This window comes from Nicotiana tabacum, chromosome 11 (assembly GCF_000715075.1).
Source record: "Nicotiana tabacum cultivar K326 chromosome 11, ASM71507v2, whole genome shotgun sequence".
NCBI lineage: Eukaryota > Viridiplantae > Streptophyta > Magnoliopsida > Solanales > Solanaceae > Nicotiana > Nicotiana tabacum.
The window spans coordinates 115,766,110-115,838,198 of NC_134090.1; the positions used below are offsets into that span (position 1 = coordinate 115,766,110).

Here is a 72,089-nt window from a genome sequence, read left to right on the forward strand (position 1 = left end):
CAAAATCCTCCCACCAAGTGAAAGCAGCTCTTGAAAATTGATAGGTGGTAAAAGCGACCCTGTTGGTCTCCAGAATACACGTTGTACGAAGCATCCTCTGACACTTGTCCAAAAAGCCCTAGGCATCCTCGCCCTCTGCACCGCTGAAGGTCGGAGGCTGAACTCTACCAAATCTCTCCAACCTAAGTTGCTCATCCTCCGACATGACAGGAACTACATAGTCCTAAGCAACTGCAACCGGCTAGGCTGGATGCGCCCCCGGCACCTGAAGTCCCTACACGACCTGCTCAGGTGTGCGAGCGACGGGAGTCTGATTCCCTCCCCCGGCCTGAGAAGTAGATGCGGCTGTAGTGGCTGAAACCGCCTAAGCTAGGCCACTACAAACTGATATGATTTGAGCCAGGGCCTCTTGAAGACCCGGAATCACAATGGGCACAGCTGGTGCCTGAGTTGGTATTGTTGAAGCATCCATAACTGGGACCTGATCCTGAATTGGGGCAGTTGGTGGATCTGCAGGTGCTGCTCTAGCTGCTCTGCCCATACCAAGACCATGGCAGTGTCCTCGGCCTCTGGTGGCCACAGCTAGTGGTACTGGGGGTCATCCACCCCGACCAGTAGCGCGTGTCCTCACCATCTGTGAGAGAGTAGAATAAAAGAAGTTTAGTACTCGGATCAACAAGTTCGCACGATAAAAATTTCAAGAGTATATAGTTTTTCCTAAAGGTTCTGCAGCCTCTCGAGGATAAATACAAACGTCTCCATACCGATTCGCGAGACTCTACTAAACCTGCTCATGACTCGTGAGACCTATGTAACCTAGGCTCTAATACCAACTTGTCACGACCCTAAACCCGGACCGGTCGTGATAGCGCTTCTCATGAAGATAAGACCAGCTGACACTTCCCATTTTTCCAATTATTAACAATTTAGTATTTAGAAACAGTATAAACATGAATAGATAATCCAAAGTAGCAGATAATATCATAAATACGGGGTGTCACTAGTCATGAGCATCTATAAAACCTAATACAAGTCTGAAAGGTCTAAAACTAGTACAAAAGTCTGATATAAGATAGAAATGATAAAGAAGGAGAAACACGGGTCTGCGGATGTCAAGCAGCTACCTCGTGAACTCCAAATGTCCGCCGGGAGCTCTCAACTCGCACTGGCAGGATCAGCAATGCCTGAATCTGCACACAGAGGTGTAGGGAGTAAAATGAGTACTCCAACTCAGTGAGTAACAAATGTAAATAAAGACTGAAAGCAAGAAATCATGTAAGGCATAAAGCATTCTATAATGAAGCAGTAAAACCAAGTAAAAGCAGTAAATCAGTGAATGATAGGTAAAATTCTTTATCTCAAATGTAGTTTCATGAAAATCCTTTTCAATGATTAAGCAGGTAATTGACAGTCAATTAAGAAAAATAACCACAAAAAGGTTCACCCCTCGGGAACAGCATCAACAAATTCACCCCTCGGGCAATATTTCAGAATAGTACCAGCCCCACGGACATTCACACAGAACAATACTAACCCCTCGGGCTCAATCTCACATTACAATGGGTACCCACGCTCACTGGAGGTGTGCAGACTCCTAGAGAGGCCTCTTACGGCCCAAGTGCAATATCAAGCCACCTCGTGGCATCATCACTAGGCCCTCGGCCTCATATCAATCAAGCCACCTCGTGGCATACATATCTCAGGCCTTTAGTCTCATAATCAGTATCAAATGTTTCCTCACAACATAGGCCCTCAGCCTTACTTAGTCAAAAATCCTCACAAGCCACTCGAGCAGTAGTGAAACATGTTTCTCAGCCCAAAAATATCGTTTAAAAGATCATGTAAGTATTTAAAAAAGAGTAAACATGGCTGAGTACGAAAACAGTGAAATATAGCATGACTGAGTTCAAGTATAAAGTCAAAACAGTGAGGAAATACCAGTAAAAATTCTCGAAGGGCTCAAATAGTTGGCACAAGGCCCAAATATGGCATTCAGCCCAAATAATGATGACAACAAGTAGATTTTAGTCAAATACACGGTAAAATCATCAGTCAGGACGGACCAAGTCACAATCCCCAACAGTGCACGATATCACGCTCGTCATCAAGCGTGTGCCTCACCTCAATATAGCACTTCGATGTGCAATCCGGGGTTTCAAACCCTCAGAACATCATTTACAATCATTACTCACCTCAAACTGGCTAAATCTCTAGCTCGGGACGCCTTTGCCCCTCGAATCGGCCTCCACGCGCGTCGAATCTATCCAAAATCAGAATGAGGACGTTGAAATATGCAAGGGAACAAAGCCCAAGCGAAAACAATCAATAAATGGCACAAATCCCGAAATTACCAAAACCCGACCCCCGGGCCCACATCTCGAAATTCAATAATTTTTACATCAACGGATTTCTTATCTCCCCACGAGTTCATACATATCAAAAACATCAAAATCCATCCACAAATGACCCTTCAAATCCCAAGTGTTTGGTCTCAAATTTCAAGCCTTAGCTCTTCAATTTTTGGCTTAGATTCCATGATTTTTTTCTAGGTGGAATTCATGTAATAATCGAGTTTTTAGTCCAAAATCCTTCCCTCCAAACGTTTTCCCTTGAATCCCTCTTCAATCTCCTTCAAAAATCTCCAAAAACGATCAACTATGTAGGAAATAAGCCCCAAAATCGCGGACAAGACGAGTTTAAAAATATTCTGCCCATGCATTTATTCCTTCTTCGCAAACGCGGTCAAACCCTCGCGTTCGCGAAGCACAAATTTACTTTGACCAATTTTCCTCTTTCGCAAACGTGACATGACCATCGCGAACGTGATGGTTCCTTAGACATACACTTCGCGAATGCACTCCATCTCCCGCGAACGCGATGAACAACTTGACCTCAAACTCAGCTGACCAAAAGACTCTACGCAAATGCAACTACCATATTGTGAACGTGATGCTCCAATCCTTAGCCCTTCGCAAACGTGGAACCCCATCGCGAACACGAAGGCTTTATCTTTGCCTTCCCCAATTGACTCTTCGTGAACGCGAGGGTCCACTCACGAACGCGAAGGGAAAAATCCGTGCAACAGTTCAACAAAATTTCTGCAATAATCCTTAACTCCAAAATGATTCGTTCGACCCCTCGAAACTCACCCGAGGCCCCCGGAACCTCAACCAAAGGTACGAACACATCCTAATACCTTATTCAAACTTGTTTAAGTCATCAAAACACCTCAAATAATATCAATCCACCCAAAACACATCATATTCAAGCCAAATTTCCTAAAAATCTTTCGAATTCCGCTTTTGATCAAAAAACCCAACCAAACCACGTCCGAATGACCTGAAATTTTGCACACAAATCCCAAATGACACAACGGAACTACTGCAACTCTCGTAATTCCATTCCGACCCCTATATCAAAATCTCGCCTACCAATCGAAAATCGCCAAATTATCAACTTCGCCAATTCAAGCCTAAATCTACTCTGAACCTCTAAAACTAATTCCGATCACGCTCCTAAGTCATAAATCACCTACCCAAGCTAACCAAACCATCGGAACTCACATTCGAGCCCTCTAACACATAAGTCAACATCTGGTTGTCTTTTTCAACTTAAACTCACTCTAAAGAGACTAAGTGTCTCAAACCTTGACAAATCCTTTCCGAATTCGATCCGACCAATCCGATACCACAAAACACGGATAACAAAGCATAAAGAAGCGGAAATAGGAGAAACAGAGCGATAACTCATTAGACGACTGATCGGATCATCACACTAATAATACACATTGGTTATATAACTTTATCCATACACCATTATCATCCACTCCTCATAAAATTTCGTCTACAATACTTCTACATTTTGCACTATGGCATCTTTAGATTATACGGAACAAGAATACTTTAGATCATAAAAGAATTCCTTTAAATATTCCCTTTATACTAAATATGGAAATTGAACACTACTTTTTAACATATCAAAAACTAAAAAACAAATTTGTAACACCTCTATACATCAAATGGCATCCACCAAATGCTGCTAACTACAAACTAAACATTGATGGGTATTGCTCATCTACCCAGCAAAAATATGGTATTGGTGGAGTTTTTCGAAATCACCAAAGCAACTGGATCATGGGTTTTGCAGGCAAATCAAATCCAGGTACAAGTGTTCAGACAGAACTCTTTGCACTACTCACGGTGCTGAAACTTGCTCTGCAATAGCATATCAAACCCATCATCATTGAGACAGACGCACATGAAATCATCGGTATGTTTAAATCAACTACTATGCACTACACTAATATCATTAACGATTGCAGGGTGTTACTTCTATAACTGGATAGCCCTCCTATACAACATATCTATAGAGAGCAAAATTGTGTTGCAGATAGTTTAGCCAAACATGGAGCCATGCATGCACAGGAGAGCTGCATACTTTTTGAAAAACCACTATCTTTTGTCGAGCCTTCTTACCAGCGAGATCATAACGAAACACTACAAAGGAGGCTCATTAAAATCAACCCCAGTAACTCAACACAATAGCTCTCTTCTACAACTACTTTCTGTAATAGTAATGTTCTATCTAGTACTAACTATCTCTCTAGTAATGATTCTCATATGGGTGTCTTTGTAGTAAATTCTAATATTCCAAGCTTAGTGAGTATGATGCCTCTCATGGATCTTGTAAAATGTACTCATGTACCTATTTAATTCCCTATAATATAAGTACTTCTTTCTAACCAAAAAAAAGGTTTATATACATTCGCAACCTACTGGATCCGAAAAAAAGGAAAAGAAAAAGAGTCTCTAATAGCTTCATAAACATTCTCTTTTCTTATTTTGGTCACCCACCATATATAACGACATATAATTTCTTTATCTAGTTAATTTCCAAAAGTATTGGTTCTCACCATATAAGTTATTTAGAGTTTTAAAAATCACGAGACCTAATTTAAGTTCAAGGGCTAAATAAGTTGGTGTATATATATATATATATATATATATATATATATATATATATATATATATATATATATATATATATATATATATCCAAAAAGTATTGGTTCTCACCATATAAGTTATTTAGAGTTTTAAAAATCACGAGACCTAATTTAAGTTCAAGGGCTAAATAAGTTGGGGTATATATATATATATATAATATCACGAACCAGAACCCCAACCTCGGGTCATGATGGCGCCTAACATCTACTTGCTAGGTAAGCCGACGTGAACAGAGAATTTACCGATTTTAAACAATTTATGACAATTTATTAACAAGAGAAACAATATAAGTCGGTAGTATAGTGTAATAATACTAAATAGCCAGTCCACCCATAAGTCAGAAACTGGTGTCACGAGAACATGAACATTTAGAGTGCTACAAGCCTGGTCTGAATAAAAACACTGATTTGAAACTCAAAAAAACAGTAAAAATAGAAGGAAAAGGGACTTCAGGGTTGTGAACACTGTGCAGATGTACCTCAAGTCTCCGTCAACAACTGGATCCGAGCAAATCTACTGAATGCTTCTAGGACCAACTCCAAAATCTGCACAAGAAGTGCAGGGTGTAGTATGAGTACAACCGACCTCATGTACTTTGTAAGTGTCAAGCCTAACCTTGACGTTATATCATTTCCCTTGTTAATAAATTCTCATAAATTGTTAAAAATCGGTGAATTCTCTGTTTACGTCGCCCTGCCTAGCAAGTAGTTGTTAGGCGAGTACATAACTCAGAAAATGATATAAGTTTGTAGTATAGTGTAATACTACTGAATAGCGAGTCCATCCATAACTCAGAAACTGCTGTCACGAGTACATGAACATTTAGAGTGCTACAAATATAGTCCGAATAAAATACACAGATTTGAAACTCAAAAAAAAGTAAAGATAGAAGGAAATGGGACTTCAGGGCTGCAAATAATGTGCAGTTGTACCTCAAGTCTCCGTCAACAACTGCATCCGAGCAAATTTATTGAATGCCACTAGGACCAACTCCAGAATCTGCACAAGAAGTGCAGGGTGTAGTATGAGTACAACTGACCTCATGTTCTCTATAAGTGCCAAGCCTAACCTTGACATGACAATATATATATATATATTGTCACGACTCGGAATCCCAACCTCGGTTTCATGATGCAACCACTTGCTAGGCAAACCGACGTGAACAGAGAATTCACCGATTTTTAACACTTTATGACAATTTATTAACAAGGGAAATGATATAAGTTTGTAGTATAGTATAATAATACTGAATAGCCAGTTTACCCATAATCCAGAAACTGGTGTCACGACTACATGAACATTTAGAGTGCTACAAATATAGTCTGAATAAAATATACTGAAAGATATAAGAAAAGGGGACTTCAAGGGCTACGAACATTGTGCAGTTGTACCTCAAGTCTCTGCCAACAACTGGATCCGAGCAAATCTACTGAATGTCGCTAGCAACAACCAACATCTGCACGCAAGGTGCAGAAGTGTAGTATGAGTACAACCGACCTTATGTACTTAGTAAGTAATTAACATAATCTCAGGTTGAAAGTAGTGACGAGCTAACACAAGGTCCACTTATAATAATAATAATAATAATAATAATAATAATAATAATAATAATAATACTTACAATAACCTGTACGCAGTAATAATAATAATAACATGGAAGGAAAAACAGGAAATGAAAGTAAAGCAGTTAATTTATGAAAATTAACTCAATCCTCACAATCAGAGAACCCAAAATAACATATCTCATAATTTCATATAAGAATGTCGAAAACCAACACAATAACAACAACGAGTACAACACACACAACCCATTACGACCCGTAAACCGATTCTACCATACACACACAATCCTCTCTTATTTCACCATAGCATCATTTATCAATATCAAGAATTGCATATACAATCCGTTGCGGCGTGCAACACGAACCCACCATATCATTACAATTAATGTCATAATCCTCCCTTGACCATATCATTACTTTTCAATATCATAATCCTCCCGTATTCCACCATTTTAATTTATTATCCTTCAATTCTCGTTGCGGCGTGCAACCCGATCCATAAACAATTTCAATAAACATAAACAATTCAATAATTCTATTTATAAGGATCTCTACAATCCAAGAGTATGAGTACAAGGCAATAAATGAATCAGGTAATAATCAAGGGTCTTCAACAAATATTACGAAAAAATAAGACAAGTAATGCACGTGAAAATTAAGGTGTGCAAATAAATAATTAAGGCAAGTAGTAATTAATCACGAAGTCATGGAAAGGTCGAACAATTAAATACAAGAATATTCATGACAAATAACAAATTACATCATAGAAATCAATTAAAGCATGTAACAATTAAGGTGGGAAATGAGATAATTCATGAAATATGAGAAAACATAAAAACAATTATTTTGACGGCATATATACACTCGTCACCTCGCATACACGTCATTTCACACGTAATTCACATAATATATATTTCAAGGGTTCCTAATTCCCTTAAGTCAAGGTTTGACCCAATACTTACCTCGCTTTGCAATCAAATCAAAGCTCAATTGAGGCGTTTCCTCAAAAATTTGCCACAAAATCAATCAAATTTAACCAAAATCTACTTAATGTCATCAAATAATGCTTGAGAAATCAATTATAATAGATAAATTAAAGATCTTTACACTTTTCTCAAAAAGTCAACAAACGTCAACATGGGGACCGCCGGTCAAAACCCCGGTCCAATGGTAGATTCCGACTACCCATGAGCCCACAAGTTCATATATGTGATTAGTTTCAAAATTCGAGTCCAAATCAACTCTCAAAACTCAATTTCTTATTTTTCAAATGCTTGACAAGGTTATACAATTTTTAACTTTTGATTCACATTATTTTGATATTAAAATCTAAGATAAATTGATGGAATATGAATAGAAATGGATTAGAATCACTCACCCAAAATTTATAGAAGACATTCCCTCTTCAAAATCGCTTGCTACTGAGCCTAAGGTTCCAAAATATGAAAATGAGGCTAAAAATCGCGTTCCTCAATTTTTTGTCCAGCTGCAGGTGTCGCAAAGCGAAGAAAGTATCGCAAAAACAAAGCCCTCCCATTCCTTCTATTATCGCAAATGCGATGACTGGTTTGCAAATACGAACCTTGGACTTTTGCAAAAGCGATCAAAACGAACGCAAATGTGATCATTGTCTACCAATACCACCTTCGCAAATGCGAAAACAGGGTTTGCAATTGTGACCCTATCAGACTATGACATACATCGTGATTGTGACCTCCCGGCTCGTATTTGCGAGGCCTGCAGTACCTACTCACACCAGCAACTCTAAACTCTCCAAAAACACTAAAATACGTCCAAAATGCATTCAAAACTTACCCGAGCCCTCGCGGCTCCAAACCAAATAGCACAACAAGTCTAAACTATCATACATACTTGCTCGCATGATCAAAATACCAAAATATCATGTAGAACTATAAATCGGACATCAAAATGTATGAAATTTTTAATGAAACTTAAGAACTTTTCAAATTTACAATTGGATGTCTGAATCACATCAAATCAACTCCGACTTGCACCAAATTTTATAGACAAGTTATAAATATTAAAATAGACCTATTCAGTGTTTAGGGACCGAAATCCAAACCCGTTAGCAATAAAGTCAACCTACGGTTAAACTTAGAAATTCTTTAAGCCTTCAAATTATTAGTTTTTAACAAATCACGTTAAATCAAGGTAGGGACTTCCGAATTCAATTCCGGGCATACGCCCAAGTCCCAAATTATGATGCGGATCCACCGTGACCATCAAAATACTCATCTACGTCCATTTACATAAAATATTGATCGTAGTCGTCTCAAATCAGTCTTAAAGCAAAATTTCACATTTTCTTCAAGGTTTTCACATAAAAACTTTTCGGAACAAGACACAGACTGCACACGTAAATCGAGGAATACTAAATGGAGCTAGTCGAGGTCTCTGAACACGAAAATAAAGGCTAAAACTCAAAATGACCTATCGATTCATCATATTCTCCACCTCCAAAATAAATGTTCATCTTGGAACGGACATAGAAAGGTACTTGAACTGGTGAAAAGGTGTGGGTATCTACTCTGCATGTCTAACTCGGACTCCTACATGGCTGCCTCGATTGGTTGACCTCTCCACTACACTCTAGCTGAAGGATAACTCTTAGAACTCAACTTTCGTACTTGTCGGGCTAGAATGGCCACTGGCTCCTCCTCATAAGTCAAATCCATGTCCAATTAGACTGAGCTAAAATCGAACACATGGGACGGATCACTGTGATACTTCCAGAGCATGGAGACATGGAACACATGATGATTTGTTGATAAGCTAGGTGGAAATGCAAGTTTGTAGGCCACCTCTCCCACTTTCACAAGAATCTCAAAGGGCCCGATATACCTATGGCTCAACTTGCCCTTATTTCCAAACCTCATCACATCCTTCACGGGTGAAATCCGGAGAAATACCCTCTCTATAACCATGAATAAAAAGTCATGAACTCTCTGATCTGCATACCTATTCTGCTTAGACTGAGTTGTGTGAAGTTGATTCTAAATCATCTTGACCTTTTCCAAGGCATCCTTAACCAATCAGTACCCAATAATCGAGCCTCTCCCGGCTCAAACCAACCAACTAGAGAACGACATTGTCTCCCATATAGTGCCTTATAGGGAGCCATCTGAATACTCGATTGGTAGCTGTTGTTGTAGGCAAACTCTGCAAGCAGCAAGAAGTTGTCCTAAGAACCCCCGAAATCCATAATGCAAGCGCGAAGCATATTCCCCAATATTTGAATGATGCGCTCGGATTGTTTGTCTGTATGGGGTGAAATGCAACAACTCAACTCGTGTGCTTAACTCGCGCTATATGACCCTCCAGAAATGCAATGTGAATTGTGCATCCCGATCTGAAATGATGGACTCTGGCACACCGTGAAGATGAACGATCTCATGGATATAGATCTCAACCAACAGCTCTAAAGAATAGGTAACTGCTATTAGAATGAAATGTGTCGACTCAATGAACCATATCGCATCGAATTTCTTCGAAGTTTATGGGAGACAAACAACAAAATCTATGGTAATATGCTCCCACTTCCACTCGGGAATCTCTAGCTTCTGAAGCAAACAACTAGGACTCTAATGCTCGCACTTTACATGCAGACAATTCATACTCCGAGCCACATATGCAACTATATCCTTCTTCATTCTTCTCCACTAATAATGCTGCATTAATCTTGATACATCTTGGTGGCACCCAGATAAATGGAATACCACGAACTATGGGCATCTTTAAGAATCAACTCACGAAGCCCATTCACACGGTGCACATAAATCTGACCCTGCATCTGCAACACCCTATCATCTCCGATAGAAACCTACTTGGCACCACCGTGCCGCATCGTGTCCTTAAGGACAAAAACATGGGGTCGTCACACAGACGCTCTCTTATGTGCTCATACAAATAAGACCAAGAGACAGTGAAAGCTAGAACACAACTGGGCTCTAAAACATCTAACCTCACAAACTTATTGATCAAGGTGTGAACATCTAATGCTAGCGGTCTCTCACCAACCAAATATACACAAGGCTACAAATACTCACAGCCTTTCTACTCAAGGCATCAGCCACCGCATTGGCCTTCCGAGGATGATACAAAATGGTAATACCATAGTCTTTCAACAGCTTAAGCCACCTCCAACTGCCTCAAGTTTAGATCCTTTTGCTTGAACAAATATTGTAGACTATGATGATCCATGAACACCTCAGATGACATACCGTAGAAGTAATGCCTCCAAATCTTTGGTGCTTGAACAATGGCTACCAACTCTAGGTCATGATTAGGGTAATTCTTCTCATGAACCTTCAACTGTCGCGACACATATGCAAACACTCTGCCATCATGCATCAATATTGCACCGATCCTAATACATGATGTATCATAATACATCGTGGAGGATCCTAAACTTGTAGGAAATAATGGAGCACCATTCTGGGTCAATCTAGTCAATGGGGCTGTTATGGATGAAAAACCCTCCACAAATTGGAGATAATAACTTACCAAACCCAAGAAACTCCGAATCTTAGTAGCTAAAGTCGATCTAGGCCAGTTTTGAACCGCCTAAATCTTCTTAAGGTCCACTTTTATACCCTCAGCTGATACAACATTCCCCAAAATGGTGACCGAGTCTAACCAAAACTCATACTTTGAAAATTTGGCATATGACTGACTATCTCTCAGAGTTTGAAGAACAACTCGAAGATGCTGATCATATTCCTCTCGACTGCGGGAGTAGTTCAAGATATCATAAATGAATACAATCACAAAAGAACCCAAAAAGGGCTTAATTACCTGGTTCATCAAATCCATAAATGTTGCTGGGGCATTTGTCAATCCAAATGACATTACTAGGAACTCATATTGTCCATATTGAGTCCTAATCTTCAACTAATGGTATCAAGACCTCAAATCGATCTTTAAAAACACTTTTATCACCTTGAAGCAAATCAAATAAGTCATCAGTAATCATCAATCTTCGGTAGCAAGTACTTGTTATTGATAGTGACTTTGTTCAACTACTGATAGTCTATACACATCCTCATCGAACCATCCTTCTTCTTTCAACATGGGCGCACCCCAAGGCTAGACACTAGGTCTAATGAATCCCTTATCAAGTAAATCTTGCAATTGTTCCTTTAGTTCCTTCAACTCCAGCGGGGTGCCCGGAGCCAAGTCAATATAGAAGTTAATATCTTTGTCGGGTAGCATCCCCAGAAAATCTACAGGAAACACCTTTGGAAACTCATGCACAACAGGTACTAAATCCATGGAAGGAACCTCTACACTAGAATCACGAATATAGGCCAAATAAGCTAAACATCCCTTCTGGACCAAATGTCGAGCCTTCACATAAGAATTAACCCTGCTGGTAGAATGATCGGGAGTCCCTCTCCACTCTAATCGAGGCAACCCCAACATGGCTAAGGTCACTATCTTGGCATGATAATCCAATATAGCATGATAAGCTGACAGTCAATCCATGCCCAAAATAACATCAAAGTCTACCAAATCAAGAAGTAGGAAATCTACACTAGTCTCAAGAATCCCAATAGTAATCACACACGAGCGATACACATAATCTAGAGCTATAGAATCTCCCACTAGCATGGACATATATACATAAGTACTCGAAGGATCACGAAGCATAACCACTTAAGAAGCAAAATATGATGGCACGTAGGAATAAGTAGAGCACGGATCAAATAGAACTGAAGCATCTTTATGGCAAATTGGAACAATACCTATGATAATGGCATTATATGACTTGCCCTCAGGTCTAGCTGGGAATGCATAAAATCAGGACTAGTCCCCACCACCCTGACCTCTGTCTCTCATATGGCCTCTAGCTGGCTCGCCTCCACCTCTAATGGCTTGACCTCCGCCTCTAATGTCCTGACCTCCACCTATGGCAGTATGACCTCTCCATCTAACTAGCTAAGCGGGTGGTGAAGCAACCGGTGTCATAACCATGGCACAAGAACTATATTGTAGCATGTTGCTCAACAAACTAGGACAATACATCCTGATGTGACCTGTACCCCCACAATCAAAACACCCATCATGTTGTTGTGGTTGCTGAAGCTGAAACTGACCCGAACGAGTAGGATAACCACGGTGGTAGCTCTGGATTGGAGGTGCACTAATAGGAGCTAATGGTGCACGGTAGGCTGGCTACCTAGAATGAGATACAAAACGACCATGACTACCCGAGGCACTATGGGATGCTTGAAGAGCTAACAGAAACGGACTAGGAGAATGGCCTCTGCCAAAAGTAACCCTTTCTCCAGATGAGGCACCACTGAAATCACTGTAATGACAAGGCCTTTTATCAGACACTGGGCCCCTCTCCTGACCACGAACCATCTTGATCTGTCTAACAATACGTATGGCCCTCTAGAAACAAATATCGTCCCAATATTCTTGGCCATCTATAGCCTAATTCTGAAAGTGATACCATCAATGAATCTCCTCACTCTCTCCCTCTCAATAGGGAGTAAAATAACGGCATGCGAGCTAGGTCCACAAATCGAGTCTCATACTAGGTGATGGTCATGCCACCCTGCTAAAGGCACTCAAAATGTGTGAGATACTCTTCTCTCTGAGTGAAAGGAATGAACTTCTCTAGAAATAGCTATGAAAACTGATCCCAGGTAAGTGCAGGAGAAACAACCGATATAGTCAACATATAATCTCTCTGACATCTCTTAGCAGAACAGATCATCTACAACACTACAAAGTCGACCCCATTGGTCTTACCAATATCCATGTTGCGCAACACCTCATGGCAACAGTCCAAGTAATCATGTGGATCCTTAGAAGGTGCACCGCTGAAATGAATAGGAAAGAGCTTGTTAAGCTTATTGAGCCTCAACAAGGCCTCAAAAGACATAGCGGGCCTATACCTGGCCTATGCCACCACAACTGGCTGAACTTCCCATTGGGCTACTAGATTCTGATAGAGGGGAGACACCTACTCTGTGGTGTGAGGAGTGGGAGTCTGTGCTCGTCCCCCAGCCTGAGAGACGGTTGGTGCCACAAAAATGCACCGATCTGGGCCACACTCTCCATGAGGCTTACCAAGCAGACTAGAGCATCCTGAAGTACTAGAGTGACTATGAATCCCTTCGGGACCTGAGCTGGTCGGACGGGTACGGTCTAAGCTGGGACCTCCTCCTCATGATTAATTCGAGACCCCACTGCGGGTGCTGCTACTCAAGCTCTAGGTTGAGGTCTGCCTCTGCCTCTAGCTTGAACTCGGCCTCGACCTCTGCCCCTAGTAGTAGCTGCCATAGGGGGATCCGGCTATAGATGTTGTGCATGTTCTCTCCATCTATGAGAGAACAAGAATAGAATGGTTCCATCATCTACGATAGAATGAAATTGCATGATAGAGAAAGAAAGAAGTGAATATTTTCCTAAAACTACATAGCCTCTAGAAGATAAGTACAAACGTCCCTATACCGATCCTCCAGACTCTACTAAGCTTGCTCATGACTCGTGAGACCCTAGCAACCTAGTGCTTTGATATCAACTTGTCACAACCCCGAATCCCAACCTCGGGGTCATGATGGTGCCTAGCATCTACTTGTTACACAAACCGGTGTGAACAGAGAATTTACTAATTTTTAACAATTTATTAACAAGGAAAACAATATATGTCTGTAGTATAGTGTAATAATACTAAATAACGAGTCTAGACATAACCCAAAAACAAGTGTCACGAGTATATGAGCATCTAGAGTGCTACAAACATGGTTTGAATAAAATACATTGTTTTGAATTGTTTTGAAACTCATAAAAATAGTAAAGATGGGAGGGAAGGGGACTTTAGAGTTGCGAATGGTGAGTTGTACCTAATGTATCCGTCAACAACTGGATCCAAGAAAATCTACTCAACATTGCTAGGACCAACTCCAAAATCTACACAAGAAGTGCAGGGTGTAGTATGAGTACAACCGACCACATGTACTCTGTAAGTGCTGAGCCTAACCTCAACGAAATAGTGATGAGGCTAAAGCGGGTCACCTATAATAACATATACGCAGTAATAATAATAATAATAATAATAACAAAGAAGGAAAATAGAAATTGAAAGTACAGCAGTTAATTTATGAAAATGAACTCAATATTGTGAGTCCACAATAACGGTCCTCGAAAGTTCATATAAAAATGTTGAAAACCAACATAATAACAACAACGAGTACAATACATACAATCTGTTGCGGCGTGCAACCCGATTCCACCACACACACACACACAATCCTCCCTTATTTTACATAGCATCATTTATTAATATCAAGAATTATGTATAAAATTCGTTGCAGCGCGCTACCCGATCCATCCATGTCATCACAATCAATGTCATAATCCTCCCTTATTATACCATATTATAATTTATCAATATTAAGTATTACATACACAACCACTGCGGCACGCAACCCGATTCCACCATATCATTATTTATCAATATCATAATTCTCCCTTATTCCAACATTTCAATTTATTATCCCTAAATTATCGTTGCAGCATGCAACCTGATCCACAAACAATTTCAATACATATAGACAATCCAATAATTCAATTCACAAGAATCTCTACAATTCAAGAATATGAGTACAAGACAATAAATGAACCATGTAATAATCAAGGGAATGCAATAAATATTACAAAAACAATAAGACAATTAAAGCACTTGACAATTAAGGTGTGCAAATAAAACAGTTAAGGCAAGTAACAATTAATCACGGAATCATGAAAGGAACAAACAATTAAATACAAGAATAATTATGACGAATAACAAATTACAGCATAGAAAGCAATTAACGCATGTAACAATTAAGGCATGGAATGATATAATTCATAAAATATAAGAAAACATGGAAACAATTATTTTGGCGGCATATATACACTCGTCACCTCCCATATACGCCATTTTACACGTAATTCACATAACATGTAGTTCACGGGTTCCTAATTCCCTCAAGTCAAGATTAGACCCAATACTTACCTCGCTCTGTAATCAAATAAAAGCTCAATCGGGACTTTTCTCTAAAATTCGCCTTCAAACCAATCAAATCTAACCAAAATCGACTTAATATCATCAAACAATGCTTGAGAAATCAATTACAATAGATAAAGCAAAGATCTTTACACTTTTTCCAGAAAGCCAACAAAAGTCAACTCGGGGCTCCCCGGTCAAAACCCGGGTCTAATGGTAGATTCTGTCTATACATGATCTCATGAGTTCATATATGTAATTTGTTTCAAAATCTGAATCCAAATCGACTCTCAAAACTAAACTTCTGTTTTTCAAAAACTTGACAATGTTTCACAATTTTTCACTTTGTTTCATGATGTGATGACCCGGCCAGTCGTCTCATTAGTTACCACTCTATTTCCCCTGTTTCTACTTCTTTATGCTTTGTTATTCGTGTTTTGTGGTATCAGGTTAGTTGGATCGAATCCGGAATGATGTTGGTAAGGTTTGAGATACTTAGTCTCTTTAAAGGAAATTTAAGTTGGAAAAGTCAATCGGATATTGACTTATGTGTTAGAGGGCTCGGATGTGAATTTCAATGGTTTGATTAGCTTTGGAAGGTGATTTAGGACTTAGGAGTGTGATCGGAATGAGTTTTGGAGGTACGGAGTAGATTTAGGCTTGAATTGGCGAAGTTGATATTTTGGCGATTTCCGGTTGGTAGGAAAGATTTTGATATAGGGGTCAGAATGGAATTTCGAGAGTTTCAGTAGCTTCGTTGGCTTATTTTGGATGTGTGTAAAATATTTTAGGTCATTCGGACGTGGTTTGGTTGGGTTTTTGATCAAAAGCGAAATTCGGAAGATTTTAGAAACTTGGGCTTGAATCTGATGTGTTTTGGGTGATTTGATGTTATTTGAGGTGTTTTGAAGATTGGAATAAGTTTGAATAAGGTTTTAGGATATGTCGGTGACTTTGGTTGAGGTCCCGGGGACCTCGGGTGAGTTTCGGGTGGTCAATCGTATCATTTTGGAGTTGAGAAAATTACAGAAGTTGTAGGTTCAGCTGTTGCAGGTTTTTACTCTTCGCGTTCGCGGGTGGAACCTCGCATTCATGAAGAGTCAGAGGAAGTAAGTGGAATTTTTGCCTTCGCATTCACGAGAAGGTCTTCGCGATCGCGTAGAGGAATTTGGTCAGCTGGGTTTGAGGTCAAGTTGTTCATCGCGTTCGTGGAAGAGGAAGTGCGTTCGCGAAGGTCCGTCTGGGTAAGCATCGCGTTCTTGAGGACTTGGTCGCGATTGCGTAGGAGAAAAATTGGTCAAAGGAAATTTGTGCTTCGCGAACGCGAGGGTTTAACAGCGTTCGCGAAGAAGGAATGAATGCCTGGGCAGAATGTTTTTAAGCTCGTCTTGTCCGCGATTTTGGGGCTTTCTTCCTCCATAGTTGATTGTTTTTGGAGATTTTTGAAGGAGATTGAAGAGGGATTCAAGGTGAAACATTTGGAGGAAAGAATTTTGGACTATAAACTCGATTATTATGGGAATTCCACCTAGAAAATCATGGAACTTAAGCTAAAAGAAATTTAAGAACTTGGGCTTGGAAATTTGGACTTTTGATTGGGGATTTGGAGGACCATTTGGGGTCGGATTTGAGAATTTTTGATATGTATGAACTTGTGGGGAGATAAGGAATCTATTGATGTGAAAATTTCTGAATTCCGAGACATGGTCCCGGGGGTCAGGTTTTGGTAATTTCGGGATTTGTGTAGTATTTTGATTATTTTCGCTTAGGCTTCGTTCCCTTCGCATATTTTGACGTCCTCGTTCTGATTTTTGATATATTAACACGAGTGAAGGCCAATTCGAGGGGCAAAGGCGTCGCGGAGTAGTATTTCCACCGATTTGAGGTAAGTAACCATTGTAAATCTGGAACTGAGGGTACAAAACCCCGGTATTTGACTTGTTTTGGTAAATGCGGTGACGACATGCTAGGTGACGAGCGTGTGGACGTGCACCGGTAGGGATTGTGACTTGGTCCATCCCGTAGCGACTATTAAGCTGCGTATTTGATTTGGAAATTTTTTGTTATCTTGTATTTTGGATATTTATATTGTATTATAGGTTGTATGCCATGTTTGAGGCCTTGTGCCGACCTGTAGAAACCCTTAGTGGCATTTTGACTATTTTCCTCACTTTACTTGCTAGAAAAAAATCCTCAGTCATGTTTTACCTGCTTAAATGTTTAAAACTGGTTTTATTACTCTACTCCTAATTATGAGGACTATTTGGGTTGAGTTCCCTAATTTCCATTGTTGTGCCCGAGAGGCTGTGAGGTTACAAATTGAGAGAGGTTGAGAACCCAATTGTGAGGATATTTATATATGTGTGAGTTATGGATCGGGCTGCACGTCACAGCGATACTTATATGGATCGGGCTGCACGCCGCAGCGATATATATATATATATTGGATCGGGCTATGCGCCACAGGGATATGAGGCTTGGGCTGTAGGAGCTCCTCCGGAGTCTATACACCCCAGTGAGCGTAGTCGACTATAAATTTCGGATCGGGCTACACGCCACAGTGGTTACTATGATTTCTGTTATTATGAGATATTAAGGAGCCAAGTGCTGAGAGTGAGTACTAGGTGACGAGAGTTGAGTCACGAGTGACTGAGAGGCTGCCCGAGGGGCCATATTCTGAGTGATTCCTTGCTTGAGGGGCCCTGTTGTGATATTTTCACTGATTTCACTCTCCTTTCTAGTAAGCCTCAATCGGATATATTGCCAAGTATCTGATTTCAAATGTTTTAAACTGGAAATGTTGATTTTGTGATGAAACTAATTTTAAACGGTAAAGTTGATTCGTTATTCTGTTGATTATTTAGTTATATATTTTTTAACGGCTCGTCACTACTTTCAGTCCTTATTTACCTTAGTTACTTACTGAGTTAGCGTACTCACATTACTCACTGAACCTTGTGTTCAGATCCAGGTGACCGAGCAGCCGAGTGAGGGCCCTCAGCTGATTCAGCGTTGCCGGAGATTTCGATGTAGCTGCATGGCGTCCGCAGCCCGGTTTTCTCCCTACTATCTTGTTATCTTTCCGCATTTTCTAGACTATTGATGTAGTAGGTATTTAGACTTGTATTAAAGGCTCTAGACTCGTGACACCAAATTGTTGGAGCTGTGTAGTTTCCTATTATTTCGGTTTTCCGCATATCTTCTGTTGTTTTAAACGTTATTATGAAATTTGATATTTAAAACTTGGGTCAAAAATGGCTTATTAACTAATAAATGAGTTGTAATTATATGGCTGGTTCGGCTTGCCTAGTAGTGTGATAGGCGACATCACGACCGGTATTTGGGGTCGTGACAATTTGGTATCAGAGCCTAGGTTACATAGGTCTCGCGAGTCATGAGCCAGTTTAGTAGAGTCTCGCGGATCGGTACGGAGACGTATGTATTTATCCTTGAGAGGCTGCAAAACCTTTAGGAAAATTCTTCATACTCTTGAAATTCTTGTCTGGCAAACTTGTTGATCCGAATACTAAACTTCTGTTATTCCATTCTCTTACAGATGGTGAGGACACGTGCTACTGGGCAGGGTGGACGACCACTAGTTCCACCAGTTGGGGACAACAGAGGCCGAGGATGCGGTCGAGGCCGTGGTAGGGGCAGAGCAGCTAGGGCAGCACCTGCAGATCCACCAGCTACCCCAGTTCAGGATCAGGTCCTAGTTGTGGATGCTACAGCAGCACCAGCTTAGGCACCAGCTGTGCCCATTGTGATTCCAGGCCTTCAAGAGGCTTTAGCTCAAATCTTATTAGTGTGTACCAGTTTGGCTCAGGCGATTTCAGTTACTACGGCCGCAACTACTTCTTAGGCTGGGGGAGGCACCCGGACTCCCATTGCTCGCACCCCTGAGCAGGTTCTACAGGGACTCCAGACACCGGGGGCACCTCAGCCCAGCCGGTTGCACCAACTCAAGAGTTTGTAGTACCAGTTATGCCAGATGACTAGCAGCATCGACTTGAGAGGTTTGGTAGACTCCAGCCTCCGACATTCAGTGGTGCAGAGGGCGAGGATGCCCAGGGTTTCTTGGATAAGTGCTAGAGGATGTTTCGTATAGCAGGGATTCTTGAGACCAGTGGTGTGGTGTTTACTACCTTTCAGTTTTCTAGGGTTGCCTTCACTTGGTGAGAGGCGTAGACCTGTTGATACAGCGCCCCTTACTTGGCAGTAGTTCTCTGTTCTCTTCTTGGAGAAGTATGTGCCACAGTCGCGCCGAAAGGAGCTGTGCATGCAGTTTGAGCAGCTGCGTCAGGGGGAGATGATGGCGATGCAATATGAGATGCCGTTCTCTAAGTTAGCCCGTCATGTGGTTTGGTTGGCTCCCATAGATCAGGAGAGGATTCTGAGGTTTGTTGATGGTCTCACATATCAACATCGGATTCTCATGACTAGGGAGAGGGTGACAGGTGCCACCTTCGAGGAGGTTGTTGATATCGCCCATGAGATTGAGTCAGTTCCCCGTCAGGAGCGAGAGGAGAGGGAGGCCAAGAGGCCTCAGGGATCTGGTAGCTTCAGCAGTGCTCCTTCGAGGGGTCAGTTCCAACAGGGCAAAGGTCGTCCTTTCAGGCAGGCTCATTCAGCTCGCCCAGGGTATCTTGGGGCATCATCGGGTCATGGTTCCCACAATTCTCATCAGGGCCACTCATCACTCAGTGCCCTTCCAGCCCAGAGTTCATCATGTGCTCCATCAGTTCAGGGTTCTTCCATGCCAGGTCCTTCTACTGGTCATTCTGGTGCTAGGGGTTCCCTTCAGTCCCCATCTCTAGCACTGGGGAGTTGTTATGAGTGTGGAGAGTTTGGGCATATGAGGAGGCATTTTCCTCGTCTTTATGATGGTTAGTCTCAGCAGAGCGATCAGCCCTCGACTTCTACTCCAGTTGCTTCACCACCCGCCCAGCCAGCTAGGGGTGGAGGTCAGTCAGCCAGGGGTCACCCTAGATAGGGAGGTCGATCAGGTGGTGGTCAGGCCCGTTTTTATGCTCTTCTGGGTAGATCAGATGTTGCTTCAGATGCCGTGATTTCAGGTATTGTTTTAGTCTACCACAGAGATGCCTCTATATTATTTGATCCTTGTTCCACCTTTTCTTATATGTCATCATACTTTGCTTGTTATCTGGATACGCCTCGTGAGTCTCTTGTTTTACCTATTCATGTATCTACTCCAGTGGGCGATATTGTTATAGTAGACTGTGTGTACCAGTCGTGTGTGGTGACTATTGGGGGTTTGGAGACCCGAGTGGATCTTTCATTATTGGGTATGGTGGATTTCGATATCATTTTGGGCATGGAATGGTTATCTCCGTGTCGTGCTGTTTTGGACTGTCATGCTAAGATAGTCACATTGGCTATACCGGGTGTGCCATAGATTGAGTGGCGACGTGTACCTGATTATGTTCCCAGTAGAGTGGTCTCATTCTTGAAAGCCCAGCATATGGTTGGGAAGGGTTGTCTTTCGTATCTAGCTTTTGTGAGGGATGTCGGAGCTGAGGCTCCCAGTATTGATTATGTCCCAGTCGTGAGGGATTTTCCCGATGTGTTTCCTGTAGACTTGTTGGGCATGCCATCGGATAGGGATATTGATTTTGTTATTCACCTGGTGCCGGGTACACGGCCCATTTCTATTCTGTCGTATCGTATGGCACCAGCGGAGTTGAATGAGTTAAAGGAGCAGCTGCAGGAACTTCTTGATAAGGGGTTCATTCGTCTTAGTGTTTCACCTTGGTGTGCGCCGGTTATATTTGTGAAGAAGAAGGATGGCACCATGAGAATGTGCATTGATTATAGGCAATTGGACAAAGTAACAATTAAGAACAAGTATCCTTTGCCTTGCATTGATGATTTATTCGACCAGCTTCAGGGAGCGAGAGTGTTCTCCAAGATTGATCTCCATTCAGGTTATAACCAGTTGAAGATCAGGGACTTGGATATTCTTAAGACAGCTTTCAGGACCCGATATGGTCTTTGTGAATTCTTGGTGATGTCTTTTGGGCTGACCAATGCCCCAGCAGCGTTCATGCATTTGATGAACAGTGTCTTCCGACCTTATTTTGACTCGTTTGTCATAGTCTTCATTGATGATATTCTGGTATATTCGCGCAGTCAAGAGGAACACGTGGAGCATTTGTGAGTTCTATTGCAGAGATTGAGGGAGGAGAAGCTTTATGCAAAATTCTACAAGTGTGAGTTTTGGCTTAGTTAGGTGGCTTTGTTGGGGCACATGGTATCCAGCGAAGGTATTCAGGTTGATCCGAAGAAGATAGAGGCGGTTCAGAGTTGGCCCAGACTGTCCTCAGCCACAGAGATTCGCAGCTTTCTTGGTTTGGCGGGTTATTATTGTCGGTTTGTTTAGGTATTCTCTTCTATCGCATCGCCCTTGACCAAGTTGACTCAAAAGGGTGCTTCATTTGTATGGACGGACGAGTGTGAGGAGAGCTTTCGAAAGCTCAAGACAGCTTTAACCACAGCTCCAGTGTTGGTCTTTCCATCAGCTTCAGGTTCATAAATCGTGTATTATGATGTTTCGAGAGTTGGGACTAGATGTGTGTTGATGCAGGAAGGTAGAGTTATTGCTTATGCTTCTCGTCAGTTGAAGCCCCATGAGAAGAACTACCTCGTTCATGATTTGGAGTTGGCTGCCATAGTTCACGCATTGAAGATTTGGAGGCATTACTTGTATGACATGTCTTGTGAGGTGTTCACTGATCACCGCAGTCTTCAGCACTTGTTCAAGAAAAAAGATCTTAATTTGAGGCGGGGGAGATAGTTGGAGTTGCTTAAGGATTATGATATCACTATATTATACCATCTAGGGAAGGCCAATGTGGTAGCCGATGCTTCGAGCCGAAAGGCAGTGAGTATGGGAAGTTTGGCATATATTCCAGTTGGGGAGAGACCTCTTGTGATAGATGTTCAGGCCTTGGCCAATCGGTTCGTGAGATTAGATGATTCGGCTCCTAGTCGTGTATTGGCTAGCATGGTTTCTCGGTCTTCCTTATACGATCGCATCAGAGAGCGCTAGCATGACGATCCGCACTTGCTTGTCCTTAAGGACAGAGTTCAGCATGATGACGCCAGAGATGTGACCATTGGTGATGATGGGGTGTTGAGGATGTGGGGCGGATTTGTGTGCCCAATGTGGATGGGCTTCGGGAGTTGATTCTGGAGGAGGCCCATAGCTTGTGGTATTCCATTCATCCGGGTGCTGCGAACAAGTATCAGGATTTGAGGCAGCACTATTGGTGGAGAAGAATGAAGAAAGATATTGTGGGATTTGTGGCTCGGTGTCTCAATTGTCAGCAGATGAAATATGAGCATCAGAGACCGAGTGGCTTGCTTCAGCAGATGGATATCCCAAAGTGGAAGTGGGAGAGGATCACTATGGACTTTATTGTTGGACTTCCACGGACTTTGAGAAAATTCGATGCTATTTGGGTGATTGTAAATAGGCTGACCAAGTCCGCGCACTTCATTCCTGTGTGTACTACCTCTTCTTCAGAGCAGTTGGCAAGGATCTATATCCGAGAAATTGTCCGTTTGCATGGTGTCCCAGTTTCCATCATTTCAGATAGGGGCACTCAGTTTACATTGCAGTTTTGGAGGTCGGTACAGCGAGAGTTGGGTACTCAGGTTGAGTTGAGCATAGCTTTTTACCCTCAGACGGAGGGGCAGTCCGAGCGCACTATTCAAATATTGGAGGACATGTTACGTGCTTGTGTTATTGATTTCGGAGGGTCATGGGATGAGTTCCTACCACTTGCAGAGTTTGCTTATAACAACATCTACCAGTCGAGTATTCAGATGGCTCCGTATGAAGCTTTGTATGGGAGGCGGTGTAGATCTCCAGTTCGTTGGTTCGAGCCCGTCGAGACTAGGCTATTGGAGACAGACTTGGTGTAGGATGCTTTAGACAAGGTGAAGGTGATTCAGGAGAGGCTTCGTACAGCGCAGTCGAGACAAAAGAGTTATGCTGACAGGAAGGTTCGAGATGTGTCCTATATGGTTGGTGAGAAGGTCTTGCTGAAGGTCTCGCCCATGAAAGGTGTTATGAGATTTGGGAAGAAAGGGAAATTGAGTCCTCGGTTTATTGGGGCTTTTGAGGTGCTTTGGAGGATTGGGGAGGTGGCATATGAGCTTGTTTTGCCACCCAGCTTGTCGAGTGTGCATCCGGTATTTCATGTTTCTATACACCGGAAGTATATTGGGGATCCGTCTCATGTTTTGGATTTCAGCACGGTTCAGTTGGATGATGATTTGAACTATGATGTGGAGCCAGTAGCTATTTTGGGTCGTCAGGTTCGAAAGATGAGGTCAAAGGATATAGCTTCAGTGAAAGTGCAGTGGAGAGGTCGGCCCGTGGAGGAGGCTACTTCGGAGACCGAGCGGGAGATGCGGAGCAAATATCCACACCTGTTTGAGGCTTCAGGTATGTTTCTTGACTCGTTCGAGGACGAACGTTTGCTTAAGTTGGGGAGGATGTGACGACCCGACCAGTCGTCTCATGAGTTACCGCTCCGTTTCCCCCGTTTCTACTTCTTTATGCTTTTTTATCCGTATTTTGTGGTATCGGGTTAGTCGGATCGAATCCGGAATGATGTTGGTAAGGTTTGAGACACTTAGTCTCTTTTAAGGAAGTTTAAGTTGGAAAAGTCAACCAGATGTTGACTTATGTGTTAGAGGGCTTGGATGTGAGTTCTGATGGTTCAGTTAGCTTCGGGAGGTGATTTATGACTTAGGAGTGTGATCGGAATGAGTTTTGGAGGTGCAGAGTTGATTAAGGCTTGAATTGGCGAAGTTGATATTTTGGCGATTTCCAGTTGGTAGGCGAGATTTTGATATAGGGGTCGGAATGGAATTCTGAGAGTTATAGTAGCTTCGTTGGGTCATTTGGGATGTGTGTGCAAATTTTCAGGTCATTCGGACGTGGTTTGGTTGGGATTTTGATCAAAAGCGGAATTCGGAAGATTTTAGAAACTTAGGCTTGAATCTGATGTGTTTTGGGTGATTTGATGTTATTTGAGATGTTTTGAAGATTGGAACAAGTTCGAATAAGGTTTTAGGATATGTTGGTACCTTTGGTTGAGGTCCCGGGGGCCTTGGGTGAGTTTCGGGTGGTCAATCGGATCATTTTGTAATTCAGAAAATTGTAGAAGTGTTAGGTTCAGCTGTTGCAGGTTTTTACTCTTCGCGTTCGCGAGTGGACCCTCACGTTCGCGAAGAGTCAGAGGAAGTCAGTGGAATTTTGGCCTCCGCGTTCGCGAGAAGGGCTTCTCGTTCGCGGAGGGCTGGGAAGTGATGCATCGTGTTCGCAAGAAGGTCTTCGCGATCGTGTAGAGGAATTGGGTCAGCTGGGTTTGAGGTCAAGTTGTTCATCACGTTCGCGGGAGAGGGAATGCGTTCGTGAAGATTCGTCTAGGTAAGCATCGTGTTCGCGAGGACCTGGCTGCGATCGCGTAGGAGAAAAATTGGTCAAAGGAAATTTGTACTTCGCGAACGCGAGGGTTTGAAGGAGATTGAAGAGGGATTCAAGGGGAAACGTTTGGAGGTAAAAATTTTGGACTATAAACTCGATTATTATGGGAATTCCACCTAGAAAATCATGAAACTTAAGCTAACATGTACTTTTGATTGGGGATTTGGAGGACCATTTGGGGTCGGATTTGAGAACTTTTGATATGTATGAACTCGTGGGGAGATAAGGAATCTATTGATGCGAAAATTTCTGAATTCCGAGGCATGGGCACAGGGGTCGGGTTTTGGTAATTTCGAGATTTGTGTAGTATTTTGATTATTTTCGCTTGGACTTCGTTCCCTTAGCATATTTTGACATCCTCGTTCTGATTTTGGATAGATTCGGCGCGAGTGGAGGCCGATTCGAAGGGCAAAAGCGTTGCGGAGTAGTATTTCCACCGATTTGAGGTAAGTAACCATTGTAAATATGGAACTAAGGGTAAAAAAGCCCGGTATTTTACTTGTTTTGATAAACGCGGTGACGCACATGCTAGGTGACGAGCGTGTGGGCGTGCACGGTAGGGATTGTGACTTGGTCCGTCCCGTAGCAACTATTAAGCCGTGTATTTGATTTGGAAATTTTTTGTTATCCCGTATTTTGGATATTTATATTGTATTATGGGCTGTATGCCATGTTTGGGGTCTTGTGCCGACCTGTAGAAACCCTTAGGGGCATTTTGACTATTTTCCTCACTTTACTTGCTAGAAGCAAATCCTCAGTCATGTTTTACCTACTTAAATGTTTAAAACTGGTTTTATTACTCTACTCCTAATTGTGAGGACTGTTTGGGCTGAGTTCCCTAATTTCCATTGTTGTGCCCGAGAGGCTGTGAGGTTAAAGACCGAGAGTGGTTGAGAACCCAATTGTGAGGATATTTATATATATGAGAGTTATGGATCGGGTTGCACGCCGCAGCAATACTATTATGGATCGGGCTGCACATCGCAACGATATATATATTGGATCGGGCTACGCGCCGCAGCGATATGACGTTTGGGTTGTAGGAACCCCTCCGGAGTCTGTATACCCCCAGTGAGCGTAGTTGACTATAAATTTCGGATCAGGCTGCACGCCGCAGTAGTTACTATGATTTCTGTTATTATGAGATATTAAGGATCCGAGTGCTAAGAGTGATTACTGGCTGACGAGAGTTAAGTTACGAGTGACTGAGAGGCTGCCCGAGGGGCCATATTTTGAGTGATTCCTTGCACGGGGGGCCCTGTTGTGATGTTTTCACTGATTTCACTCTCCTTTCTAATAAGCCTCAGTTGGATATATTGCTAAGTATCTAATTTCAAATGTTGTAAATTGGAAATGTTGATTTTATGATGAAACTGATTTTAAACAGTAAAGTTGATCCGTTATTCTGTTGATTATTCAGTTATATGTTTTTGAACAGCTCGTCACTATTTTCAGTCCTTATGTACCTTAGTTACTTACTGAGTTGGCATACTCACTTTACTCCCTGCACCTTGTGTGCAGATCCAGGTGCTCAAGCAGCCGAGTGAGGGCCTTCAGCTGATTTAGTGTTGCCGAAGATTTCGAGGTAGTTGCATGGCATCCGCAACCCTGTTTTCTCCCTCCTATTTTGTTATCTTTCCGCATTTTCTAGACTATTGATGTAGTAGGTGTTCAGACTTGTATTAGAGGTTCTAGACTCGTGACACCAGATCATGCCCAACTATGCCTTATAAAAAGGACTAACCGGTCATTGCAAATATATTCTGGTTAATAAGTTCGAAGTCGAATCCCACAGGGAATTAACCTATTAAGCACAGCTACTAGACTCGCACAAATTCAGGCAATCAATCTTCTAAAATATTTAAGTAATGAATGGGATGTTTACTAACTAAATATTACGTAATAAAAATACAATAAACAATAACTAACAATGAATGGGTTGTAAACAAGAATTGGAATGATCTAAGGTTATGATTTCCCCTAATGTCGGAATCCTTTCTACTACGTTTTCTATAAATTTACCTATGTCTTCTCTACCGATCACGAGCACTCTAACTATTGTAACTCTCTACCGAGTAATTACCACAATACACTATACATATTCTCCCAAACTATGCATGCTTGCCTTAAGTACAACTCACTCAGATCGCACCAAGGTTTCGTTATCCCTAATCTCACCTTTAAACCCTTCGTATTGATCCATCATAAACATTAGGAGTGATGTTGTTCAACTACTACCTAAATATGAACTCTCTCCCGACTAATTTACACCAAATAGGCACAGTCGATTGAGGGCCCTTCAATCAACAGCAATAATAATATAGTTGAGCAAATAGAGAAAATACTACGGCAAATCTATATTAACGTAACAAGAAAATCATCCTCCAATAGGTTCCATCAAAACCCTAGATTAGGATTTTAGCTACTCATACTCATAGTAACAATATCTAAAGTACTTTGCATAATTAAAATACAAAGTAAAGATGAAAGGATGTAGAAATCAATGATTCTAACTCCCAACGGTTGTTCCACGAGCTATCCTTGCCTCCGGTTGCAAAAGTCTTTCAAAGTGGCATTTTTAAGTCTATTTATATGTGTAGGAAAAGACCTAAACGTGTAGGCCAATTCCTAGTCAAACGAGGAGACGAATTAAGTCTTCAAAACTCGGAATGAACATGCCCAGACATGGCGATGCCAGGCTTACGCCTGGTGGACCTCGCCCCAGGCCTGGCGTCGCCAAGCATAATGCTTGGTTAAGCTTGCCTCTGCCTTTCCTCGCCAGTTCTTTCGCCAGCTACAAGCCTGGCGTCGGCAAGTATATCGCCAGCTACAAGCCTAGCATCACCAGGTTCCCTTATTCAACTGCTCTCGCGCACCCTTTCGACTTGTAAGTATCCTTTTTTCTCTACTTTCATCTCCAATTTACCTACACATAAAATGGACCCTATTACGCGCAAATAAAGTGTAATTTATCATTAAAGCGTATAAAATGCAAGGCGAATAATGTGCTAAACCATGAATTATGGCCACATATCAATATCCCACACTTAAACATTGCTCGTCCTCGAGCAGTCAAACTACATTTATGGACAAAACCTATTAAGCAATTCCCTTAACTAATCTAAGCACCAAGAAACTTTAACATAGTCTAAGCACCAAGGTGTAACATCCTCGCCTCAGGATTTGACTCACAAATACCATGCCTTATTCACAATTCACTTACTTACTCTAACATAGAAGTCAACGACATTACATTTTCTTTATGAATCACGTGCCCTCACTCAATCAAAGAGCTTAGTTCCACACACAATGAATTTTAAGAACATAGGAACTCAAGATAGACAAAATTCACCCGCTCTCAGAAATAAACTTCATGTGCCACAAATGATGCACCATAGGCTTGCCCGTAGTGTGATACTCGACTAATCGAGTTCATTCAGTCTAAGATCAAGTAGGACTTTCACTGGTTGTAATGTAGGCTGTGGGTCGGGTAGGATATATTTGGATATGAGTGACTACACCTCCCCTAAGCACTTTAATACATATACTTTAAAATTAAAGCTCATACTTATTTCAAACCAAAACTCCACCTTAACTTCACTCTTCTACCTCCTACTTCTTTAAGCACTAGTAAATCCCTAGCCACCATCATCAAGAATTATTTTTCATACAATACGGCTATAAAAAAATTCTTTCTTTCTCTTTTTTTTCTTTTTCTTTCTTTTCGTTCAATCCAAGTGGCTTTTATTGACATATATTTATTTTTTTTTCAAACGGTGCACCTTTCTCCTTATCTCAATTGTTTCACTCAAAAGCCAACCCACCACCCCACACTTTAACTTTTTCGTAATTCATCACAGTTCAAGTGCTCATGAGAGGTGACAAGGTTCAAATATATGTTCGATTCAAACAAAGGGGTACGGCTTGTAATGTGGTTACCAAAGAAACAGGATTATAGGCTCAAAGGGGTTAACTACGATACATCACATTTAGGTGGTACTCTATATATATGTGGCTTAACAAAGAAACACCTATATCACTTCTAAAACTAAACAAGACTACTATTTCGCTTTGTACACACGGGGCAAGTTCTAGACATCAAATGCAATGCACAGAATACATACAAACCTCACACAGACATGACACATAACTCATTCAGGATTGGTTTTTAGCACTACACTCCAGTCAAAGCAGTTAATCAAATTTAAGAATCTACTATTTAAGGTACTTATAATAGAGTCAAATACTGAGCCTAAGCGTCACAACCAGAGTATTAACTATTCTCAAGGCATCACAAAGCTAAGAGATATTGTTGCGATTAAATGCATATCCTTATGGTTCCTACTCCTAGGAATTAAAACTAACTACACTCGGTTAACCTAAAAACCCTTGGAAAAGAACCGCGGCCTAAAGAAAAACTAAGGGGGAATTACTATACTACCTAAAAAAAAATTCGTATTTTTCTTTAGACTTACTTCCCTCAAGAAAACTGTCTAGGAGATCCATATTCGGGAAGAGTCCAAAAAAAAATTTCTTTTTTTTTGTATATTTTCTGATTAAAAACAAATAAAAATAAAAACAAAAAATGAAAACAAATACTAAAACAATTAGCCAACGACACTTACTAAAACAACAAAAAACAACTAACAACTACTAATTTCTGCAAGTCCCTACACCACACTTAGATCATGCATAGTCCTCAGTGCATGCACAAATTGACAAAATAAGAAAAAGGAGTAGGGTTCAAGGAAACTCCCTGATTAAGTTGCATTCTCATCCTCTGACGCTCTCCACTCTTCATTATTTTCTTTCTCCTCAGCATCATCATCGTCCTCATCATCTGACTGCTCCGGCTCCGCCTCAGACTGCTCAGGTGTGTTGATATCCTCATCGTCGGGGAGTTTGTATCCATCACCTAACCCAACCATTTTCTGAGCATGATCATTGAGTGGGTATCGCTGCTCCAATACAGTCCTCTCCTCAGATGTGACCGGTTGACCCCCTACCCTCAGCTGGAAATCCATCATCCCATAGAGATGGGCCATAAATATCATCACGAGTATTACACTTAGCACCTATCTGTGATGGCATAGCAGTCTCTTCTTTCAGCCGAAGACTAATGATGTCCGTTTGTTAGAGGGGCTGATCGATGGTGTGGTCAAACTCGGGCTCCTCCTCAACCTCTTCGTGTCTTAAGAATTGAATCAAAAAATTGGCAAATGGCATACGATCGACTTTCTTACTCGTTCCGACTGATGACATCTGGTAGCGGATCAGATGACCCACATTCACCCTTTGACCCGTCATGAGGAAGTACAGTACACAGGTCCTCTCACGGCTAATGAGCGTGTCATGATTGCATGGTAGGAGCCATGCATTTATTAGTTTATGTCATACTTGAGCCTTTGCCTTCATCTTCTTCTTGGGAAATCTCTTGTGCTGATTTGTTACCTTATCCCGGACCCATGCTGCCATAGAGTCGGCACCACAAAGCGTGTGTCTCAACTCTCTATATATAGGCCGGCAAATGAATTGGTCCAATGGCTCCACAGGAACATCCCATGGCTGAAAAATCTATCAAACGTCCACGAATCGGCAGCAGCTATTCAATATCCTGTGGATCAAACCCTGCATAGAATTCTAGGACTAGACTGAGATTAATGTCCCTTGCGTTCTTGAATACATAGCTCAACCCCAAATCTTGGATGCCCCTCCAAATTGCCTGATACTTTGCTTTCAAGTTGCGTTCCTGGATAGCTGCTTCCGAATGTACATGTTTAGGCCTACAGCGCCTGTACCAATACTTAGTATGAGGCGTATGTTGTTGATGCCAAACTCTCATTGGCCTTGGGGTTGTGGACGCATGGTTGCTACTTCTGCCACATCTTGTGCTCCACTTAGACGAGAGGTAGCTTCTCCCAATTTCTCTTCTTTGGGAGAGGTGTGGAGGTTGCCTTTGCTTTAGCCGGAGCAGTGGAGGTACCCTTTCCTTTGTTTGTGTCTTTTCTAGGCGGCATCTTCATTCCTGCACAAACGAGCATCAATTAGCTAAAACTATATTACACATTACACACATAGTCTTGCCTAACTTTCCAAGGTGACTCAAACTTCACCTCGTATTTTCTTAATATGAGAATCAAACAACAACACATAGGCTTCCCTTGATCCACCCCACACTTAATATTTGAACGAGGTGTATGACTACACAATGCTAGTCTATTAATCCTGAAGACTCAGGCTCCAATAGGGACAACGGATGCAATTGAGGCATTATAGCAAACACTTAGCATGCAACTAGTGTCATGGGAGTGCTTCTAAGGGTGAGGGATTGCCTCACCTTCCCAAATCGGCTTGGGAGTTCAGTACTACCACATATTCATACAATCGTAGCACCATTCCTATGGAGTTCATGGGGTTGGGACATACAAACATAATACTACAATGAAGAACAACCACCAAATTTTGTGTAATTTCATACCTTTACCCAACTCGAAATTGCAATGGCAAGAGATAAGAATCATACCTTAGAAACTTTTGAGAAGAAGGATCTGTCTGACAATTCGTTGGTGTGTGAACAAACTAGCAAGACTAAGCTTGACTTCAATGGGGATGGGAGAGACAACGATGGCAGTGTGCTGGTGGGGGAAATTTTGTGCAGTGTGTTTGATTGTGAGGCGTGCGCGGGAGCAGTGTGAGTTTGGGGTTTTTCTTTGGAGTTTTATGCATGTTTGGTTTAGGGTTTTTTTTTATTTGTTTATATGTTGGGCGTTTAAGTAGGGGTCCAAGAAGGGGGTGTTAAAAGAAATAAGAGAAAGAAAATTTAAACTGAAGAACATACTTACCTGGCGGCGCCAGGCCTGGTACATGGCCTTACCCCAGGCGACGCCAGCTCAACGCCTGGTGTACCAGGCTTTATCCCACGTGGCTCCAGCTCCAGTGCCAGCTTTTCCTAGCTTTACCCCAGACGATGCCAGCTCAACGCTAGCTTTACCTGGCCTTACCCCAAGCGACGCCAGATCAACGCCTGGTGTACCTGGCTTTACCCCAGGCAATGCCATGCTTATCGTTTGGTTTCCTTCCTGTGATGCTGAAAACCTTGCTCAACTTGCCTAAAATCACCTACAAACTTGTTAGTACCTAAAAACGAAAAAGAAAAATTCTAAGTATACTAAAAAGCAACTACGAATTGGGTTTCCTCCCAACGAGCGCCTTAGTTAACGTCATGGAACGATGAATACAATAATCCATTGGGTTGCCTCCCATGAAGTGCCTAATTTGATGTCGCAACACAACGCAGGTAAGTGCATTTAAGGCATGTTCAACATTGGTGGCTCGAGCAAATGAGTCATTGACACTAATTTCGCATTATCCATGCCCAAATAATGTTTTAACCGGTGCCTATTGACTTTGAATGTGCAAGAGTCATTTTCCGCAGCAATCTCTACGACACCAGTAGGGTGAATCTCTACCACACAAAATGATCCTAACCATCTTGGCTTTAATTTACCCGAAAATAACCTTAATCTTGAATTGTATAGTAATACCCTATCTCCGGGTTTAAAACTCCGCTCAAGAATATTTTTGTCATGTATTATCTTCATTCTCTCCTTGTATAATCTTGTGCTCTCAAAAGCGTGGTATCGAAACTCATCAAGCTCTTTCAACTCTGTGATTCTACATGTACCCATAGTATCAAGATTCAGCTGCCTCAATGCCCACAAAGCTCTATGCTCCAACTCCATTGGTAAGTGACATGCCTTCCCAAACACCCATCGAATCATGAAAGGCTTTGACTCTTTCTTCTCGATTAATTACCTGAGAGCAGCATGGTCAGTATAAATAATTACTTTCGAGCCTATCAGGTAAGACCTGAATTTGTTAAATGCGAACATCACTGCTAGCATCTCCTTCTCAGTCACTGTATAATTTAGTTGGGCACCACTTAGAGTTCTACTTGCGTAGTACATTGCATACATGACTTTGTCTTTTTGCTGCCCAAGAACTGCTCCCACGGCATAGTCGCTCGCATCACACATCAGATCAAATGGTTGCTCCCAGTCATGTGCAACTATGATAGGTGTTGTTACCAGCCTCTTCTTCAATTCCTCAAAAACTACCCTACAGTCATCAGAAAACACAAAAGGATGATCTTTTTCAAGCAATTTACATAAGGGATAGCAATTTTGGAAAAATCTTTTATAACTCTCCTATAGAAACCGGTGTGTTCGAGGAAACTTCTTATTGCTTTGACGGAAGTGGGTGGTGGAAGCTTTTCGATCACATCAACCTTTGCATGATCTACCTCAATGCCTTTACTCGACATTAGGTGCCCTAAGACTATACTTTCTTGTACCATAAAATGGCACTTTTCCCAATTGAGTACCAGATTAGTCTAGACACATCTTTTCAATACTCTTCTCAAGTTCATAAGGCAATCATCGAATGAGTTTCCTACTACTGAGAAGTCATCCATGAAGACCTCCATTATTTCCTCTACCATATCTGTAAAGATGGCCATCATGCACCTTTGGAACGTGGCAGGTGCATTGCAAAGGCCAAACGGCATTCTCCAAAATGCATAGATGCCATAAGGGCAGGTGAACGATATTTTCTCTCTATCCTCAGGGGCAATAGAGATCTTATTATACCTCGAGTATCCATCCAAAAAGCAGAAGTGGGACCTCCCTACCAATCTATCTAGCATCTGATCAATGAATGGTAGTGGTAAATGGTCTTTCCTAGTAGCATTGTTTAACTTTCTGTAATCCATACAGATTCGCCAACCTGTGACTATTCGTCTTGAGATCAACTCGTTATTCTCATTTTGCACTACAGTCATACCGCCTTTCTTTGGCACACACTAAACTGGGATGACCCAGTTACTGTTAGAGAAGGGGAAGATGATTCCCGTATCTAACCACTTGATCACTTCTTTCTTCACCACTTCGTTTATGTTGGGGTTCAGCCTTCTTTAATGTTCTATGGAAGGTTTGTACCCTTCTTCCAGTAGAATCTTATGCATACGAAATTTCGGGCCAATACCCTTAATATCTGCAATGGTCCAATCAATTGCAGTCTTGCACTCCATCAATACCTGCAAAAGTTGTTATGTCTGCCCATCTAACAAACTAGATGATATAATAACAGGTAAAGTTGAGTTATGTCCCAAGAAAGCATACCTGAGATGAGGTGGTAGTGGCTTCAGTTCCAACTTTGGTGGCTCTTCTATCGATGGCTTAGTTAGGGGAGTTTTCCTTTCTTCTAAGTGCAAAGGCTCAAATTCGAGCTCCCTTTTCCAAAACCCTTGGCCTTCAAGAGCCAGTACCCACTCCGCCAAGTCCTCTCCATTTACTTCACCTAAGTTCATGAGACAGGCTGCTAGCGGGTCTTTAGCTTTCAAGGTCTCATCTTCTTCCTCCAAAATCACATCCACAGCATCTATTAGAGAGCAGTTAGTAAATTCACTTGGTCGCCGCATATATTTCTGCACGTTGAATGTTAATTCTTCATCATTTAGTCTCATTTTGAGCTCTCTAGTTTCACAGTCAATTAAAGCTCTTCCAGTGGCCAAGAATGGTCTTCCCAAAATTATGGGAATCTCCTCGTCAACCCAACAGTCAAGAATGACAAAATCTACTGGGAATAAAAACTTCCCAACCTGTATTAATACATCATCAAGGATACCAGAGGGCCTTTTCACTGTCCGGTCAGCCAGCTGTAGTAACATAGACGTGGGTATAGCTCTTCCAATGCCTAACCTTTGGTAGATTGCCCCCAAATCACAAAGTGCCTTAGTAAATGCATAGTTGCCTATTGTGCATGGGATTGTGAAACTCCCTGGGACAGACAGCTTCTCAGCTATAGGTCTCGTCACAACAGCACTACATGTCTGAGTTAGTGTAACCGTGGCCAGGTCTTGAAGGTTGAACTTACAAGACATCAAGTCCTTCATCATATTTGCATAACCAGGCATTTCCTTTAAGGCGTCAATCAATGGAATGTTCACCTGAATTTTCTTCAACATCTCCAAGAATTTCTTAAAACTGCTCATCTTTCTGATACTTGGCCAATCTCTATGGGAATGGTGCTGGAGGTCGCTTCTTCCCTGTGATTTGAGTTTTATCTTACTCGGGCACTATTCTACTGTTATTTCTTATGCTACCCCAGTATACTTCGCAACCTCTTTTTCTTTGTTGGTATTCTCTTGTGCATGTTGTACCGTCACCTCAGTTAACCCTGTTGAATCATCTATCTCAATGACTACTGGCACAAGTGTTGTAGTAGGTCGGCTTTCACGAGCAATTTCTTGCTCCAGATCGAGGTCTCTACCATTTCTTAGACTCATTGCCATAAGTTGTTTCATGCCCCGCTCTTTTGGATTGATTTGTGTGTCTGCAGGCAACGTCCCTTGAGGACGATTATTTAGAGCCATCGAAATCTGTCCTAACAGAATCTCAATACCCTTTATCGCTGATTCATGTGAGTTTACTCTCTCAGTTATTTTTCCAGTGGACCCAATCAGTTATTGCATCATTCCCTTAAGTTCAGCAACCCCATTATCTTGTATCATAATCTAGTGTTGTTGAGGTTATTGATAAGCCTGTTATTGATTTGCTGGTTGTAACCTTGTTGCCTTTGGTAAGGCACCTCTTGACCCGATGGTCGCATAGCTCCAGGATTGTTGTTGTTATTGTACTACTGATGTACTGGTCTATATTGTTGATTCTGTTGTCCCCAATTCTGACCACCTTGCCTCTGTCCAATATAGTTGGCCACATAGTTCATATCTTCCTGATATTGCTGGTTGTCACCTTCCGCACTCCACTAGCAAACATATAGTTGGTTAATGCATGGTGTACATAAGCCGCCATTGTGTACATGCTGCTTCTTGCCTGATTCATCTATCTTTTTGGTGAGGATACTCATTTGCGTCATTAGAGTGGCCATATTTTAAGCTATGGAATTATTTGGATCCAAAGCCACTGAATGAACTACAGGAGTGATTGTAGAGTCTCTTGTCATCCATCCTGAGTTTTGGGCTATCTTGTCAAGTAGAATCTTTCTTTCTCTGAATGTTTTGCTCAGAAATGCTCCACCTGCTGAAGCATCAATTGGCCTTTAAGCTATCTACAAATCACATGTAAAACCTTTGCCCCAATATCTGCTCTAGAATGTCATGATGTGGACACTTAACCATCATACCCTTGAACCTCTCCCACGTATCTTGTAATGTTTCGGTTGGTTTTCTGCTTGAAGCTCAATATCTCATCAATTTGTTTAGCAGTCTTATTGGGTGGGTAGAACTTGTTCACAAACTGCTTGACTAATTCCTCCCAAGTAGTGATGGAGTTTATGGGGAGTGAATTAAGCCAAGTCTGAGCCTCTCCCGTCACTGGGAATGGAAACAACAACAGCTTTATTGCTTTCGGTGTCATATTAGGTTGCCATTGCGTGACACATATCGACAGGAAATTCTTCAGATGCTGCTGAAGATCTTCAATGTATGACCCTGAGAACAGTCCCTTGTTCTGCAACAAATGTAGCATGTTGTTTGTGATTTGAAATGATTTTGCTTGTATCTGAGGGACTGTAATTGCGATTGTCAGGTTGTCGATAGTGGGTTGTGCCCAATCGTACAACGCTGCTTCTCGCACAAGAGGCATCACACCCTGATTGCTCGGGTCATTCCCATTGTTTCTGTTGTTTACTTTGTCTCCCATGTCTGGTTCGATTTGTTCTGTTGAGTTCTATTGTTGTTTGCCCTTCTTGTTTGCACGATTCAATGCCTTCAAAACTTTCTCAGGATCTGATAATGCTTCGAACAACTCACCAGTTCTTGAGGAGTTTCTAGGCATCCACCTATAATACCCAAGACTACAAACGTTAGGATTTCAATATATTTAGTTTAAATTGAAGAAAATTGACTACACTAAGAATTCTAGCACTTCTTTTAGCTGCAATTAATAACACCATTAATTCCCCATCAACGGCACCAAAATTTGATCACGCCCAACTATGTCTTATAAAAAGGACTAAGCGGTCGTTGCAAATATATTCCGGTTAATAAGTCCGGAGTCGAATCCCACAGGAAATTAACCTATTAAGCACAGTTACTAGATTCACACAAATTCACGCAATCAATCTTCTGAAATATTTAAGTAACGAGTTGGATGTTTACTAACTAAATATTACGTAATGAAAATGCAATAAATAATAACTAACTACGAATGGGTTGTAGGCAAGAATTGGAATGATCTAAGGTTATGATTTTCCCTAATGTCGGAATCCTTTCCGCTACGTTTTCTATAAATTTGCCTAAGTCTCATGAGCACTCTGACTGTCGTAACTCTCTCCCAAGTAATTACCCAATATACTAGACATATTCTCCCGAATTACGCTAGTTGACCTTAAGTACAGCTCACTCATATCGCACCAAGATTTTGTTATCTCTAATCCCACCTTTAAACCCTTCATATTGATCCCTCATATACGTTAGGAGTGATGTTGTTCAACAACTACCTAAATATGCACTCCCTCTCGAGTAATGCACATTAAATAGGCACGGTCGATTGAGGGCCCTTCAATCAACAGCAATAATAATATAGTTGAACAAATAGAGAAAATACTATGGCAAATCTATATTAACATAAAAAGAAAATCATCCTCCAATAGGTTACACAAAACCCTAGATTAGGAGTTTAGCTACTCATACTCATAGTAACAATATCCAAAGTATTTTGCATAATTAAAATACAAAGTAAAGATGAAAGGATGTAGAAATCAATGATTCTAACTCCCAATGGTTTTTCCACGAGCTATCCTTGCCTCCGGTTGCAAAAGTCCTTCAAAGTGGCATTTTTGGGTCTATTTATATGTGTAGGAAAAGACCTAAATGTGTAGGTCAAGTCCTAGTCAAACCAAGAGACAAATTAAGTCTTCAAAACTCGGAATGTACATGCCCAGACCTAGCGGTGCCAGGCTTAACGCCTGGTGGACCTCGCCCCAGGTTGCCAGGCATAACGCTTGGTTAAGCTTACCTCTGCCTTGCCTCGCCTCACCTCGCCAGGTCTTTTGCCAGCTACAAGCCTTGTGTCGTCAGGTATATCACCAGCTACAAGCCTGGCGTCGCTAGGTTCCCTTATTCAACTGCTCCCGTGCACGCTTTCAACTTGTAAGTATTCTTTTTTTCTCTACTTTTATCTCCATTTTACCTAAACATAAAATGGACTCTATTACGAACAAATAAAGTGTAATTTATCATTAAAGCGTATAAAATGTAAGGCAAATAATGTGTTAAACCATGAATTATAGCCACACATTAATACGCCACACTTAAACATTGCTCGTCCTTGAGCAATCAAACTACACTTATAGACACAATTCCCTTAACTCATTATACCAAGAATCTTTAACATAGTCTAAGCACCAAGGTGTAACATCCTCGCCTCAGGATTTGACTCACAAATACCATGTCTTATTCACAATTCACTTACTTACTTTAACATAGAAGTCAATAACATTACCTTTCCTTTATGAATCGCATGCCCTCACTCAATCAAAGAGCTTAGTTCCACACACAATGAATTTTAAGAACACAGGAACTCAAGATAGACAGAATTCACTCGCTTTCAGAAATAATCTTTATATGCCACAAATGATGCACCATAGTCTTGCCCGTAATGTAATACTCGACTAATCAAGTTCATTCAATCTAAGATCAAGTAAGACTTTCATTGGTTGTAATGTAGGTTGTGGGTTGAAGTAGGATACATTTGGATATGAGTGACTACACCTCCCTCAAGCACTTAAATACATATACTTTAATATTAAAACCCATACTTATGTCAAACCAAAACTCCACCTTAACGTCACTCTATTTTACCCCATACTTCTTTAAGCACCAGTATATCCCTAACCACCACCATCAAGAATTATTTTTCATACAATACGGCTATAAAAAAAATTCTTTCTATTTTTTTCTTTTTCTTTCTTTTCGTTCAATTCAAATGGCTTTTATTGACATATATTTTTTTTTTCAAACGGTGCACCTTTCTCCTTATCTCAATTGTTCCACTCAAAAGCCAACCCACCACCCAACACTTTAACCTTTTCGTAATTCATCACAATTCAAGTGCTCATTAGAGATGACAAGGTTCAAACATATTGTCGATTCAAACAAAGGGGTGGTTACCAAAGAAACATGATTATATGCTCAAAGGGGTTAACTACGATAGATCACATTTAGGTGGGTACTCTATATATATCTGGCTTAACAAAGAAACGCCTATATCACTTCTCAGACTGAACAAGACTAATATTTCGCTTTGCACACACGGGGCAAGTTCTAGACATAAAATGCAATGCACAGAATACATACAAATCTCACACAGACATGGCACATAACTCATTCAGAATTGGTTTTTATTACGACACTCCGGTCAAAGCAGTTAAGCAAATTTAAGAATCTACGATTTAAAGTACTTATACTAGAGTCAAAAACTGAGCCTAAGCGTCACAACCAGAGTATTAACTATTCTCAAGGCATCACAAAGCTAAGAGATATTGTTGCGATTATATGCATAGCCCTGTGATTCCTACTCCTAAAAATTAAAATTAACTACACTCGGTTCAACAAAAAACCCTTGGAAAAGAATCGCATCCCAAAGAAAAACTAAGGGAAAATTACTACACTACCTAAAAAAGATTTTTTTGGTATTTTTCTTTAGACTTACTTCCCTCAAGAAAACTGTCTAGGAGATCCATCATCGGGAAGAGTCCAAAAAAAATTATATGTTTTGACCAAAGACAAATAACAAGAAAAACAACAAATGAAAACATATTCTTAAAACAAATACTAACAAGTCATAAATAGTGATATGAACCTATTCCGAGTTTCGGACCCGAAATTCGAACCCGATAGCAACAAAATCAACCTACGGTCAAACTTAAAAATTCTTTAAGCCTTCAAATTACTAGTTTTCAACAAATCACGTTAAATCAAGTTAGGGACTTCCGAATTTGATTCTGGACATACGTTCAAGTCCCAAATCACGATACGGACCTATCGGGACCGTCAAAACACTAATACAGGTCCATTTACACAAAATATTGACCGTAGTCAACTCAAATTAGTTTTAAGGAAAAAATTTATACTTTCTTCAATTTTTCACATAAAAACTTTTCGGAATAGGACATGGACTACGCATGCAAATTGAGGAATACTAAACGGAGCTAGTCGAGGTCTCGGAACACGAAAATAAAGGCTAAAACTCAAAATGACCTATAAGCTGGGGTGTGTGTGTATATATATATATAGTGCTTTCAAAATATTACACAATATTTTGATAGAAAATTCATTTGTAACAAATTTATAATTATGATATGTGTACTACTCTCCCCAAGTCTTTATCTATAACTTCAAAACGTCGAAAATTTGTCTTTTAGATTTCACGTGAAACTTTCTCATGTATTCACATTGTGAAACAAATCGTGTTTACCACTACTAGTGTACTGACAATTTCGAATAGAAAAAAAAATGCTATTTATTAGAATGTCAAACGCATTAACTACTATGGATGGTTTATCTGATTTATTTTGTATCTCTATTACATTCACGTAATTCACTGGGGGAGGGGTCTTTCAGCATACCTTGATTTTCAACGTGGGAACAACTAATGTCCAATCTAAATTCAAACTGATGGATCATAAGGTTGTGTTTGGATATACAATTAATTGAAAGAAAAAATTGAAATATTGTGAGTGCAATATTTTTCACTGGAAAGGATGACTTCGTCTTATGTGCGCTCGTTTTCGACTTCTTTAATTAGTCTTGGGTTGCTCAAAGTAAATTTAGGTTATCGAGGTACAATGTGTCGTTATACATATTTGGAACTCAAGAATTTGTTTGACTTCTTCTTAATTAAGCATTGATAATGATGCATCACCTCAATCCATAAAGTCATGAGATTTTAATGATGCTTTGTTGGACTGAACCGAGTAATTATGGTCTTAATAATGCCATTTACTATCAGCGACTTATCATGAGATCATCACTTCGCGTAAGCAAGGGTCTTAGAAACATAAACAAACAGGTTTCCTCTGGTCCCAAATATTTGTCGGTAAACATAATTTGTTAAACATACTTGGTTTTTCAGAAAGAAAATATAAAGCGTTAATTACCTTTTTTTAGATTCATCCGTACAGCTCTAATTTGTGAAATGTTAACTAAGTGAAGATATTTACAAAACAAATAAATAATATAGTTTAGACTATAAAATATATCTTTCAAAAAGAGCGTGCAAAACCTTAAAAAATAAATAAGATAATGTTGACCTGATATAGGAAAAAACGAAGGACGATAAATTAATTACTGCTACAGCTGAAGGTAAAGATGTCACGACCTCAAATACCCGGTCGTGATGGTGCCTATCACAGTACTAGACAAGTCAATCCAACACTTATCACATCGAATTCTTTTTATAAAATTATTTTCTAAAACCGATTAAGTCTCAAATTCTTCATATGCAATATATAAATCAATAGAAATACGCGGAAACCAGTACAAAATATACTAACACAGCCCGAATTTGGTGTCACTAGTCATGAGCCTCTAAGTACAACCAAAACACTGTCTGAATAATACAAAATAGTCTGAAATAACAAAATACTAAGATAGGAAGGAGGAAGGCAGGGCTGCGAACGCCGTGCAGCTACCTTGCGATCTCTGGATAGACTCTGAGAGCACGGGAAGCTCTCACTATGATGCTCGGGCACCTGGATCTGCACACAAGGTGCAGGGAGTAACGTGAGTATGCCAACTCAGTAAGTAACTAAAGTAAATAATGTCTGAGTGTAGTGACGAGCATTTAAAACCATATAAGAAATCTCAACAGAAATATCGAGTCAAAATCTGCAGTTTGATAGCCAGTTATCTCGTAAAAACTCCAGTTTCAATTAAAATCCTTTGAAAATATTTGTTCAACATTTTTCAACAGAGGCTCAATATAAAAGAAGAGTGAAAGCAGCAAAAATATCATAAACAAGCCCCTCGGGCAAGGTATCATTCATAAGTATAGCCTCTCGGGCAAGCCTCTCAGTTACTCGTGTCTCTGCTCTCGTCAATCAGTATTCAAACTCAGCACTCCGGCTCAATAGATATATCATAATAATAATAATAATAATAATAATAATAATAATAATAATAATAATAATAATAATAATAATAATAATAATAATAATAATAATAATAATAATCGTAACTATGTGCAACCCGATCCATAGTTTATAGTCGACTAAGCTCACTGGGGGCGTGCAGACTCCGGAGGGGCTCCTACAGCACAAGCGTCATATTGTTGTGGCGTGCAGCCCGACCCAATATATATCGTTGCAGCGTGCAGCCCGATCCATATAAATATCGATGCAGCGTGCAGCCCGATCCGTAATATATATATATATATATATATATATATATATATATATATATATATATATATATATATATATATATATAATCCTCACCATTAGGTCCTCAACCTCTCTCAGTCATTAACCTCACGGCCACTCGGGCATATCAGTGAAAATCAAGGAAACTCAACCCAAACAGTTTTCATATATTAAGAAGTAGAGTGATGAAATCGATTTAACTATAAATAGGTAAAACATGATTGAGGATATCCTTTCAAATCGAATAGAGTGAGAAAAGTAGTAAAATACCCCTAAGGGTCTAAACAGGTCAGCACAAAGGCCCCAAATATGGCATTCAGCCCAAGGTAACAAACCAATTGCTAAAACACATAGATATCATATACAATATATCAAAATATGCAACTATATAGTCGCCACGGGACGGACCAAGCCACAATCCCTACGGGTGCACCCCCACAGCTTGTCACATAGCATGTGTGTCACCTCATTTATCAAAACAGTACGAAATTTTGGGGTTTCATACCCTCAGGTCTAGATTTATAATGGTTACTTACCTCAAATCGGATGAAATACTACATTGTGATGCCCTTGCCTCTCGACTTGGCCCCAAATCGCATCGATTCTATCCAAAATGAGAATTATAACATCAATATATGCGAAGGGAACGAAGCCCATGCGAATTCTGATAAAAATTACAAAACTAGAATCCTTACACTCTCTCGAGTTCATACATACCAAATACAACAAAATCCGACCACAAACGACCCCTCAAATCCTCAAATCAAGGTCTCCAATTTCAAACCCTAAACCCTCAATTTTAACCACTATCTTCCATAAATTCCATGTCTAATCAGTAAAATATCACCGTAGAATGAGTTTTAGTTCCAAGAATCTTACCTCCACGAAGTTCCCTTGAATTACCTCTTTAAAATCTCCCAAAAAGCTTCAATCCCGGATAAAAATTGTGAGAAACAACTCAAATTTCTCGAAGGGAATCATATATACTTTCTGACCCAGGGATTCAGCACCTGAGGTCCTTTTACCGCTTCTCTGGTACCACTTCTGCAGACTAGCCAAGCACATCTGCGGTTTCCATTTAAAGTCCTGGGATTGCACCTTCGCCTCACTTACCGCACATGCGGTCTCACAGGTGTGTTCAAGCTTCCGCACTTGCAACTTCTGGTTTTCTAGCTCCTGGCCGCATCTGCGGCTGCTCTTCCGCTTTTGCGATCTCGCACCTGCGGTCCCCAATCCGCAGGTGCGTTTGTGAGAGGGGCAGCAGCTCAAGCTGCTCACTTCCAATTTCAAACTTTCTGAAAATCTTCTGAATTCATCTCGAGGCCCCCGAGACCTCAACCAAAGATACGAACAAGTCATATACCACTATTCAAACTTATACCAATCTTCGAAACACTTAAAACAACATCGAATCATCAAAACACTCTCGGATTAAGGCCTAATATTTCTAAAACTTCCGAATTCCGCTTTTGATCAAGAAGTCCATCAAACCTCGTCCGAATGACCTAAAATTTTGCACACACGTCACAAATGACACAACGGACCTACTCCAATTTTCGGAATTCCATTCCGACCCCTGTATTAAAATCTCCACTACCAACCGAAAAAGGCCAAAATTCCAATTTCGCCAATTCAAGTCTAAATCTACCACGGACCTCCAAATTATATTCCGATCATGCTCCTAAGTCCAAACTCACCTCAAGAAGCTATCCGAACTATAAAAACCATATTCCGGGATCGTTTATACATAAGTCAACTTTCGGTTGACTTTTCCAACTAAATGGCCAACTTAAGAGACTAAGTGTCTCATAGCACTCCAAAACTACTCCAAACCCAAACCAACTGACATGATACGATGACATGTAGCTAAATAACACATAAGAAAGTAGAAATGGGGGAAACAGAGTTGTAACTCATGAAACGACCGACATGGTCGTTACATCCTTCTCCTCTTAAACAAACGTTCGTCCTCGAACGAGTCAAAAAACATACCCGAAGCCTCAAATAGGTGAGGATATCTGCTCCGCATCTCCTACTCGGTATCCTAGGTAGCCTCCTGTACGGGCCGACCTCTCCACTGCACTTTTCCTGAAGCTATATCCTTTCATCTCAACTTTCGAACCTGGCGCTCCAAAATAGCCGTTGGCTCCACATCATAAGTTAGATCACCATCTAACTAAACCGTGTGAAATCCAAAACATGAGATGGATCACCAACATACTTCCGAAGCATAGAAATATGAAACACCAGATGCACACTCGACAATCTAGGTGGCAAAGCAAGCTCAAAAGCCACCTCCCCAATCCTCTGAAGCACCTCACAAGGCCCAATGAATCGAGGACTGAATTAACCCTTCTTCCCAAATCTCATAACACCCTTCATGGGTGAAACCTTCAATAGAACCTTCTCCCCAACCATGTAGGACACATCACGAACCTTCCTGTCATCATAACTATTTTGTCTCGACTGCGCTGTATAAAGCCGCTCTTGAATCACCTTCATTTTGTCTAAATCATCATGCACCAAGTCTGTACCTAAAAGCCTAGCCTCCCCGGGCTCAAACCAACCAACTGGAGATCTACACCGTCCCCCATATAAAGCCTCATATGAAGCTATCTGAATACTCGAATGATAACTGTTGTTATGAGCAAACTTCGCGAGTGGTAGAAACTGATCCCATGACCCTCCAAAATCAATGACACAAGCGCAACATGTCCTCCAATATCTGAATAGTGCGCTCAGACTGTCCGTCCGTCTGAGGGTGAAAATTTATGCTCAACTCAACCTGAGTACCCAACTCTCACTGCACGGCTCTCCAAAACTGCGAAGTAAATTGAGTACCTCTATCTGAAATGATGGAAACTGGGACACCATGCAAGCGAACAATCTCTTGAATATAAATCTCTGCTAACCGCTCTGAAGAATAGGTAGTACACACAGGAATAAAGTGCGCGAACTTGGTCAGCCGATCCATAATCACCCAAATAGCATCGAACTTCTTTAAAGTCCATGGGAGTCCAACTACAAAATCCATGGTGATCCACTCCCACTTCCAATTTGGAATATCCATCTACTGAAGCAAGCCGCTCGATCTCTGATGCTCATATTTCACCTGCTGACAGTTGAGGCACCGAGCTACAAATCCAACTATGTCCTTCTTCATTCTCCTCCACCAATAGTGCTGTCTCAAATCCTGATACATCTTCGCGGCACCCGAATGGATGGAATACCGCGAGCTATGGGCCTCCTCTAGAATCAACTCCTGAAGCCCATCCACATTGGGTACACATATCCGGCCCTGCATCCTCAATACTCCATCATCACCAATAGTCACATCTATGGCATCGTCTGTGCTGAACTTTGTCCTTAAGGACAAGCAAATGAGGATCATAATTCTGCACTCTCTAATGCAATCAAATAAGGAAGACCGAGAAATCACATAAGCCAATACCCGACTAGGCTCCGAAATATCCAACCTCACGAACCTATTGGCCAAGGCCTGAACATCAACTGCAAGAGGTCTTTTCCCAAAAGGAATATACACCGAACTCCCCATACTCACCACCTTCCTACTCAAAGCATCGTCCACTACATTGGCCTTTCCCGGATGGTACAAGATAGTAATATCATAATCCTTTAGTAGCTCCAACCATCTCTGCTGCCTCAAATTGAGATCCTTCTGCTTGAACAAGTGCTGGAGGCTATGATGATCGGTAAATACCTCACAAGACACACTATACAAATAATGCCTCCAAATCTTCAACGCGTGAACAATGGCAGCCAACTCTAGATCATGAACGAGGTAGTTCTTCTCATGGGGCTTCAACTGACAAGAAGCATAAGCAATCACTCTACCCTCCTGCATCAACACACACCCAATACCAACTCTTTAAGCATCACAATACACTGTATATGAACCTAAAGTTGATGGCAAAACTAACACTGGAGTTGTGGTCAAGGCAGTCTTGAGCTTTTGAAAGCTCGCCTCACACTCATCTGACCACCTGAATGGAGCACCCTTTTGAGTCAATTTGGTCAAGGGTGATGCAATAGATGAAAATCCCTGAACGAACTGACGGTAATAACCTGCCAAACCAAGAACGTTGTGAATCTCTATGGATGAGGATGGTCTGGGCCAACTCTAAATCGCATCTATCTTCTTCAGATCAACCTGAATATCCTTACTGGACACCACGTGCCCCAAGAAAACCACTAAACTAGGCCAAAACTCACATTTAGAGAACTTTGCATAAAGCTTCTCCTCCCTCAATCTCTGTAACACAACTCTCAAATGCTCTACATGCTCCTCCTGACTCTGCGAGTACACCAGAATATCATCAATGAATATAATCACGAACGAGTCAAGATAAGGCCGAAGCACGGTGTTCATCAAATGCATGAACGTTGTTGGGGCATTAGTCAGCCCAAAAGATATCACAAGGAACTCATAATGACCATATCTGGTCCTGAAAGCTGTATTAAGAATATCCGAGTTCCTGATCTTCAACTGTTGGTACCCTGAACGAAGATCAATCTTGGAAAACACTCTCGCTCCTTGAAGCTGGTCAAATAAATCATCAATGCGAATCAAAGGATACTTGTTCTTGATTGTAACTTTCCTGTAATCAATGCACATCCTCATTGTGCATCCTTCTTCTTCACAAATAGAACAAGCGCACCCCACGACGACACACTATGCCGAATAAACCCCTTATCAAGGAGTTCATGAAGCCGATCCTTTAATTCTTTCAACTCTGCCGGTGCCACACGATACGATGGAATAGAAATGGGCTGAGTGCCCGGCACCAAATCAATACCAAAGTCAATATCCCTATCTGGTGGCATGCCTGGCAGGTCTGCAAGAAACACATCGGGAAAATCCCTCACTAAAGGAATAGAATCAATACTGGGAGTCTCTGCACTGACATCTTTCACAAAGGTTAAGTATGAAAGACAACCCTTCCCAACCATCCGATGGGCCTTCGGAAATGAAATCACCCTACTGGGGACAAAATCAGTTGAACGTCGCCACTCAATCCGTGGCACACCTATCTTAGAATGACAGTCCAATATAGCACGACACGGAGATAGCCAATCCATGCCCAATATCACATCAAAGTCCACCATACAAAGCAACAAAAGGTCCACTCAGGTCTCCAGACCCCCAATAGTCACCACACATGACCGATACACACGGTCCACAATAATAGTATCGCCCACCGGAGTAGATACATGAACAGATGAAATAAGAGACTCACGGGGCGTATCCAAAAAACGAGCAAAACACAATGACACATATGAAAAAGTGTAACCAGGATCAAATAACATAGAGGCATCTCTGTGGCAAACTAAGATAACACATGTGTTCACGACATCTGAAGCAATAGCATCCGATCTGGCTGGTAGTGCATAGAAATGGGCCTGACCACCACCTGATCGACCTCCCCCTTTGGGGTGACCCCTAGCTGACTGACCCCCACCCCTAGCTACCTGAGCGGGTGGTGAAGTAACTGGAGCTGAAGTCGAGGGCTGACTCCTCTGCTGAGATGAACCCTCAAAAAGACGAGGACATTGCCTTCTCATATGACCAAACTCTCCACACTCGTAACAACTCCTTGGTGCGGTGAACGGGGACTGAAGGGAACCCCTAGCACCGGAATGACCAGTAGAAGGACCTGGCATGAAAGAGCCCTGAACTGATGGAGCACGAGACGAACTCTGGGCTGGTAGGGCACTGAGTGATGAATGACCCTGATGTGAGCTGTGAGAACTATGGCCCGATGACGCCCATGATGAACTGGACGAGCTGACTGAGCATGTCTGAATGGATGGCCTCTGCCGTGCTAAAACTGGCCTCTCGAAGGAGCATCACCAAAACTACCAGATCCCCGAGGCCCCTTGCCTCCCTCTCATCTCGCTCCTGGCGGCGAACTGACTTAATCTCGCGAGCGATATCAACAACCTCCTCAAAGGTAGCACCTGACACCCTCTCCCTAGTCATAAGAATCCGAAGCTGATATGTGAGGCCATCAACAAACCTCCTAATCCTCTCTCTATCCATAGGAACCAACCAAACAGCATGACGAGCTAACTCCGAGAACCTCATCTGATGCTGCGTCACAATCATATCTCCCTGATGTAACTGCTCGAACTGCCTGCACAGCTCCTCTCTGCGAGACTGTGGCACATACTTCTCCAAAAAGAGAACGAAGAACTGCTGCCAGGTAAGGGGCACTACATCAACAGGCCTACACCTCTCATAAGCCTCCCACCAAGTAAAGGCAGCTCCACAAAACTAAAAAGTAGTAAATGCGACCCCAATGGTCTCCAGAATACCCGTTGTACGGAGAATCCTCTGACACTTGTCCAAGAAACCCTGGTCATCCTCGCCCTCTATACCACTGAAAGTTGGAGGTTGAAGTCTACAAAACCACTCTAATCGATGATGCTCGTCATCAGGCATAACTAGTAACACATAATCCTGGGTTGGTGCAACCAGCTAGGCTGGAGGTGCCCCAGAGTCTGAAGTCCCTGCACTACCTGCTCAGGTGTGCGAGCAGTGGGGGTATGAGTGCCTCCCCCGGCCTGAGAAGTAGCTGCAGGTGTAGTGACTGAGACCACCTGAGCTAGGCCAGTGCACACTGATAAAATCTGGTCCAGGGCCTCCTGAAGGCCTGAATCACAATAGGCACAGTTGGTGCCTGAGTTGGTGCTGCTGGAGCGTCCACAACTGGAACCTGATCATGAACTGGGGTGCCTGGTGGATCTGCAAGTGCTGCCCTAGCTGCTGTGTGGGCTACACCCCTGCCCCTACCACGACGTCCACCTCAGCCTCTAGTGGCCCCAACTGGTGGTACCGGTGGTCATCCGTCCTGACCAGTAGCACGTGTCTTCACCATCTATGAGAGAATAGAATAACAGAAGTCTAGTACTAGAATCAACAAATTCGCACGACAGGAAATTCAAGAATGTGATATTTTTCCTAAAGGTTCTACAGCCTCTCGAGGATAACTGTAGATGTCTTCGTACCGATCCGCGAGACTCTACTAAACCGGATCATGAACCGTGAGACCTATGTAACCTAGGCTCTGATACCAGCTTGTCACGACCCCAAATACCCCGGTCGTGATGGCGTCTATCTCAGTACTAGGCAAGCCAATCCAACACTTACCACATCGAATTTTTTTTATAAAATCATTTTCTAAAACCGATTAAGTCTCAAATTCTTCATATGCAATATATAAATCAACATAAATATGCGGAAACCAGTACAAAATATACTAACATATCCCGAATCTGGTGTACTAGTCATGAGCCTCTAAGTACAACCAAAACACTGTCTGAATAATACAAAATAGTCTGAAATAACAAAATACTAAGATAGGAAGGAGGAAGGCAGGGATGCGAACGCCGTGTAGCTACCTTGCTATCTCCGGATAGACTTTGAGAGCGCTGGAAGATCTCACTCTGATGCTCGGGCACCTAGATCTGCACACAAGGTGTAAAGAGTAACGTGAGTACGCCAACTTAGTAAGTAACTAAAGTAAATAAAGTCTGAGTGCAGTGACGAGCATTTAAAACCATATAAGAAATCTCAACAGAAATATCAAGTCAAAATCTGCAGTTCGATAGCCAGTTATCTCGAAAAACTCCAGTTTCAATTAAAATCCTTTGAAAACATTTATTCAACATTTTTCAACAGAGGCTCAATATAAAAGAATAGTGAAAGCGGCAAAAATGTCATAAACAAGCCCCTCGGGCAAGGTATCACTCATAAGTATAGTCTCTCGGGCAAGCCTCTCAGTCATTCATGACTCGGCCCTCGTCAATAAGTACTTACACTCAGCACTCCGGCTCAATAATAATAATAATAGTAATAATAATAATAATAATAATAATAATAATAATAATAATAATAATAATAATAATAATAATAATAATAATAATAATAATAATAACTGCTGCAGTGTGCAGCCCAATCCATAGTTTATAGTCGACTACGCTCACTGGGGGTGTGCAGACTCCGAAGGGGCTCCTACAGCTCAAGCGTCATATTGCTGCGGCATGCGGCCTGACCCAATATATATCGCTGCGGCATGCAGTCCGATCCATATAAATATCATTGCGGCGCGTAGTTCAATCCATATATATATTGTTACACCTCCTTTTTCCGCACCCGCGAGGGTGCAAGGGAGTTTTTTCTAATTAAAGGACAATCGAAACGGGATTTATTTATTTATTTCAGAGTCGCCACTTGGGAGATTTAGGGTGTCCCAAGTCACCAATTTTAATCCCGAATCGAGGAAAAGAATGACTCTATATTACAGTCTGCGTACCAGAAATCCGGATAAGGAATTCTGTTAACCCGGGAGAAGGTGTTAGGCATTCCCGAATTCCGTGGTTCTAGCACGGTCGCTCAACTGTTATATTCGGCTTGATTATCTGATTTTATACAAATATGAACTTATGTGCAAATTTTAACTTTTTACCGCTTTCATAATTGTTATTATTATTTTCTACAAGGAATTGCAACGTTGTGAAAATATATCCCGAACCGCGTTACAATCAATGTACCCGTGGTCGTCGACACATTTTGACTCTATTGAGATTTGGATTTGGGTCACATCAATGTGCACCCGTGTTTAAGAAGGTTAAATTATTAAAGGTGCGCCTAAAGCAACTAGCGTATTGTTATTTTGGGAAGGCCGTAAAATTTGCTAAACGGCCTGTCCCGAATTCTAAGTATTTTAATATATACATTTAGAGGGCCCCGCAGCTTGTGCATTTTTGTTTGTCGAGGCTCGTCTCATTTTTATTTAAAAGGATAAACCTACAGTGACTATATTTTCCTATTAAGTTCGTCTCTAAAATAAAAGAAAATCTCTTAATTAATTACATGCTAAAAACGTAACTTATTAATTATTAGTTTACGGCTAATGCGAATGGAAAATTGCGACCGAGTTTGTACAAAGAAAAACTGCTTTCATTCTATATTCTATTATTCAATAATACTAAAACGTGAGATTGACACACCATAATATCAAAACAGATTAACTATTCTTTGATTAATTTAAACTAACATTATTAGATGAAGAAGTTATACATATGTGACATTGTTACTAATTTAATCAATCAACTACATTTTTATACAAAGAAAAGAAAATTATATTCAACCACAAAAAAGAAAATTATATTCAACCACAAATTTAAACAGGAGGAATTCAACAGGAACAAAGCCTGATTAATATTTTATTTTTGCTTCAAGCCGAGATTGTATAAATGTGTACCTGGAAACAGCAGTACAAGAACAAAAGAAGGAGAAGTCAGCAGCAGTAATAACACAGCAACAGCAGATTCAGCAACACCGCAAACCAGTACAGTAGGAATAGCAGAAAACCCAGGAGACTATAAACGACTCCAAGTATAGAGAAGAAGTAAAAGGCAGGAAGGTTCTGACTATTTCAGATCTTAAGCTAGGCAATGAAGCAGTAACTATTCTTTTTCAACTTCAAAACTCTCCAAAATGAATTCTGCCCCTGTATATTCAGTGTATCCAGAATGTATATCGGGTGTATACTTCTCACTCCGCCCCCTCTTTTTTTCTTCTCTCTATCTAGTTTTTCCTCTTTTTTTCCACCCCTTCTTCCTAAATTTTCTCTTCTATTTATAGCAAAATTTTCGAAATTTTCAGATTTGTTTTTTATTATTAATTTGTATTTTTTAATTTAAAGAAATCTCACTTACAAATTGCTTTTATTTTATTAGAAAAAGAAATCCCACCTTTATTTACTTTTATTTTTAAAATTCCAACTTTAATTACTTTATCTTATTTAAAATCCCACTTTTTATTTTTTCAAAAGAGAATCTCACTTTATTTAACTTTTCTTTAAAAAACAAACCACTATCTTTTCTTTTTCTTTCAAAATGCTACTTTCAATTACTTTAAATTTTTTAAATTTTCAGATACCTTTATATTTACTTTTTAATTCCAACCTTCTTTTACTTTTAAATTTTTTAAAAATTCCACAAATTTTTTATTTTTTTTAATTTTCTACATTCTTTTACTTTTTTTTAAAAAAGAGAATTTCACCTATTTTTACTTTTATATTTTTTTTTATTCAATACTTCCCTTTTTCTTATTTATATTTTTTTTAAATCATTCCCGAAATTATTATATATTTTAAAAAAATATATATATATTTTCGGATTTTTTATATATAAAAAAACAAAAAATAAAACTATTAATAGTGATAATTCACCTTTTATTTTTTATTTTTTTGGTTTTGTTTTGTGTTGGACAAAAATGAAGAAGGGGTGTTGGGTTAATGGAGTGGACCGGGTCGTGGGGAAAGTTGGGCAATTATTTGGGCCTGTGGTTTGAAATTGAAGAAGTGGCCCAATCCGATTTTTCTTTGTATTTTTGTTCTCTTTTCTTCTTTTATTTTTCTAAAACTAAATTATAAAAGTACTTAAATTATTATTAAGAACTAAATTAAGTTATAAAAGCGCAAATTAACTTCCAATAACAATTAACGCACAATTAAGTAATAATTAAGCATAAAATTGTTCATTTGGACATTAAATGCTAAAAATGCAAAAGATGCCTATTTTTGTAAGTTTTAATTTTTGTAAACAAATTTAATTACTAACAATTGTAGAATTAAATCCTACATGCAAAAATGTGACATATTTTGTATTTTTTATTAATCAAATAAACATGCATAGACAAACATACAAATAGTTACACAAAATATCACAAAATATCACAAAAATTGCACACCAAGAAAAATTATTTTATTTTTGAATTTTTTGGGAGTAATTCTCATATAAGGCAAAAATCACGTGCTTACAGCTGCCCCTTTTGCCCGGAGACACGAAGGGTTTTCGTGCAAAGATAAAGCGAGCGACTTTTGCCCATCCGAGTACTCCGTGTGAAGCATTTTTTTTATTTTATTTTTTTGAAAAAGATTTGACTGAACCTTTGCTTCAAAGGTTTCCTACATATCCTGGGCTAAACAGGAATCAGGTCAATGTAGTTCGGGAAGTTTTTGGTAGCTGGGACTACCGTGGGACTGCGATGTTACTGCTGTTGCATGTTGTTATCACTGCTTACCGATCTCCTTGTTACACCGTGCTTAAAAGAAAACAAGAAGCTAGGCTAGACTAAAATTTGTTCTTGTTGCCTTGCTTTCTTGTCGGCTTGTGTTTCCTTCGGTGCTTTTCTTCCTTGAATTTTGGAATGATACTGGCCCTTTGCTTTTCTGAATACCAGTTTTCATCATTTTGCTCGGTCCGTTGGGGACATGGCTTTCTTCATCAAGCTTTTCGGCGGTTCCTCTAGTGGGTACGGCTTTCTTCATCAGACTTGTTATGCTGGGCATGATTTAATGTTCACCAGCTGCTTCTTTCAAGACGCGTCCTTTATTCCTTTTGACTCATGCGCCTGAATTTGTGCTGGAACATCTTGTTGCAACCTTCTGTTTCCCAGTGCTGGAGATTTTTATTGTTTCCTGCTGGGGATTCTTGTTGTAACCCTCTATTTTATTGTTTTCTGACTTGATCTTGAAATGTATGCCTCTATTATATGGGCGGGCTCCCAACTTCAACGCTTGTAATGAAAAAGACTGAATGTATTCCCGCATTATACTGGTGGGCGACCTAGAACATGAATGTATTCCCGCATTTTACTGGTGGGCGACCTAGAACAGAATGTATTCCCGCATTTTACTGGTGGGCGACCTAGAACAGAAAGTATTCCCGCATTTTACTGGTGGGCGACCTAGAACAGAATGAAAGGACAGAAATGTATGCCTCTGTTATATGGGCGGGCTCCCAACTTCAATACTAACTTAGGAGGAAATGTCTCTCCTATGGGTAAAACTAAACTTAGGAGGAAATATCTCTCCTATGGATAAAATAAACTTTAGGAGGAAATGCATCTCCTGTGGGTAAAACTAAACTTTAGGAGGAAATGTGTCTCCTATGGGTAAAACTAAACTTAGGAGGAAATGCATCTCCTATGGGTAAAACTAAACTTAGGAGGAAATGCGTCTCTTATGGGTAAAAGTAAACTTAGGAGGAAATGCATCTCCTATGGGTAAAATGAACTTAGGAGGAAATGCGTCTCCTATTGGTAAAGGCGTGGAATGTATTCCCTTGTTATACAGGTGGGCGCCTAAAATATGAAATGGACAGACAAAAAGTATTCCTCTCGTTATACAGGTGGGCGCCTGGCTTCAACAACAATTTAGAAAATAAAATCCTATTCGAGGGCGGATGAACCCAAAATATCCTATTCGAGGGCGGATGAACCCAAAATATCCTATTCGAGGGCGGATGAACCCAAAATATCCTATTCGAGGGCGGATGAACCCAAAATATCCTATTCGAGGGCGGATGAACCCAAAATATCCTATTCGAGGGCGGATGAACCCAAAATATCCTATTCGAGGGCGGATGAACCCAAAATATCCTATTAGAGGGCGGATGAACCCAAAATATCCTATTCGAGGGCGGATGAACCCAAAATATCCTATTCGAGGGCGGATGAACCCAAAATATCCTATTCGAGGGCGGATGAACCCAAAATATCCTATTCGAGGGCTGATGAACCCAAAATATCCTATTCGAGGGCGGATGAACCCAAAATATCCTATTCGAGGGCGGATGAACCCAAAATATCCTATTCGAGGGCGGATGAACCCAAAATATCCTATTCGAGGGCGGATGAACCCAAAATATCCTAGTCGAGGGCGGATGAACCCAAAATACCCTAGTCGAGGGCGGATGAACCCAAAATACCCTAGTTCGAGGGCGGATGAACCCAAAATATCCTGTTCGAGGGCGGATGAACCCAAAATATCCTGTTCGAGGGCGGATGAACCCAAAATATCCTGTTCGAGGGCGGATGAACCCAAAATATCCTATTCGAGGGCGGATGAACCCAAAATATCCTATTCGAGGGCGGATGAACCCAAAATATCCTATTCGAGGGCGGATGAACCCAAAATATCCTATTCGAGGGCGGATGAACCCAAAATATCCTATTCGAGGGCGGATGAACCCAAAATATCCTATTCGAGGGCGGATGAACCCAAAATATCCTATTCGAGGGCTGATGAACCCAAAATATCCTATTCGAGGGCGGATGAACCCAAAATATCCTATTCGAGGGCGGATGAACCCAAAATATCCTATTCGAGGGCGGATGAACCCAAAATATCCTATTCGAGGGCGGATGAACCCAAAATATCCTAGTCGAGGGCGGATGAACCCAAAATACCCTAGTCGAGGGCGGATGAACCCAAAATACCCTATTCGAGGGCGGATGAACCCAAAATACCCTATTCGAGGGCGGATGAACCCAAAATATCCTGTTCGAGGGCGGATGAACCCAAAATATCTTGTTCGAGGGCGGATGAACCCAAAATATCCTGTTCGAGGGCGGATGAACCCAAAATATCCTGTTCGAGGGCGGATGAACCCAAAATATCCTGCTCGAGGGCGGATGAACCCAAAATATCCTGCTCGAGGGCGGATGAACCCAAAATATCCTGTTCGAGGGCGGATGAACCCAAAATATCCTGTTCGAGGGCGGATGAACCCAACATATCCTGTTTGAGGGCGGATGAACCCAACATATCCTTTTCGAGGGCGGATGAACCCAAAATATCCTTAAAACTTGAAAATGCCTTACCTCAACACTTGCTGGGGATTATTTACTTACTTGCTGGGGGATAAAATGTTATCAGCTGGGGATAACGCTGTTGAGGATAACACTGCTGGGGGATTTTCATTCCTTCAGAACTAGTGCTTCACTCTTCGGAAGGCTGTTGGGAATGATACTGGCCCTCTGCTTTTCTGAGCACAAGTTTCATCCATTTGTTCTGTCTGCTGGGGAACGACTTCCTCCATTGAAACTTATTATGTTGGGGGCGACATTGGTTCTAAGACCATTTCCCTTGAGATTGGTGCTATCTTTATCCTTCCCCGAATGGGTACCTGACTTCCAGAAAATTTTCTAAATGAAAAGAAAATTTTCTGCCCCAGTTTGACAGTCTCCCTTATGGCACGCATTTTTGTCATCAATGTCATTTCCTTTACCTGTTTCAAATCAAACAAAATTTGTTAGTTCAAAACGTGGTGGTTGGTTGTGATACTCCTACTGGGATGGTTTTCCCTTTCTCCTTCCTTGCTCTGCGCTTCACAACTTGTTGGGGATGGTATTATTTGTTGGGGATAATCCCTTCCTGCTGGGGATATCCCTCTTCTTTTGTGGCATAGCTCGGAAACTGGCATTTCCCCGACCTTTTAGTCTCGTATGGATTTCCCAAATATGTTCATTGCTCTCCTTGCTTTGTTCTCGTGCCTTGGCCTTTAGGTTTACAATCTTTGATTTTGGCAAGGATATCCTTCTTGACATTCGTCAATCCTTTTGTCAATTCCTTTTTGCTGGGGATATCTTTCTTGACACTGGCCTCGCGCTTGTTCCTTGCTGACTATACCACTTGGATGTATTAGTCAGATCTCATCTTGGAAAGCTGATGGCGTATTTTGAAGTCATTTCTCATTTGTTCTGGCCAAACAGACTCTATTGGGGAATTTTACTATAAAAGGAAAAAAGATAAAAGGGAACAGAATAAAAAGACAAAGGAAAAGGATGACTCTTTAACAAAAGAAACTATAAATAAAAACCTATCAAATGCAGATACCGACTCTAATGGTCATGACATGCACATGTGACCTATCCGCTGCCATCAATCGTATTTCAAGATTTTCAATTGGCGATTCCCCATCTGATTCTCAATCTTATTCGACTTGTAGTGCCCAAAGGGTTTTTACTATCAAGCCTCTCTCATTTTGGTTTTCTCTCAGCTTTCATCGCCTTATGGTGCCTGTGAAGGTTTTCACCAATAAGACTCTCTCGTTTTATATCTCTCTCCAGCTGGAGATTTGGAGTGTTGCCGGTATGACTCTTTCTGTTGGAGATTAGAGTCCTTTCTGTTGTGGAATAGAATGTCATGTTCGCCGGTAAGACTCTTCATTTGTCTGACTTGGCATCTTTTGAAGACTGATCAGAAGGTCTTTCTTTGGACCGTAATGTGGGTTTTTGGATAGGGCTAGAAAGAAAGGGTATTAAAGGCTCAAAAATGCATCGATTTTGGGTTATTAATTACAACTTTCGGAACTAGATTTATTTACAACAAACGCAACATTTGCCCCAGTTTCTGGCTTGGGGATATTTTAATAGATTTTTTTTCATTTTTCAAAACTATGACCGAGCCGTGAAGCGCCTACGTATCCTCTTTGAGGAATCAGGTCAAACGTAGTTCCCAATTCCTCTTTTTCATTTGACTTTCCTTTTTTTTTTTGTTATCATTTTTCTTTTCTTTTCTTTTCTTTTTTTCGTTTTTTTTTTTATTTTTTATTCTTTACCTTCCAGGCTCGTATTCCCTAGTCATTGCTGTTGATTCCGAATGAGGGGTATGAAAGAAAATAAATAAGGCTCAAAAGGGGTAGCGAAGGATAAAGTGTTTAGGTAGCAGAACAAAATGTCTTCGTCATTCCAGTCTTCAAGACATGCCAAGTGCAAACAACACAATTAAACAATAGATTTATAGTCTCTTCCGATGGTGCTGGACTTGACAATTATATTCAACATCTGTTTGTTCATTTGTCACTTCTAAAGCACCGTTGGGAGACACTCTCATTCTCATTATTATGAACGACCCTCATGCCAATTTAGGCGAATCTTTCTTTAACGGTTTTCTTTGTGTTTAACTTGCCCCAATTCCACATGACTCGGGCTCCAAATAATCTCAAACCGTTCTTATTTCTTTTAAATGCTTTGATCACCTTCTCAGGGTTTTATGATTAACTTTTAAGACTAGGCCCAAACTGAGTGCGCATGTCATGTCCCTAGAATCGGCATTGAACAAAAATGATAAAATGACTAAACAAAAAGATGACTGGAAATAATAAAAGACCGGATTTTGCATCAGACTACCGGTGAAATGGTTTGAATAACAAAACAAACAAAACAAACCAAAATAAAATCCTAAAACAAACTGGACAAAATTTAAACAAACGCTATGACAAAACGAAAAGTTAAGACAGTCTGACACAAGACAATACCCGACTTATAACCCTAATAATCCGAACAAACAGAAATGACAACAAAATAAGCCACCACAAGCTTCTCTCTTGCTGACCAAGGAACGAAGCGTCCTCCCACTTTATCAAAAACTGGCATCTTAGCCACTGAGTTTTGCATCAATACTGCCAAGACCATTGCCAATTTCAATGTCATCAACCTTAGTCCACAAGTCCCAATAGGATTCGAGCGCTTCTGTTATTAGGCCTGATCCCCGCAAAGTGTGTATAATGATATGCAGGTAAAGGATTCTGGGTGTCATTGTCCGGCTTACCACAAACCAACCACCTTAACTTTATTTGCAAAACAAACAGGTTAGAATGGACTCAGTCGGTCCTCATTATTGACAACATCTTTTTTTCTTTTTCTCTTTTTTTCGAATTTTTTTTTTCATTCATTTTTTCCTTTTTTCATTTCTTTTTTTTCTTTTTCATTCTTTTTTCATTTTTTTTTTCTTTTTGTTGTGATCGAATCTTATGGAGATTGCCTACGTATCATGACCCCGCATGAATCAGACCTTGCGTAGTTCGGACTAATAAAAGATAAACAATAATAAACATTTTTTTCAATTTTCATATTAAAACAAATTGGGTTTCAAAGGTTTAAAGATTGACCTACAAACTTGAAAATCAAACAACCCGCATATTCTAATCAAAAGATTTACAAACTCAAAAACAAATGGCCAGCTTCCTTTCTCCGTTTGACAAATGCAACCGGACAGTTATTTTTGCAAATGTGGCCCCTTCCACATTCATATGAATTTTGAGGCCGGGGAGGATTATTTTATGACACTTTACAAACTTGTCCGTTCTTTTATGAAAAAATAACCTTTCGACAATTGAAAGATACTCTAAGGCTATTTCGGCAAGAACGGTTTAAGACACTGCCGAAGTTGTCTCGACTTATTTTTGACTAAAAAAAATTCAAACGGTATTCATCTGACCGCTGACTCTTTGTTTTTTTTTCAAATTACAGTGAAAATGTGGTGTTGCAAACTGGACCAAAAATCCTAAACATGACCCAAAAGGTGGCTATTTATGCAAAGTCAGCCTTCCGGCGTCCCTTTCGGAACATTCGGCTATTTATGACAAACAGCATCACCTAACTTATTTATGACTCTTTTTATCATTTTTCAAATTAGAAAACTCAATATTGCAAGCACGGCCTTTCAACGTCTCGGGGACGAAGATTTTTAAGGCTGTGTGGGTCAACTGGACCAAATCTTAAAAAATGACCCAAAGGTGGCTATTTATGCAAAATCAGCCTTCCGGCGTCCCTTTCGGGAACATTCGGCTATGTTATGACAAAACAGCATCACCTGACTTATTTATGACATAATAATTTTTTTTTTGTTTATTTATTGGTTTTTGGCTATTTTAGCAAAAGGTGGGGTTGGACCCGATGAGGGTTGCCTACGTATCTCACATCCGGTGAGAATCAAACCCGCGTAGTTCGGGCAATCAAGAATAAGTAGATGAACTAACTTCATTTTTTTATTTTTTTTATTATTATCTTTTTTTGAATTTGTGAAGGAACTACTTTAAAAGAAGAAAGGAAGTATTATTTTTTTTTTATTTTTGATTGATTTTCTTTTTAAAAGAAAGATTTCTAAGATATTATTTTTTTGAATTTTCATTTGTTTTTTTTCTTATTCTAAAGAAAAAAGAAAATATTTTTGGAATTTTACTTTTGATAAAAGAAATGCTTCTAAAAATATTTTTTGAATTTTGAATTTTCTTTTCAATTTTGAAAGAAGAATCAAAATATTTTCGGATTTTTTTTTTTAAAAAAAGAAAACATTTTTATTACTTTTGTTTTATCAACAATGGAAAATAAAGATATTTATAATATTTTTGCAAGACATATCTTTTGGAATTTTACTTTGATTTTTTTTGGCAAGACAAATACTCTTTGCAACAAATAAAGATATATATATATTTTGGAAGTAAAAAAACTTTTCGGATTTTATATATATATATATATATATATATATATATATATATATATATATATATATATATATATATATATTTGCGACAAATAATGAAAGACTTTTTTTATTTTTTATTTTATTTTTTTGCATTTTCATAAGCAAATAAATAATTAAAAAAAACCATTTTAAAAATAAGACTCTTTTCATTTTCATTTTCATGGCAAGACAAACTATATATTTTTTCTATTTTTTCTTTTTGAAAAACAAAACAGAACAACGACTTTTTTTTTTCTTTTCTTAGCTTTTAATAAAACAAACTAATAAGACACATTTTTTTTCATTTTCTTAAAATTTCGGCAGAGTTTTGATAGTATTTGGGCATTTGTTTTCTTTTCAAAAATAAACAATCAATTCCCTAACCGCTATTTTTTTTTTTTTTCGATTTCAAAATATTATTCCTGATATTCACAAGTCAGTCAGCACACAAGTCCGAATCAAATAAATGCGCAAGTAGTAGCAAGTAAGATGCATCAGGATGATCATTTTCATTTTTGGTACACCTGTCCTAGACAGACCCAACCCCTGTGTTGGGCCTCCAAAGTCAAATGCACGTGATGCAAACAAACGTTCCTACTAGGGATCCGGCATGTGGCTTTGTTATACTAGGTTCAGAACCTGGGTGTTTGTTCTAGACCTGGCTTACCCGAGCGGACAGCTCGAGCCGATGAGGAGGCGGCAATCCGGGAATACAGAAGCTTCACCGGCTTTGCGACTTATCCAAACCTCGTTCTAAATTGGGACTTGACACTATACAGAAAAGAAGTCGTACGAAGTACACCCTTCTTCATGATTCAGAAGACTCAGAGAGAAGATGGGTTTCGGCACAATTTATATACAGTTCACATAATATCAAAGCGGTAAAAGCAACATTTAGCACATTAGGCTCAAAACATGTAAAAATCAGATAAAGCCAAATATAACAATTTATCTAAGCTCGAATTTCTAACCCTGAACCAGTGGTTCTGGGTTACGTCCCCAGCAGAGTCGCCAGAGCTGTCACACCTCCTTTTTCCACACCCGCGAGGGTGCAAGGGAGTTTTTTCCAATTAAAGGACAATCGAAACGAGATTTATTTATTTATTTCAGAGTCATCACTTGGGAGATTTAGGGTGTCCCAAGTCACCAATTTTAATCCCGAATCGAGGAAAAGAATGACTCTATATTACAGTCTGCGTACCAGAAATCCGGATAAGGAATTCTGTTAACCCGGGAGAAGGTGTTAGGCATTCCCGAATTCCGTGGTTCTAGCACGGTCGCTCAACTGTTATATTCGGCTTGATTATCTGATTTTATACAAATATGAACTTATGTGCAAATTTTAACTTTTTACCGCTTTCATAATTGTTATTATTATTTTCTACAAGGAATTGCAACGTTGTGAAAATATATCCCGAACCGCGTTACAATCAATGTACCCGTGGTCGTCGACACATTTTGACTCTATTGAGATTTGGATTTGGGTCACATCAATGTGCACCCGTGTTTAAGAAGGTTAAATTATTAAAGGTGCGCCTAAAGCAACTAGCGTATTGTTATTTTGGGAAGGCCGTAAAATTTGCTAAACGGCCTGTCCCGAATTCTAAGTATTTTAATATATACATTTAGAGGGCCCCGCAGCTTGTGCATTTTTGTTTGTCGAGGCTCGTCTCATTTTTATTTAAAAGGATAAACCTACAGTGACTATATTTTCCTATTAAGTTCGTCTCTAAAATAAAAGAAAATCTCTTAATTAATTACATGCTAAAAACGTAACTTATTAATTATTAGTTTACGGCTAATGCGAATGGAAAATTGCGACCGAGTTTGTACAAAGAAAAACTGCTTTCATTCTATATTCTATTATTCAATAATACTAAAACGTGAGATTGACACACCATAATATCAAAACAGATTAACTATTCTTTGATTAATTTAAACTAACATTATTAGATGAAGAAGTTATACATATGTGACATTGTTACTAATTTAATCAATCAACTACATTTTTATACAAAGAAAAGAAAATTATATTCAACCACAAAAAAGAAAATTATATTCAACCACAAATTTAAACAGGAGGAATTCAACAGGAACAAAGCCTGATTAATATTTTATTTTTGCTTCAAGCCGAGATTGTATAAATGTGTACCTGGAAACAGCAGTACAAGAACAAAAGAAGGAGAAGTCAGCAGCAGTAATAACACAGCAACAGCAGATTCAGCAACACCGCAAACCAGTACAGTAGGAATAGCAGAAAACCCAGGAGACTATAAACGACTCCAAGTATAGAGAAGAAGTAAAAGGCAGGAAGGTTCTGACTATTTCAGATCTTAAGCGAGGCAATGAAGCAGTAACTATTCTTTTTCAACTTCAAAACTCTCCAAAATGAATTCTGCCCCTGTATATTCAGTGTATCCAGAATGTATATCGGGTGTATACTTCTCACTCCGCCCCCTCTTTTTTTCTTCTCTCTATCTAGTTTTTCCTCTTTTTTTCCACCCCTTATTCCTAAATTTTCTCTTTTATTTATAGCAAAATTTTCGAAATTTTCAGATTTGTTTTTTATTATTATTTTTTATTTTTTAATTAAAAGAAATCTCACTTACAAATTGCTTTTATTTTTTTAGAAAAAGAAATCCCACCTTTATTTATTTTTATTTTTAAAATTCCAACTTTAATTACTTTATATTATTTAAAATCCCACTTTTTATTTTTTTAAAAGAGAATCTCACTTTATTTAACTTTTCTTTAAAAAAGAAACCACTATCTTTTCTTTTTCTTTCAAAAATGCTACTTTCAATTACTTTAAATTTTTTAAATTTTCAGATACCTTTATATTTATTTTTTAATTCCAACCTTCTTTTACTTTTAAATTTTTTAAAAATTCCACAAAACTTTTTATTTTTTTTAATTTTCTACATTCTTTTACTTTTTTTTAAAAAGAGAATTTCACCTATTTTTACTTTTATATTTTTTTTATTCAATACTTCCCTTTTTCTTATTTATATTTTTTTAAATCATTCCCGAAATTATTATATATTTTAAAAAAAAATATATATTTTTTCGGATTTTTTATATATAAAAAAAACAAAAAATAAAATTATTAATAGTGATAATTCACCTTTTATTTTTTATTTTTTTGGTTTTGTTTTGTGTTGGACAAAAATGAAGAAGGGGTGTTGGATTAATGGAGCGGACCGGGTCGTGGGGAAAATTGGGCAATTATTTGGACCTGTGGTTTGAAATTGAAGAAGTGGCTCAATCCGATTTTTCTTTGTATTTTTGTTCTCTTTTCTTCTTTTATTTTTCTAAAACTTAATTATAAAAGTACTTAAATTATTATTAAGAACTAAATTAAGTTATAAAAGCGCAAATTAACTTCCAATAACAATTAACGCACAATTAAGTAATAATTAAGCATAAAATTGTTCATTTGGACATTAAATGCTAAAAATGCAAAAGATGCCTATTTTTGTAAGTTTTAATTTTTGTAAACAAATTTAATTACTAACAATTGTAGAATTAAATCCTACATGCAAAAATGCGACATATTTTGTATTTTTTATTAATCAAATAAACATGCATAGACAAACATACAAATAGTTACACAAAATATTACAAAATATCACAAAAATTGCACACCAAGAAAAATTATTTTATTTTTGAATTTTTTGGGAGTAATTCTCATATAGGGCAAAAATCACGTGCTTACATATATAATATCGTTGTGGCGTGCAGCCCGATCCATATATATATATAATCCTCCTCCTTAGGTCCTCGATCTCTCTCAATCATTAACCTCACGGCCACTCGGGCATATCTGTGAAAAATCAGTGAAACTCAGCCCAAACAGTTTTCATATATTAAGAAGTAGAGTGATGAAACCAGATTTAACAATAAACAGGTAAAACATGACTGAGGATATCCTTTCAAATCAAATAGAGTGAGGATAGTAGTAAAATAACCTTAAGGGTTTAAACAGGTCGACACAAAGGCCGTAAACATGGCATGCAGCCCAAGTTAACAAACCAATTACTAAAACACATGATATACAATATATCAAAATATGAAACTATATAGTCGCCATGGGACATACCAAGTCACAATCCCTACAAGTGCACGCCCACACGCTCGTCACCTAGCATACGTGTCACCTTATTTATCAAAATAGTACAAAATTCCAGGATTTCATACCCTCAGGTCTAGATTTACAATGGTTACTTACCTCAAACTAGAAAAAATACTACACCGTGACATCCTTGCCTTTCGACTCGGCCCCAACTCGCATCGAATCTAGTCAAAATCAGAATTGTAACATCAATATATGCTAAGAGAATGAAGCTCATGCGAAAATAATCAAATTATCTCAAAAATTCCGAAATTGGTCAAACCCGATTCCCCAGGCCAACATCTCGGATTCCGATAAAAATTACAAAATTAGAATCCTTACACTCTCACGAGTTCATACATACCAAATACATCAAAATCCGACCACAAACGACCCCTCAAATCCTCAAATCAAGGTCTCCAATTTCAAACCCTGAACCCCCAATTTTAACCACTATCTTTATAATTTCCATGTCTAATCAATAAAATATCACCATATAATGAGTTTTAGTTCCAAGAATCTTACTTCCATGAAGTTCCCTTGAATTCCCTCTTCAAAATCTCCCAAAAAGCTTCAATCCCGGATAAAAATGGTGAGAAACAACTCAAATTTCGCGAAGAAAATCTTATATACTTTCTGACTCAGGGATTCCACACCCGTGGTCCTTTTACCGCTTCTACGATACCACTTCTGCGGTTTAGCCAATCGCATTTGCGGTTTCCACTTAAAGTCCTGGGACCGCACCTGCACCTCACTTACCGTACATGCGGTCTCGCAGGTGCGTTCAAGCTTCTGCACCTGCGAGTTCTGGTCTTCTAGCTCCTGGCCGCATTTGCAGCTGCTCTTCTGCTTCTGCGATCCCTAATCCGCAGGTGCGTTTGTGACAGGGGCAGCAGCTGAAGCTGCTCACTTCCAATTCCAAACTTTCTGAAAATCTTCCGAATTCATCCCGAGGCCTCCGAGACCTCAACCAAAAATACGAACAAGTCATATACCACTATTCAAATTTATACCAATCTTCGAAACACTTAAAACAATATCGAATCATCAAAACACCCTCGTATTCAAGCCTAATGTTTTTAAAACTTCCGAATTCCTCTTTTGATCAAACAGTCCATCAAACCTCGTCCGAATGACTTGAAATTTTGCACACACGTCACAAATGACACAACGGACCTACTCCAATTTCCGGAATTTTATTCCGACCCCTATATCAAAATCTCCACTACCAACCGGAAAATGCCAAAATTCCAATTTCGCCAATTCAAGCCTAAATCTACCACGGACCTCCAAATTACACTCCGATCACGCTCCTATGTCCCAAATCACCTCACGAAGCTATCTGAACCATAAAAACCACATTCCGGGATTGTTTATATACAAGTCAACTTTCAGTTGACTTTTTCAACTAAATGGTCAACTTAAGAGACTAAATGTCTCATAACACTCCAAAACTACTCCAAACCCGAACCAACCGACACGATACAATGACATGTAACTATACAACACATAAGAAAGCAAAAATGGGAGAAATAGAACGGTAACTCATGAAACGATCGGCCGAGTCATTATAAAAGATTAACAAGCTTTATAGTTGAAACAAAAGCAGCAAAGATGAAAAGCAACTAGCCATAGTGCATCTTTTATAGTCACCTTTAAAACATCAATTTTTTTATAGAGCCTCTATAACGTTAGATATCTTAATCCTTTAAAATTAAGCCACGATGCTTACATATCTGCACTGCCTTTTATGAAGATTTAGATTAAGATCAAAACTTTGGGTATCGTAAACTAAACCATAACAGTAACATAAAAATGTAAGAAAAATATGAGGATTAGATGGAAATTATATAAATAATGATCTTGCGATCAAGACGACCCGATGAATTTTGTGGCCTAAAACCAAACTTTACGAGGGGCCTTAACTTTTTAAATTTTTTTATTATTTATTTGAAGTGTATTTCTTTTTTTTAGTTTTTCTTAGATACAAGCTGTATTTGTTAAAGAAAGAAATCAAATTTTTTTACTTTACAAAACCTTTTTTAAGCTTATATATAGTCAATTAAATATAACAAAAAATATGATCCCACAAATATGAGGCGTAAAACGGTTCTTTTACTTGTTTTGTGGAAGGCTGTCTGCCTGCAATATTTTTCTATTATATAGAAACGGGAGTGAGGTAGGACGAACACGGCTAAAATGTTTGTCATAGGTATTTTTATATTATAGTTCAATTTCAGCCCTGAGCCCTTTCGTTCTCCTATTTTACTGACACGTGTTTGGTCTTTGTATTTTTCTTCCACTTCCATTTTCCTACTGCTTTCATGTCAGTTAAAGCGCTACCAATTCCACTTCGTCTTCCATGCTCTCTTCTTCTTCTTCTTCTTCTTCTCTTTGAGTTTTTTCCTTGCTGGTTCTTGGGAAACTACGAGCTCAGTTTCACGGTTCTCTTTGTATATGTATTCTTCGATCATATGATGCTGCGCATTTCTAAAGTGTTGCATGTAAGTAATTTCTTTTACTTTAGTGAAAAAATTGAGATTTTAACCTAAGATTTGAAATTGGGGTTTTAAGAAGTCAAATTGACCAGACAATTGAGAGTTCGCATAGGTTTTTATAGAGCGTAAGAGGAATAAACTGGTGAAGGTTGCAAAAAAGCTGCATCATAGTGATCTTTTTGGGTTATTATAATTTTTCATATTGATTATCATGATTTTCGTTAATTTGTCTTTCAATGCTTATAAAAGAGAAGTGGTTTGGTACTTATGGATTTTAGGCACATTGGTATTTCATTAATAAGTAAATGGTTCCAGGATGACAAACTCATAAAAATGCTTCATTTATCTTTCTTTTGGTTGAAATTGTCAATTTGGTTTGTACTTTCGTCATCTCTTATTCTTATCTCTTCCTCCAATACTTATGAATATTTTTTTATGTTTTGCTGCCCCAATCTATACATGTATGTTCCGATTTGTCGCTGATTTGCATAGACCTTTGATTCAATAAATAGTGTCAGTTCAGTTCTTTCTCCCCTTTCTTCTAGTGATCTTCTAACTTTATTGTTTATTTGTCCGCATTTTTACCTATGGTATAGAGCTTTCTTTAAATGTGGGGTTTTTTATATGGTCAATGTATAAACATATATCTACATTGATACTCAGGCAAAATAAGCCGTTAAGAAAATTTAAAAAGAACACCAAAGATGTAACACAAACAGGGTAAATTATCCATAATGAATTAACACGAGCTATATTTTGGGTCCGGTTATAGGACATGCAGCATGCGAACTAATTCTCTCTAACTACCAAATTGCACGTCCTTCGTTTTGTACAATAATATGAGCGGAGATAAGGTGTTGTTGCTATCTTTGAACTTGTGAAGCACTCTCCAATATTGGGAACTTGATTATGTTGAGCAAATCATATCAAATTTGTAAGTCAATACTGAAATCCATTCGAGTTACTTGAACTTGGAGGATAAGGGCTCCACTTCTGCTAATGTCTTTCATAAATTTGTTTCATCCCTGGGGGTTTTAGAAAGACATCATCATCAAACCTGCTCCTACTTTGAACACATGTATAGCTGCAAAACAAGTTCTTGCCAGGTAAACTTTGCAGAGAATGAATTGAAAGATGAAGGTACTATCTTAATTATATAGGCATTACAAGATATTTATGAGCTTTCGTCGGATATGGTAGACGTGAAAAGTTGATAGTTTGAGACTTTCTAGATAAATGACATTGTGCATTCACACTTCATGCTTCTACCTTTTTTCAGCATCAAAAAATTACTTAGGGATATGTTTGTCATCCTCTTTTAGTTACAGTCATATTCTGGATATAAATACACTTGAACGGTAAGATAACATGAACATTTTTCTGATAAGGTATATAAACCATTTAATTTTTTATCTCCCTCCTTCTTCAGTATTGCTTGCCTATCTAATGTGATTATTTATTTGGCCTTCAAGTGGTATGGAAAATAGGCAACACCTCTATATGCTCTGTGTGGCTAGAGTATCGAGTTTTTGTAGCATTTTTATCCATAGTTTCTCTGGCATATGTAATTCTCAATGTATTATCTATTTATGTCCTTGAATTATAATCTTCCTTCAAATTTTCTTTGTATCGGAAGCAGGTGCAACATTAACCAATTTCTTGTGTCTCTAGGAGTAGAAAAACGGAGTGTTTGCAGGGGTTTCTGCTTTGTAGACTTCACAGACACTCATTAGATTTTACTTTTGAAAATTGGTAAAAAGAAATTTAGCTATTAATATATAGTCATCTATTTAACTTTATGCGGTTTTAAATTTTGGTGGTATCAAACTATTTAAAAGAGATTACTATGTTAGAACCTCAAATCAACTGCAAAATATATTGTTGGAGATATCTCTTGAGTAGATAATAGTTGTCTTGCAAAAGATTAACCAGAAATATTTTTCCTGCACAAAAAATAAATTGGAATCATGAATCCTCATCAATGTCCGCATAACTGCTTATAGCTATTACAGATGACAAGAAGTAGTAGTTCTTTTGCTTTGCTACAAAAAAAAAAAAAAAAAAAGTTGTTTGCACATGCATTTTAGCAGCAATGGAAATAATGACTAAGATTTCAGCTACAATTAAGCTTGGTTTTTTTAATTATGGGGAAGTCGTTGGCAATCAAGGGGTTAAATCTGTTGAGCTTGGTTTTTTGTTGATTCTGGGAAAGTTGTTGGCAATCAAATTCTGGATTATTATATGATGATTTTTAAATTTTCCATATATAGAAAAGAAATAGAAAGAGATAAACTAGAAACGACATATGTTATGTCAATGACACCAAATGAATATTAAATGAATGGAATTGGGATATGGATGGAATATAATGAAATAGAGCCACCTTGAAGTTCGACTTCATTTTTATGGGATACATATTTAAGGAGAAAATGATATGAGATTATTTTAGAGGTTTGAAAACTGAAAGGCGTAAGAATGTTGTTAAATCCAATTTGGTTTTAGATACAATGATTAATGATTTAACAGCGACTGCTGCAACGATCTAAGTAAAACTAGAAGAAGATTCCCTTAAAAAATAAAAAAAGAAATAGAACAAGAGTTCAAAATCCCTTAGGCTGGGTAGTGCACCAAAGAGGTAATAGAGGCTTCATCAGGAAAAAAAGGTACTACTTAACTCATATATCTCCATCATCAAACTAAGAAAAAGAGGTATTTATGCATATCACTTTCCCATTCATAAAATTATTATGATTAAATCAAGAGAATTGGCCTTTTACGTAACTAAGTTAGATACTTGCTATGTTACCTTCAAAACTTATTATTAAATTTTTAATAGAAATTCTCCTAGAGCATGCTTTACAGAGCTGGTTGGCATTACTGGGATTGTCCCTAAAGAAGACCTTGATGCCTAGCTAGCGCCTGCCAAAGAAATGTCCTATTATTAAATGCTACCAATGAAGACAAGAAGAAACTTGTGGCTGCCGCATTCAACAATAAAGGTGGCTGCCATAACTGTTGCTTCTTTGGGATGGAATAGATAGAGGTAACTCTTTATCGTTTTTGCTCATTATACTTTGACAAAAATTACTACTAACTTTTATTTTTTTTATTCAAAGACTTGTGCAGGTTTAGTTTTAGTATATCTTAAACCTTAGGTATCTGGAACTGCATTTGATAAAGTATCATTATATACTTGCTTTCTCTATTAGCTTTACACTAAATTGTCGGATGACCATCTGATGAAAGTACAAAAAGTTTCGCTTGAAATATCTCTCTTCTCAAAGAGCAATAACACCTTAATCATGTTGGTTTTGTTTTTTAGATGCGTGATAATTAGTATCTAAATGTAACACACTAAACATTTTGAGTGAGATTTAACAATTGACACAACTTTTTGTCATACTTATGTATTTGTTGCACTTTTAACCGAAAAAATGGTATATGTATTTTCTCATAGAATCTATTAACATATTCTGAAGTTACAAATTACTGAAGTCCAAGATTTTGCTGATGAATAAGTTTTAAGTGAAATAATATGTTCAGTGCAACTCTGACCTCTAACAAGGTATTTGACTACAGAAAAGGCCCAGTAGTATCTACTTTTGTTGTCGCTGCCAGAGGAATATGACATCAGAAGTTCAGTGTACTTGAGAAGACAAAGATCCAGGAAGGGTTAAGGAAAGAAAACATAGTTGTGCAAGAAGAGCTGGATGCTTACAAGAAGAGTTCAAGTGCATTTTGATGCTTCATCTATGGAATGTAAGCAAGAGGAGCTGAGAGTAGTCCTTTTCGCTATTTCCATTTTCATATTCGAACTGTATAAATAGATATCTGATGCATCATGTTATCTAAGTAAGGTTTAGAATTGACTTGAATGCAAGTTTGCCCCAGCATACTGAGGATAAGTTTTACCAATTAACAGGAAGTTCCCGAGATCTTACAGGCTCTGCTTTTGCCATGGTTGGTGTGTGAGGAGGCATCAATGAAAAAATCTATGATGTTTAAGCACGGGCAACCTCAGCTAGTCTTAAAAACATGTACAAGTATAACAACTGGATGATGGTTACACAAACAAATTATATTGCTAAAATATTATAAATTATAATGATGAATTTTATACTGTCAGAAGGAAAAACTCTTAGTTATTGCAATTAATAGTTATCATTATTGCGTGTATGCAATTAAAGTCGTATATTATTGTTGCTCCCAAACGCACACGCAAATATACGTGGTCGACAAGTAATATAGGATTGTAAGTTCAGATATCGTACCCACAGGGACTTGTGATTAACTATCAACTAAATTAAATCAAACAATTAATCTATTCAAGCGAATCTTAAAGTATGAATATTTAACTAAAATTAATCTAAAGTAACAAATTAAGAGATCAAAAAAAACAACGACAAGTTTAACGGCGAATTCAATGTGGGTGAATATTCTAGAGTTATGGGTTAGCTAACAATCCCGTTGAGTTTTCTACTTAAATCGCCTAATTAATTTATCTGGTTTATTTGTTGATAGGGTTAATATTGCTCGTAGCCTTCTCCCGAAGAACAACTCGCCTATTCAAGCTAACCGAACGCCTATATTCCTATGGAATTAGAATTAACAAGAACGCACTAATAATTCCTGTATAGTAACCAAGCAAGGCGATTAGGTATATTCCTATCCTAACTGCAAATCCGCCCTCCCTAAGAGTTAAGATCTTGCTCTATTCAACCTTATATGCAATCTAGAATTCCCTCTCCCGAGTTCAATCCTAGATTCGTAGATAGTATTCAATTGGTGATCAAGCAATAAAATAAT

The 72,089-nt window shown here is 39.5% G+C and overlaps 1 long non-coding RNA gene and 1 other non-coding gene across 3 annotated transcripts; both read left to right on the forward strand.

The window, feature by feature from the left end:
• The first annotated feature begins 36,281 nt into the window (after positions 1-36,281).
• On the forward strand, positions 36,282-36,389 carry LOC142166633 (small nucleolar RNA R71). Its single transcript, XR_012697036.1, has one exon. It is a non-coding gene; the product is annotated as a small nucleolar RNA R71 (small nucleolar RNA).
• Positions 36,390-67,008: 30,619 nt separating this feature from the next.
• Positions 67,009-71,350, forward strand: LOC142166348 (uncharacterized). Of its 2 annotated transcripts, XR_012696703.1 has the most exons (3): positions 67,036-70,326; positions 70,863-71,042; positions 71,206-71,350. It is a non-coding gene; the product is annotated as an uncharacterized LOC142166348 (long non-coding RNA). The 2 variants fall into 2 exon arrangements; XR_012696702.1 differs by having other exon boundaries at positions 67,009-70,326; positions 70,863-71,228.
• Positions 71,351-72,089: the final 739 nt, after the last annotated feature.